At 49.3% G+C, this 64,739-nt stretch overlaps 1 protein-coding gene, 1 long non-coding RNA gene and 1 pseudogene across 2 annotated transcripts; all 3 read right to left on the bottom strand.

Moving 5' to 3' along the window:
• Positions 1-3,610: 3,610 nt before the first annotated feature.
• IGSF23 (immunoglobulin superfamily member 23) lies at positions 3,611-17,943 on the bottom strand. The gene is given in 7 exon segments (XM_027619101.2): positions 3,611-4,456; positions 6,659-6,683; positions 6,686-6,811; positions 8,756-8,785; positions 8,788-9,027; positions 11,341-11,667; positions 17,835-17,943. Coding segments are annotated over 7 exon segments (846 nt in total). The 5' UTR covers positions 17,899-17,943; the 3' UTR covers positions 3,611-4,422.
• Positions 17,944-25,277: 7,334 nt separating this feature from the next.
• Positions 25,278-25,409, bottom strand: LOC113936803 (annotated as a pseudogene).
• A 9,463-nt stretch (positions 25,410-34,872) lies between these two features.
• LOC113936130 lies at positions 34,873-49,289 on the bottom strand. Its single transcript, XR_003524203.2, has 3 exons — positions 48,903-49,289; positions 37,085-37,461; positions 34,873-36,956 (listed from the first exon to the last, which is right to left on the bottom strand). It is a non-coding gene; the product is annotated as an uncharacterized LOC113936130 (long non-coding RNA).
• Positions 49,290-64,739: the final 15,450 nt, after the last annotated feature.

Genomic DNA, 64,739 nt, shown 5'->3' with positions numbered 1-64,739 from the left:
CAGCAAATATACTGTATACAAATCAGAAAAGACCTGAAAGCAGGGGAAAAGAAAGGGAAAGAAAGAAAAAAGAAAGAGAAAAAGAAAAAAAAAAGAAAAAAAAGATAAAAACAAAAACAAACCAATACAAAAAAAGCAGAATATGATCAAATATGATCAGGCTAGTGCATAGATCAGTGCCACACACTAGTTTTTGGGCGTATTTTGGTCTGTTAGAAAAAAGTGCCTCCTAAAATTTTAAAGGAAGAAAGACATATATGTACAAAATAAGGGTTGATACAATGAAGGGATGGAAGATGACTGTAAAGATGAAAATTATAAAAGATTTTATAAAAGGACTTGGTAAGATAAGTTGTTTGAAAAAAGAAAGAAGATTTAAGAAAAAAAAGAAAAAAAAAAGGAAAAAGGGAGAGAATGTGATCAGGCAGGAGACTAGAACAAAGCCATACACTAGTGATTTAGGGTATATTTTGATCTGTTAGAAGAAACTGTACCTCAAAATTTTAAAGAGAGAACAACTTATATATATATGCCAAAAATAAGGGTAACTACTATGAAGGGATAAAATATGACTCTAAAAATGAAAAATAGAAAATGTTTTTTTTTTTTTTAAAAGGGATTGATAAGATGTTGGCTGAAAAAGGGAAAAAGAAAAATAAAAAAAAACAGTCAACAAAAATTAACTTTGATGAACTAATGAATCATGGTAAAAAAAAAAGCCATGAATCTATGTGCAGTATTCCCCTAGCGCCGGAGTTCTCCCGTTCTCCTTGATCGATCAACTTGGTCTTGGCTTGCTGGCTGTTTGTGCTGATCTTCTGGGGGAGGGGCCTGTTGCTGTGGTTTCCAAATGTCTTCGCCGGAGGCGGAATTGCCCTGCCCTTGTCGGTCCGGGCTAAGGAAGCTGCTCCGGTTTGCTCTCAGGAGCTTTTGTTCCCTGCAAGCTCTCGGTACAGCTTTGGAGGACCAGGGCAGAAATGGTGGCCTCCCAATCTCCACCCGGAGGAGCTGAGAACTCGGGGCCCCGCTCCTCAGTGCGCCCCCAGAGAAAAGCAGTCACTTCCGTGTCCCTGGTCTCCGGCCGCACTCCGTGCTCACCCGGCCTGTGACCGAGCGTTTGTATCTCTGGCACCCGACCCCGCACGGAGTCTCCAAACCCAGCAGATCCCTGCAGTGCGTTCCCGCACCGCTCCTCCCTGGGAAGGAAGGGGAGTCTCCCCGGATCTGCTGCTTGTTGGGTCCCTGCTGGGGGAGCCGTGCCCCGACTGGGCCGCAGATCACAGTTTATGGCCACCCCGAGCTGAGAGCCCGCGCCTCGGCTCCGTCTCTGCAGCCGGCTTCCCCGCTCCGATACCTGGGAGCTCTGGCGCACTCAGGCACCCCCGGTCTCTCTGTGACCCCAAGGGTCCTGAGACCACACTGTCGGGGGAGGATTCCACCCCCCGCTTAGCCACTGCAGCGACGTCCCTCCGCCGAGCCAACTTCTAAAAGGTCCGATTTTGTGCTCCGCGGCTCTAGCACTTGCCAGAAGCAGCCAACGGAGGCCCCTCCCCCGCCGTCTATCCTCCCGAATATCGCCTCGGATTCACTTCTCCGCACGTCCTACCTTCCAGTAAGTGGTCGCTTTTCTGTTCAGAGTGTTGTTGCTATTCTTTTGTTCGATCTCCTGTTGAGTTCGTAGGTGTTCAGAATGGTTTGATCCCTATTCAGCTGAATTCCTGAGACCAGACGAAATCTAGGTCTCCTACTCCTCCGCCATCTTGCTCCGCCCCCCGCAACACTCGACGAACTTCTTCTTTAACAGTGAAGGGAAAAGGGAGGAGGGAAAGGGGTACAGCAGGATGCCTCAGGTGACAAAGGAACTGGTTAGATATTAGGGATTTCCAAACAAATCTGAACGCTTGGACAGACCAGGGCAAGGACCCCAGAGTCAGTGATCTACACATATGGGTGCTGGGGGGGGGTATTTATTTTTAACAATGAGGAGTTAAGAGTTGCACTGTCCAGTACAATAGCCCCTAGCTGCAGGCGGCAATATAAATTAAAATTAAGTTGAATTAAAAACAAATAAAAATTTTAGTTCCTCAGTTACACTATCCACATTGCAAGGTCTCAATAACCACATGTATCGGATGGTGCAGATATAGAACATTTCCATTACCACAGAGACTTCTATTGGACAGCACTGGTCTAAGGCACGGGTTTTGGAATTGGGTAGACCCGAGTTGGCACCATGCATGGCTGTGTTACCTCAGGTGAGTCACTTGCCCTTTCTGAGCATCACTTTTATCCTATGTACACGAGCAAAATGACCACTACCTGATACAGTAGGTGGGAGCTCATGAAAGAAGGGGAAAGGGGTTCTGGCCCCAAGGAGAGAGCAACAGGAAAGTGGGGTGATTGGAAACAGAGCCAGGCAACCTGGCTTGGAGAACAGTTCCACCTTTTGCTACCCATGTGACCCTGGGCAAGTCACTTACCCTCTCTCTGAGCCTCTCCTGCTTTGTCAGGAAAGTGGGGGTGGATTCTCCTTTCCACAGTGGGTTCAGTGAAGATGATATGACCCATGAATCACCTAAGGTATGTAGTATAGGGGCTGACACAGAGACAGCCCTTGGCAGACAACATCTGAACTCAGGTCTGCTCTTATTACTGCTAATCATCATGATGTGATAGGTGGCTTTGTGTTGGTCACAAAAGCACTGAAGTTCCTCAGATGTTAGATGCATCCACGCCAGAGCTTCATCCATACTCCTTTCCCCTCAGCCTGCCATCTACCAGGATTCTCCAACAGCTCAAAATCAAGTGGTCAATCTTATTTACAAATGGGCCATGGACTTCTGGGCCTTGTAACCACCTCCCCCACTTCTCTGTTCTAGTTTTTTTTTTCTTTTTTGAAAAGGAGCAAAAATAAGCGGCATGTGTAGAAGACATTTTGGGGTGTCTGTCCAGCTTAGAAGGCAAAACCTCTCCTGTTTTCTGGGCGACGAAACAGACAGGGCTAAGCCCCTTGAACTCTGCTGGTACGAATCCTCCTGGACCCCACCCCAGCCACAGGAATGGGACCACGGTTGATACCTGACATGAGTGAGCCAATCAGATGCCTTCTCCAGGGGTTTCAGGGACAAGGCGAAGGGATTCTGTGGACTTAGAAGTTATGGGATTGTGTCTTTTCCCATGTGGATGGAGAAACACTGAGCACCCACATGCAGAGAGAGACAGAGAGAGAACTGTGGAATCCCATGTACCCAGAGAGGAGGGTGACAAGGGGTGAGGGCTGGGGGCCGAGAGGGGCAGCAAGCTCCTGCCCTGCCCTGGTTCTAGCAGCGTTCCTGTTTTCTGATCACGCACTGCCTTCAGTGGGAGCTTGAAAAAAATGGCCACAGATTCTTTCCTTTTCATGAAGAGGTGGTGTCCATTTCCCACCCCTCAAATCTGGGCTGGCCACGTGGCTGGCTTTGGCCAGAAGAATGTGGCAGAAATGATGATGTGCTGTTCTTTTTTTTTTTTTTAAGATTTTATTTATCTGAGAGAGCACGAGTGTAGGGAGAGGCAGAGGGAGAGGGAGAAGCAGACTCCCTGCTGAGCAGGGACCCCCCCCCCCCGCCTCCACCCACCAACATGGGGCTTGATCCCAGGACCCCGGGATCATGACCTGAGCTGAAGGCAGCTGCTCAATCAACTGAGCCACCCAGGTGCCCCAGAAATGATGATGTGCCATTCTTAACATTGGCCCTAAAAGGCATTGCCCCTCTGCTCTCACTCCTGGAATCCTGCCTCTGTCATGTGAACAAGCTTGGGTCGGCCTGCTACAGAATGATAGATGATGTGGAGGACAGGTTAATTGTTCCAGACAACTGTCTTAGTCCAGACAGTCCCTGGGTAACTGCCAACTCATCACAGGTGCATGAGTGGGCCCAGCAGAGACCAGAAGAATGGCCCAGCTGAGCCCAGCCCAAACTGAAAACCCTGCAGAATTGTAAGCTAAATCCATGGCTGTCTTTTCAAGCCATTAAATTTGGTGGGGGATAGTTTGTTACACAGAGGGTGCTAACTGATACACCCTTGGAGTTTTGGAAGTCTTCCTGGATCCTTGTATTAAATTCCTCCTTTTGTTTTTATCGACCCACTTAAGTGAGTATCCTTTGCTCTCAGCCTGCAAATTTTATGAAATATGGACTGCTTGTGTAGGTGGTTTCCAGGGATTTGGTGAGCTGGGCAGATGGGACACTGGCGGCTGGCGAGAGGGAGAGAAAGGCAGTCTCTGGGACTCTCTGCAAGATGAGAACATCCCAAAGACAAATGATCAGGAAGGAGGAGGTCTCATCTGGAGCCCCCAGGAACTTCATCTTGTCCCAGCCCCAGGATTCTCTTGCTGCCCTTCCCAGCATTACCTCTGAGGCTGACAGACAAGTGCCCACTTCAGCAGCATATCTGTATTCTTTGTCTGTTAGTCCTATAATGAGAGAGAGAGAGTGAAATCGTCATCATCATCATCATAATGTGGCTGACATTTTTTGGAGGTTTACCATTGCCAGGTACTATTTGCAGTGCTTTACTCCTACTGTGTCATGTAATCTGCACACTTTCCCTTTGAGGTAGGAATTACCATTTATCCTTGTTTTACGGATAGGGTAGGAGGTTAGTTAGCCTGGCTTCAAGGCCCAGGGCCTTAACTGCAAACAGCAGGGATCTCTCTTGGCCCTTGTTGGGTGTGGTGGATGTGTGTGGGGCTTCCCCTCAGCCCATACCCCTCTTTCCCGAGGACTGCTCCTCCCCACTGGGAGGGGCAAGACAGCCACGCCTGTCCTCATGACCTCATCTCCAAGGTTGCCATGACTCGAAGAGGCTGGTTCCTCCTGGCTGCCGTCAGCGTCCGTCCGTCATCATACGTCTTGGCCAAAATTGTGGGAGGAGAGGAAGTGACCCCTCCTGCCTGCTCATGGAGGCAGGGACTGGATGTCTCATCCCTCCCCTCTAAGAACATGATTTTGGATTTGAATCTGGGCTTGGTTCAGGGTCAGCCATTTGTCAGCTGTGTCGCTGGGCAAGGTGAGTTTCTCTGGTTTACTCACTTGGAAAATGAGGACAAGAACATACCCATCCCTTGGAGTAGCTGTGACTTGAAGGCTCTTGGCACTTCCCGAGGGCCCAGGAAGTTGCAGCTGCTACAGTGATGAGGCTGATGCAGGGGATTCAGGCAGTAGCCTGGCCCTCCCTCACCCATGGAAGGTTCCACATGGGACTCAGGGACTGGAGACTTGGCCCCAGCCTCTCCCAGTTGATCCACAAGGCCTTTGCAAACCATGTCAGCTTGCAGTACATAAGCTATGAAGGCTTGTGTTGTTATGGTAGGAAAAGAGGCAGTTGAGGTTAGGGGCGAGAACTAGGAATGAGGCAGGGTTCTGGGTTTGAATTCCTCTCTAGCTGTGGGGTCTGGGGCTAGTCACTTCTCTCTGAGCCTTAGTTCCCTCTTTGACAAAAACAAGATCTTCTTTCTTAACCACCACCGCCCCCCCCCCTTCCCCCCAACACCTGCAGAGCTCTTGTGGACATTAAATAGAATAATGTTTAGCAAGCACATAATAGGCGCTCAATACATGGTAAGATATTATAGTATTACAGTAATAGCTAATACATCTAGGAATGAAATGCAAGTCGGATATAAGTCAGATCCCGTCCCTCCTCTGCTCTAAACCCTCCATGGCTCTCATGTCACTCAGAACAAAAGCCAAGTCCTTATATGGCCCACAAGACCTTACACTTTCTGTCCACCCCCACCCCCACCCCCATTCCCTCCCTGATCTCATACCATATTTCTCTTTCCCTTCCTCACACCACTCCAGCCACACTGGCCTCCTTGCTATTGCTTGAACACACCAGGGAAGTCCTACCTCAGGGCCTTTTGCCCTGGCTATTTTTCCTGCTGGGTATGCCCTTCTGCCAGACATCCACTGACATCCATCCCTCCTTTGCTCAGTGTCTTAGCTCAGATGTCACTTTCTTGGGGAGGCCTTCACTGACTTAAACTGTGCCCCACCCCAACCCTGGATTGACTTCTCAGCCTTACTCCACTGCTTAGCACTCACCATTATCCAACATGCTGGATATCCAACATCCAAAATCTATATTTTACTTGGTCGTCACGTGAATTGCTGGTGTCTCTGACTAGGATGCAAGATCCTGAGGTCCAGGACTCCGGCTGCTATTCCCAGGGCTTCCCCAGCGCCGGCAGAGTGTGCCCTGGATGGATATGTGTAGAAGGACTGAATACAGCACTGACCACATGCCAGGCACAGGTGTAGATGCTTGAGAAATAGTAACTTGTTTCATCCTCACAGCAGCCCCAAGGATGGCATTTTGCAGATGGGCAAACTGAGGCACAGACAGTGGGAGCAACTTGCCTATGGCCTCACTGTGGGTAAGGAATAGAGCCGGGATTCGAACCTAGGCAGATGAGCCCCGGAATCCTTTTCTGTCTCTTTGTTCCCTGGTTAACTTTGCGTGCATGCGTCAAGGGTAGGTATCCTCCTCTCTGAGTCTAAAGCGTCTTGGATGAGGCTGCTGGTGGGGTTTCTGTCTTGCTGCAGAGTGAGCTGTGTCTTGTAGGGGCTGAGTGGATGTCAGGCAGTGGACAGAGGTGAAGGGCAGCACATACCTTATGCTCTGGATGATGGCAAAGCTATGCCTCCTATCAGCATCACGGCCCCTATACTTCCAGCGACGAGGAGGCCGATAGCAGCTTCTCCTGACACAGTGAGAATGGGGTCTGGCTCAATGGGCTCAGCGTCTGTGGGATCCACATTGTCTTCTGGGGACCAAGAAGGGGCGAGACTGGAGAAGCCATCCTCCCTCCACACTGCCGCCTCCCACCATTTCACCTCCTGAACGTGTCTTTAGTCTTCTGCCTCCTCCCCATCCTCTGGCCTCCACCCCAGCCTCCTCCTGGAGGCCAGCCTCAGCTCTCTCTCTCTCTCTCTCTCTCTCCCTCTCTCTCCCTACCTTGTTAACTTAGTTCCACTGGACTCTACTCAATTTCTGAGCTCACCTCTCTCTTCTACTTCCTGGCCTTTGTACCCCCTAGAATGCTATTTATGCCATTTTCTTCCCCTTGGCCTGGATAATTCCTATGTATCCTCGTACCAGCTCCGATGTCCCCTCCTCCAGGAAGCCCTCCCCGACCCACTTGCTGGGTCAGGTGGCCCCTTGGCTCCCCCACCCCAGTCTTGCCCACTCTGGTCATTACTGTTTGTGGATGGGTCAGTCCCCCACCGGTCTGTCCCCCACTCAAACATTAGTGTTTGGGGACAGGGCCAGGGCTGTCTCCAGAATGTCCCCAGCACCACCCAGCACAGGCTGGTCATGTAGTAGGCAGCCAACAAACATTTCCAGAATAGTTGATGGACGAATAAAGGGGGACCTGAAAGTCATTCTCAATGAACATATCAGAGTCACCTGCTGCTACAGGATTTAAACTTTTTTCTCCCAATGACTCACCCCCAAACCAAATCCTGAAGCTCCTGGGAAGAAATGGCAGCTCTCTGGGACCCAGCCAAGCCAGACTTTCCATCACCCTTGCCTTTTCCATGCTCTGGACCTTTGCTCATGTGTTCCCTGCTGCCCAAGTCCCTCCCCTACTTCTCTACTGGCCAGGTCCTCTGTACCATTCTAGCTCATTCCAGGCCTCTCCTCCTCCATGCACAAATACACGAAAAATAATATTCATGAGGATAGCTGCTATTTAAAGGACCTGCTTTCTTTCTTCTTCTTTTTTTTCAGGAGGCTTCACGTCCATCGTTGGGCTTGAGTTCACGACCCCAAGATCAAGAGTCTTATGCTCCACCGACAGAACTAGCCAGGTGCCCTTTAAGCACCTGCTTTCCTACAGGTGTTCTGCTAGCCTCATTCATGTATTATTTCTGCTCCTTATGACAATCTTCCAGAGGTATACACAGTCACACCCATTATGCACAGGAGGAAACAGAGGCTCAGAGAAGGGATGTCACTTATCTTAAGTCACCTGGCCAGGAAGGCACAAGGGCGGGAATTGAATCCAGGTTTAACCAGCTCCCAGGCCACTTTCCTGATCGCAACAGGCTGTTCTTGTTACTGCCCCTTGGGGCTCCACACGTGCCACCGCATACAGTAATAGTCACAAAATTAATAATAATATGGATAATGGTAATTGCAGCACGATACTAGCTCATGCTTTCTGAGCTCTCACTAGTGTCCAGTAGCACTGGGCACAATTATTTTAAGCTGTTCTCCTCCTTATCTCATTGAATGCTCACAACTATACTTTGGGGTGGGCGCTATTATTTTCCCAATTTACAGATGAGGACACTGAGGCACAGAGAAGTCAAGGCAGTGGTCTAAAGTCACACAGCTAGGAAGTGGTGAAGCCAAAATTCAAATTCCAAAGCCTGTGCTCAGAACCACTCATTATCACCTGCCTTTTTTTTTTTTTTTTTTTTGCCGGTATGTGCTGAGACCTAGAGAGGTTAAGTTCACACAGCCAGCAAATAGTTGGAGCTGGGATCCAGATTGCTGGCTCCAGATCCTGAGCTGAGCTTTTGTTTGAGCTCATCTCTGTCAGCTGCAGCCTCTGTAAAATGGGCTAATAATCCCCACTCTGCCAGGCAGATGGAAGGACGGGATGACATCTTGGCTGGAGAGGGGCTCAGAGTGGACTGCTCTGTAGGTGGCTCAATGCAACCAAGGATGCAGAAGTCTGGGGTGGGGGCGGGGGACTCACGTGGCAGCGAGAGGGTCACAGGATAGGAGGATACTGTCCCTGGCTGTTCTTGGCTGTGCACACGTAGGTGCCCAGATGTTCCAGGGACAACCTCCGGATGATCAGCATAGCCCCAATCTTGTAGGGCTCCCCGTTGAAGGTCCAGTGCAGCACAGGTTTGGGGGTGATAGAAGAAGCCAGGCACTCCAGGATCACTGAGTAGTTGAGGTCACTCTGGATAACGCCCTCGAAGACATAGGGGAATGTCAGCAGCATCACTCCGTTGGAGCTGGCTGTGCAAACAGAGAGCAAGGCCACATGGATGGAGACCCCTCAAAGAGGCTGAGCACTTCTTTTGTCCAACACAGGGACATTCATTCATTCATTCATTCATTCATCAACAAATGTGTTTGGAGTTCCTGACTGGTGCCCAGTGCTGCTCCAGACATGGGGCGTGGCAGAGCTGTTGGTGCCCCCACCCCAGCCCCTCACCCTCACCCTCACCACTTCCAACTGCCACATTGCACCTGTTGCCTGGGCACTTTCTCCGGCTGCCAGAGCCTGCTCTGGCCAAGGAGGAAGCAGGCCAGAGAATTGGGAGATGGGCACAGCCAGGGCACTATGCAGTGACTGGCATGGGCTGGTATATAAATATCCCAGTTGCCCAGCCCTCAGCTGGCCCAGGGTGAGGCCGAAGAGCTGGGAGGAGTGGCTGGATTCTGGATTAGTTTGAAAGCAGAGCCCACAGGATTTGCTGATGGATTGGAGAGAAAGAGAGGAGTCAAGAGGGGGTCTCCAAAGGCTCGGGACCTGCGCCTGGCTGCTGGGAACCCTCTTTACAGAGGTGGGGCATCCATACTAGTTCTCTTTCCAGGTGAAAGACTTGAGGTCCAGGGGTTCTTAGGCTCAGGCTTCATGGTCAGAGAGAGGCACAGCGAGTATTTGAAGCTGGAAGTCTGATGTCATGGTGAGTACCTGGAGCCTCCACACTGAGCTGATTTCCAATTTCAGTGCAATGTGATAGTGAAAAGAACTTTAGCTCAAACCAATAACTCACGGAAGGCTTCCTGGAGGAGGTGGTGTCTCAGCTAAGCTTGGCAGGAGGAGAAAGAACCCACCAGGTGTAGAAACAAGAATCAATGTAATATCCACTTGGATCTGGCTCTTACTAGGAGCCAAACGCCGTTCCAAACACATGTTAACTCATGGCCGGTTATGAGTGAGTGAAACCCATCCATGCTTGGGCGAAATCATTTAGAAAGTTGTAATCGGGGCGCCTGGGTGGCTCAGTCTTTAAGCGTCTGCCTTTGGCTCAGGTCATCGTCCTAGGGTCCTGGGATTGAGCCCCGCATGGGGCTCCCTGCTCCGCGGGAAGCCTGCTTCTCCCTCTCCCACTCCCCCTGCTTGTGTTCCCTCTCTCTCTGTGTCTCTGTCAAATAAATAAATAAACTCTTAAAAAAAAAAAGTGGTAATCAGCATTTGAAATGTGACATGAACTATAATATGATAGAAACTATCAGAATGCACTGCTTGTAGCAATAACTGTTATTTTATGGCACGTGTCTTACGCGTGCGTGTGTGTGTACACGTACACACCAGGTCATGATGTGAAGTTCATTTCTCACTGTGGGTCACGATGGAAAAAGCTTGAAAAACACCAGATTTACTCCCTGAAATCCTCAACACAACCCTATGTGGTAGGTTCTACTGTGACTCCATTTTACAGATGAAGACACTGAAGTACACAGATGGGAAGTACCTTTGCAAAGACACAAGGCTAGTCACTGGTGGGGCAGCCACATCTTTGCAAGGCTGTCCTGGTTTCAGAGGCTGCACAAGCTCTAGGCTGAGCATGGCACGGGCACGGGAGGTGGGGGAGCTCTCCCCACCTTTGGTACCCTGAAGATGGTGCTGGGCTAGAGAGGCCGTGGGAAAGGGGATAAGCTCCAGGACCAAAGAGAGTCCTGTAGAATCCCAGCTTGGCCTTTTGCTTCTAGGTGACCACAGGCTATTGACATCACCTTTCGGTCTTAGCTCCTCACCTGTGCAATGGGTTTGGTGCTCGGAGCATCTGCTTTCTCCGGTCGTTGTGAAATCCCCTGTGTTTGGTATGTATTGAGGGCTCAGTAAGTTGCAGCCAGTCCTTCCTGCTTTTTGGTGTTTACTCCAGCTGGCCTCTCTAAAGGAGCACTTTCTCCCACTCTTCACGGGGCAAACTCCTGATCGGCTTTACAGATCCCAGCTCGGATGGCCCCTCCTCTGGGGAGCCCTACCTGTCTCCTAGGCTAGGTTCTTGCATGTCCCTGCCCACGAGCCCAGCCCCACCCAGGACAGAGAAGGCACTAAAAAAAGATTTGATGCATATGTAAGAATCAGCGTCGGTAAGTGTTTTGTTGAGCGGAAATCTCAGGCCCCGCATGGTCAGCCCTGCCGACCACCAGCTCTACCTGCCTTCCCAAGTTACACTGAAAAGCCAACAGCTTCGCGTGGCCTGCACCCCCTACATGGTTCTGTGCACAATTTCTTGTGCTCTCCAGATCTCTCTTGCCCCTCCAGCCTTGCTGCTCTCTCTGCCTGAGAACTCGGTCCCTCTCAGCCCCACTCACCCTGGCCAAGTATCTGCTCTGTCGCACTCCTGCGTCCTTTGCTGGTTTCCGGCACTGTGTCTTGAGCTGTTGCATTTCCAATGATCAGGCTGCTTTGGGTGTCCAGTATCTCCTGGCCGATGTGGTTGGGCCCTGGGAAGCCCTCAGGGGAGAAGATCATGGTTTCTGGCCGGGCCTTGTGCCCTTGGAACCAAGAAGTGGAGAGAACACCATTCAGGCTTCCGGGGACAGGCAGGCGGGCACTGGCTCCTTCGGTCAAGGGGTCTGGAGACGCGGGGGCGGGCAGCGCCAAGGAGGCAGAACAGGTGCAGGAGGCGATCAGGATGCCTTGGAGGATGTGGGAAGGGAGAGGAGAGAGCAGAGGGAGCAAATGGGACCAAAGGCAAGATGATGCCCCAGCAAATAAACCTTCCTGAGCTTGCGAGGAGTGTGGCACATCAAGAGTTGATAACAGCGATAATGACAGAAATAGTGTAGGGGGCGCGCCTGGATAGCTCGGTTGGTTAAGTGTCTGACTCCTGATTTCTGCTCAGGTCATGATCTCGGGGTCCTGGGCTCGAGGTCCATACTCAGCGGGAAGTCTGCTTGAGGATTCTCTCTCGCTCCCTCTTCCTTTGCCCCTCCCCCTGCTTGCTCACTCTCTTTCTCTCTCTCTAAAATAAATAAATCTTAAAAAAAAAAAGAAATAAAAGGGAACATTCACTGAGCACCTTCTACAAGCCAGACACTGTTTTAAGCAATGAACATATATTATCTTACTTACTCCTTCATCGACCCCACCAAGCACACATTATTCAGGGTATCCTACAGATCCATTCTCTGACCTCTGCCCTGCTCTGCTTCCTGAAAGGCTGACTTCTTTGAGCTGCATCATTAGGTGCCCATGTCTTTTGCTTTGGGTTGGCTTCTGCCAATGGGAGTGACCTTGAGTAGCTGGTCCCACAGCTCCCTCCCTGCTCCATCAACGGGGGTCGGCTCTGTCCCTCTAATAAGGCTGCTGTTGGTGTCCCTCTCCATACACCACTGTCTTTGGGTTTTGGGGGTCTGCTCTTCCTCTTACGGCTTCTAGCAGAGAGGAAGTAACAGCTTTCTGCTCTGGCTAGTCCCTGGGTGTTGCACAATCTCGGGTGGGTTTACCTATGTCCTGCCTACACCTCTGCAAATAGTCCCTATATTAAGCCCCCGTCATTACTCCTTTTGAGTAGACCATTTTCTACCTCAACCCTGAGTGACACAATTATTATACCCCCAGGAGGACTGAGGAAATGGAAGCTCAGAGAATTGAAGACCATTGTCCAGGATGTCATAGGTGATAAACAGCAGGGCTGTGAGCCACACCCAGGCAGGCAAAATTCTGTCAGTAAAGTAGACTGGTGCGTGTGCCCCACCATCCCCAGTTGCTCTCACTTCCTTTAATTAAATTTCCATGTGGCTTAGTGCTTGGAGTGAAATCCTCAGGGTCTGACTCCAGACCCTATGCACTTACCCACCCCACTCTTCTGCCTCTCATTGGATTGATGGCTGTGGCAGCAAGAACACAAGGTCCAGCCATAAAAGACTGAAACATCTGAGGGGAAAATGTAAAGAACTTCAGCCAAGGGGAAAAAAACAAATACCACCCACCAACTCAGAAGAACAATGACATACCAGGAAAAATGATTTGCAACAGATCTCACAGACCAAGAGCTCATTTTGCTAATATGTAAAAAGCTCTGAGATATCAATAAGAAAAATATCAGCAACCTAACAGAAACATATACAAAGGATGTGGGTAGCCCATTCATAGAAAAGAAAAGAAAATAGAAATGTCAAATGTTCAGCTGTGCTCATGGTAAGAGCAATGCAAATTATTATTATTATTTTTAAAGACTATATTTTTATTTGACAGAGAGAGAGAGAGAGAGCACAGGCAGGCAGAGCAGCAGACAGAGAGAAACAGACTCCCCGCTGAGTAGGGAGCCCGATACAGGACTCGATCCCAGGACCCTGAGATCATGACCTGAGCCGAAGTCAGACACTTAACCAACTAAACCACCCAGGTGCCCTCCATATCCTCTGACCCTGAAATTAAACGTCAGGGAATGTGTTCTACAGATACACTTTCTCAATATAAAATGACTAACGGGCAGGGTCATTTGCCACACCTTAGTTATAATGGCGAAAGATTGGAAATATCCAAGTGCCCGTCCACCGGGAACCAATTTAATAAATTATGGTCCATTCACACAGTGGAATGATACACTTGTACAAAAGGATGAGGAAGAACTCCGTCCAGAATGGCATGAACTGAGAGGTAAAGATCTCCATAGTATGTAGTTAAGTTACGAATGCATGCTGCTGGATAGTTCTTATGGTATGCTACCTTTGGTGTAAAAATGGGAGAAAAGTAAATATATATTTGCATTTCTTATAAACACACAAAGAAACCCTGGAAGGATACACAAAAACAGTGGTTCTCTGTGTGTGATGGCGGGGAGGGAAGCCTCAGAACTCGATGGGTGGCGAGGACAGAGACTTCACTCAAGGTCTTTTCTGTATCTTTGAGATTTAAACCGTGGGAATATACAACCCATTCAAAAATTAAGTAAAATTTGAATAAAGGAAGTAAGAGAGCATAAATGTTCTCAATAGTCTTTCACACACACATGCGCGCACACACACACACAGTGCACATACACCAGAATGTCAGATCCAGAATTGGACTGCCAGTGTGCAAGTCCCAAAACTTATTAGCTCTGGTGACTTTGGGAAAATTACTTATCCTCTCCAAGCATCAGTTTCCTTATCTATAAAATGGGAATGATGATGCCTCCAGTGATTTTTCAACTGGGGATGATTTGCTCCCCTCAGGGGACATTGGTAACGTCTAGAAGTTTTTCTGGTTGTCATGATGTGGGGTGGGGGAGGTGCTACTGGCATCCAGTGGGTAGAGGCCAAGGAGACTGATCAGCCTCCTACCATGACAGCCCCAGCAACAAGAAAGCATTGGACCCCAAATATGAGTAGTGCCGATGTTGAGAAGCCCTGATCTAATGCTTGTAAAGGGCGCTTAGAACAATGTGCCAACAAGGTGAACGCCAAATCAATGCTTGACATTATAATTATCATCACTATTACCATTCTTGCTTCTGTAATTGCGAGTCCTTGGGGTGCTGTAAATATGTCTTTTAAAGATTAAAAACAAAAGCAATACACTAAGTGGTTACATTCTAAGGATCAGAAATTCCCACTTACAGAACAAACGTGAAAACATCAGCTCTCTCCTGGAATGAGAAGTGGTAGCGAATGACTCCCAGGGCAGCAGCATCAGATACAGACAGTGCTGGGCTCTGGAACCCGGTGTGACAGGTCTCAGAAGGGCAGCTTCCGGGGGAGGGGGTCAGCTGACACCCCCTGCTGGCTGCGTGCCAGGGACTGTGCCAGATTCTCCCAACCACGACCTCACTGGTCCCCTCTACAACTCTGAGATCAGCACTAGTCTGTTTTATAGGCAGGGAAACTGGGGCACAGCGAGCTTGAGTCTCAGAGCCAAGGTCAAAAGTGGAGAGCTGGGAGTTGTCCCATTACAGGGCCTTCTGGGTGGGTGAGGGGGGCTCACTGAGTCTTTTATCTGAGTCGACAGCTGGTGTGATTTTTCTTTTTAAAAAGATCTATGTATTTATTTGAGAGAGAGTTGGGGGGGTGAGGCAGAGGGAGAGAGAGTCTCAAGTGGCCTCCCCGCTGAGCATGGAGCCCCACATGGGGCTCGATCTCATGACCCTGAGATCATGACCTGAGCCAAAATCAAGAGTCACTTAACCGACTGAGCCACCCAGGTGCCCCTGGTGTGACTTTCCTGTTCCCCTGCTCATAAGCCTTCTGTGGCTCCCCAGTGCTCTCAGGACACAGCACAGATCCCCTTGCCTGGCACCCTCCTACATCTCCATGCTCCTCTCTCCACTCCTCCCTCATTGTCTGCATCAGGCAGACCGAACTCTGTGCAGCTGCCCTGGCCTCCGGGCCTTTGCACATGTGGGTCCCCCTACCTAGAATGCTGTTCCCTCTAACTCTTCATCTAGCTGTGATTCCAGTTTCAGCTCCGGCACCCCCCTTCTGAAGCCTTCCCTGACCCTCAGGGAGGCTTGGTGATAGACACTACACTTGTGTCCGGGCAGGGACCTCAGGAGATGGAGTGATGGAAGCTCTAGCCACAGAGTGATGGGAATAAACAGGACCTGCTCAGGGTGCTGCTTTTCTATCTTGACGGAAAAGAAAAATTTGCATTCTTCCCCTTTTATGAAACAAAGGGCACAGGGATGCAATTTGCATGAGCGACGCCACCTTTCTCTGAGCTCTTACTTTGAATTTAACGGCTTTGAAAGGGCCTTCCCTGGCCAGCACCTCCCCAGCTTCAGACCTCAGCCCTTTTCTTTGGGCCCCCACATTCCTGCCCTACCCACTGGGGGATGGGTCTGTCTTCTCTCTGGACTGTGAGCCCCAAGAGAGCAGGGCTGGGGCTGTCTTGGTCGCTGCTCTGTCCCCAGCACCACCCCGCACAAGCTGGGTCCCCAGCAGGTGCTCAGGAGTGTTTGTTGAATCAGTGATTGAAGTAGAAGATCTCAGGTAACCCAATCTGAATTCGGGGATGGAGTTCTGACTCTGACACCATCGCAGGTGCCTGGTGATTCAACGAGTGTCCCCAAGGCACCTTAAGAAGACCTCACGTCTCGGCAACACTTCCTCCAGCTGCTGTGGAGTCACAGTTTCACTTGGAGACTTTGAGGCCACTAGACCCGGGTTCCTAACCCTGACTCTGCCACTTATTATTTCTGGTGTCCAAGTGAGGGATGGAGTGGAAAGGGCCCGTGGGGCAGAGGGAATAGAGGCTGGAGTGGAAATGACCCACGCCTCTAGTGTTCCATGTGATGACAAATGTGTCCTCATGTTTCCCATGAGGCCGTGGTGGATGCCTCGGCAGGGAGCCGGCTGGAGGCTGTCTGGCAAAGCCCCTCATGGGACAGGGCTCCCAAGGGCAGACCTTGGCAGAAAGAGGCTGGAGGGAGCCGGGAGATGCTGGTGAGCCTCTAGGGGGGCCCAGTTCATGGAGCCACAACAACATACTCTGCAGTGAAGAGGGTCCTCAAAGTGTCCCCCAACCCGACGGATGCAGCAATGGTGCCTCAACCACACAGAAGGGCTTGACTCCACCTTACAAGTAAAATAGCCAAGTAGAAACTTTCCTGCCCCCTTCCTGGACTTCCTCCCCTCTGCCCGTGGCTCCGAGAGGGCCGCAGACCACATCTCTGGGTGGGGGGGAAGGACACAAAGAAAACAGGCCTAGAATCTTACTACAGTCGGACACAGGCCTCAGCTGGGGATGAGGCAAAGCTTTAAACAGGGTGGAGTTTGGGGTTTTGAAACTACATGGAACCTGACCTTTTAAGACCTGGAAAAGGAGGCAATTCATTTACCTTCTGAGAGGTGCATGTGTGTCGTCTTTGGAAAGTGCGGTCTTGGTGGCCAGACCATCTGGGTTCAAATTCTCCCTCTGCCATTTCTAAGCTGTGTGGCCTGGGGGGAGGCACATAACCTCTCTGTGCCTCAGTTTCCTCCACTATGAAGTGGGGATCACATAGCCCTTACCTCATAGAGTTAAGAATTAAATGTTACTACATGAAAGCTCTTAGAACAGCCTGGCATGTAGAAGAAGTCAGTTATATGACCTCTTGATATTATGACTTGTTATTTTATAATCATCATTATTATTATTTAAGATTTTATTTATTTGAGAGAGAGAGCACGAGCAGGGGGAGGGGCAGAGGGAGAGGGAGAATCTCAAGCAGACTCCCCACTGAGCAGGGAGCCCGTCCCAGGGCTCCATCCTAGGACGCCGGGATCATGACCCAAGCTGAAGGCAGATGCTTAACTGACTGAGCCACCCAGGTGCCCCTATTATTATTATTTTTAAAAAGATTTATTTATTTATTTGAGAGAGAGAGTGCATGCTAGTGGAGGGAGGGGCAGAGAGAGAGAAAGAATCCTCAAGCAGACTCTGCGATGAGAGTGGTGCGCCAGGTGGGGCTCCATCCCACGACCCATGAAATTGTGACCTGCTCTAAAACCAAGAGTCCCACACTCAACCAACTGAGCCAGCCAGGTGCCCCTATCTTATTATTATTATTTAAAAATTATTATTAGATGTAGATAGCTGGGGTGAGCCAGGGAGCTCGGTGAAAAAGGGCGGGGCGGGGGTGGTCCTGGTCCTGAATTCTGATTCTACCCTCACCAGCCAGCGATCTTGGACAGGTGACTCTGTCCCTCTCTGAGCCTCTCTTCCTTGGTAAAAAGGGTCAACAGCACGGCCTCTTGGGTGGACTTCAAGAGCTCTTGTTCATCTTTCAACTGACTAGAGGCAGAGCTCTGAGAGGGGCAACTCTGACTTGGATAGAGACTCTCCCTGGGGGTGTCTTCTCCCTGTCCCCAACCTGTGGGTGAAGCCACTGTTCCTTACGCACCTGTTAGAAGTAGCCTCTTCCAGGCAGGGCTGTGGCCGGGTCCGGCGTCCAGAGGACACCTCATGCCTCATTCTGTCCAGGCGCTGCGCAGGGGAGGTCGCCCTGTCAGGAGCGGGGCCTCCTAGACCTCAAAGTCAAGGACGCAGCTTTGGCCCCGCCCCCCGTCCTGGCCACACCCCCGCTTCCCTGCCTGGCTCCTGCTCTTGGCTGGGAATTCACCTCCGGACCAGCACTCTTCTCTAGCACCGGTTTTATGGTAGTGGTGGGTGGGGAGCACGCAGGGGCGGGATCCTGGGAGAAGGGGTTTTAGGGTTTCGCTCGTTCCCTCTTTGCTCCCGCCCCCTTCCAGCCCTCCTGGCCTGGAGAATGATGAAGATGGAGGGTGGGGCGGAATTGTCCTGCTCCCGTCACTTCACATCAGAGGAGAGGAATGGCCAAAGATCATCAGGTAGGAGGTGGCTGGGGCCTCGCTTGCCTCCTGACTTGGCTCCAGACTCCGTGACTATCAGCTCTGAGACTCCACGTCTCTCCTCTGTAAAATGGGGATGTTGATAATAGTGCCTGCCTCAGAGTCAGAGGGGCCCATGGACATCAAGATGCCCAGCAGAGTGCCTGGCATAGAGCAGGTGCTCGATGAATGGCAGTAGTTATTAAAATAATGCGAAGTATTGTTATAGGTATCCGGGATGTCCTGGAGGCATGTTCAGAAGCCCTTTCTCAGGGCCTTGCTCCTACTATATCCTGAATTTTGGATTCTGGAAGAATAATCCACAAAAACTTCTTTCTCTCATCCTTTGGACCCATTCTTTCCTCCTCAATAATTGTATTGCTCAAACGAACAGCTGGCATTTATTGAACACCTACCACATGCCCGGCACAGCAGTTGACCTTTAAGTATTGTTGTTTAATTGAATGCTCATAGCAACCCTGCGGGGTCAGTATGATCATCTTCTTTTTCCAGTGGCTCACAGAGGCTAAGTAGTTCACCTAACCTCACACAGCTATTCACAATGGCTTTTGTCAGTTCTTGGAGAGAGTCATCTCAGGGCCTTAGCACTCGCTGCTCCCTTTTCTTAGCACCTTACACAAGTCATCTTATGGCTGATTGCATCTCATTGTTCCAGTCTCAAATCAAATAGAAACTCCTCCAAAGGGCCTTCCCTAATGCCTGCTGCAGGTGAAGCCCCAGCTTCTTGCTAGCAAAGCACACTGTTTTCTTTTCTTTCCAATATTTACTACTGTCTGAAATTATTCATTTCTTTGTCCACTTGTTTATTATCTGTCTCCCCATTCCCACACCCACCTCTCTAGAACATCAGGCGGGAAAGATTTTGTCTGGCTGTGTCCACAGTGTCTAGAACAGTGCCGGGCATATCATGGGTGCTCAATAATTTCTTTTATAGTGAATGAACAATGACTAAGTGAGTGAGTGTCATGGGAGTGTTGGAATTTGAACTCCTATCTGACTCAGCAGCTCATGCTTCTCCCTCCCAAAGAGGTCCAGGTTTCTACCCTGGGGCAAAGTTTCACACACAAGTCTTTGAGAATAGTCATTATCAAGTGACTTGGTAATATCTTTATTAACATTACCCATACTGCCTTTTTTTAAAAATGATTTTTGTGAAGGCTTGCTGGGGCGATTAACCAGGCCAGGGGACTACCAGTGGGTGATAAGCAAATATCTGCAACACGATTAATAACCGTCTATGGGTGAGGAGTCTGGCATTTCAGCTTATCCAGCTTTCACGCTCTTTTATTGGGGCAAAGCATCTGGAGTTTGCTTTGAGAAACCAGCCTTCTCATGGTTCCAGATCAGAGCACTTCATCCTCAACCACAGTGATTGGGGGAGGGTTGGGCACGTGACCCTAGCCTAGCAATAGGAGAATTTCAACCCTGTGCTTCAGTGATACCTGGACACACCACCCAACACAGGCCCAGGAAAAGCAAACAGAGGTCTTCTGTTGGAACTCTGGGGGATAAAGCATTTTCTTTCTGTCTGGCTTGCAAAGCTGAAGGGACAGAAAACATTTTCTTTTTGTCTGGCTCCAAAGCTGTGGAGCAGCTGGGGGCCCTCTTTCTACCATGAGTAGAAAGGCTGCCTAGAATGAGGCCAATGCATAAGAAAGCATAGCAGAGTAGACGGACAGATTTCTGATGACTTCATTTAAACACCTAGACCCATCTGTGCCTGAAGCTGGCCCTCATCTTTCAGCTTTTGTGTCATCTGAGTCTATATATTCCCCTAGATCTTCCTGGAAGTTTGATTTGCGATTTAGTTACTTGCTTCCCAAAGAACTCTGATGGAAAGGAAAGGTGAAAACAGAGCTTTTTGAGAGCATGTGATTCAGGATCTAGCGGAGACTGAAGATGGGTAAGGGATGCCTTGGGGGAGGAGGAGGACTTAGCAGGTCTTTGTATCCCAAACCTCAGCCTTTCTTATACCACATCTTAATTCCTTCCATATGTACCCCCCATCTGCACTTTTATTTATTTATTCAATATCTTACTTAAAAACAGCTCATCTAAAATAAGCTTGACTCAGTTTTTAAATAATAACACCCACAAAAGTGCATCCTAATAGGCTACTTGCATCAGTGCAGATGACGGCAAAAATATAATGATGAAAATGAAACACATCTGTCCACATAACTGTGCAAAAAATTTTGGTGTGTCACTGAAAGAACATGAGCCCCGATCCGCAGCACAACAATGTGAAGATACTTACTGCCGAACTGTACCTTAAAAATGGTTAAGATGGTAAATTTTGTGTCCTGAGCTTTTTTTAAAACCACCATTAAAATTCTTAAAAATTATTTAAAGAAGAAGAAGAGAGAAAAGAGGACAAGGAGCAATCATGTACCTAGCTTGCCTTTATGGTCCAGTCAAGGTAGGATGGAGTTGAAATCAACCCTTGCTGATACTCCAAGAAATAGCTAAGTTACAGTTGCAGAAATCTTAACAAACCATCGTCAAGTCCATAGATAACTTGGGGGAAGGGATTAATTAAGAAGTAAAACAGAATGCAAATGGCAGATATAACATCTAATGAGTCACTTCTCTTTCATTAGAGTCAGATAACTTAACCAATGGAGCAAGTTCAACCTGGCTAGTAATGTCATGTGGGTATTATGTAGGCGCCGAAATGATATGATAAGAAGGGCACTTCAAGGAGAAGAAGAAGAAAGAAGAAAGAAGAAAGAAGAAAGAAGAAGAAGAAGAAGAAGAAGAAGAGAGAAGAAGAATTAGAAGAAGAAGAAGAAGAAGAAGAAGAAGAAGAAGAAGAAGAAGAAGAAGAAGAAATAATAATAATAATAATAATAAGAAGAAGAACAACAACAACAATAAGGAGGAGGAGGAAGAAGGGGGAGGGGGTGTTGGAGGAAGAGGAGAAGAAGAAGAGGAAGAGCCCCTTCAGCTCTATGGTATTCTCCCCGACCCCCAAACCCAGAACCCCAGTCTAAGTATGAGAAAAACTTAGCCAAATCCAAATTGAGGGACATTCTACAAAATACCCTGTGTTCCTTAAAATGATCATGGCCATGAAAAAACAAGGTAGGACTGAGAAATTGTCACAAAGGAGATTCAGGAGACATGAAAACTAAATGCAGTGTGGGATCCTGGATTGGATCCTGGAACAAAAGAGGGACATTAATGGAAAAATTGGTGAGATGTGAATAATGTCTAGAGTTAAAAAAAAAAAAAGAAGACCATGAGTCCCACTTGGAGGAGAGAATCATGACAATTGCTAGCATTTACAAAAGAACAGGAGTCCTGCTTAGAGGAGACAGTCATGACCCTGACAATGACAAATGCTAGCATTTATGGAGAACTTGACTCTGAGTGGGGCACAGCGCCATATGGCAGGGGTTGCCATTCTCCAATTACAGAGGAGGAGAATGAGGCACAGAGAGGGTAGCTAGCTTATCCGAGGCCATGCAGTTGGTACATGACTGGGCAGACCCCGGTGCTAGTTTCCAGAGTCCATGATCTTAAGCATTATATACACCAATCTTTTAGTCACTTGGGCTTCCTAACATCCATAGGTATTAGATATTGTTTCCACTTCTTCACACGAGGAAACAGATACAATGAGTGTGGTTAAATACATTGTCTAAGGCCAAACCCTGTAAGGCACACTCACTCCAAGCCAGCCTCACTTCCTCTGGTCCTGGGATGATGAGTTTCCTGAGACACTGGTCAGGTCCTGTATTCCTGGCTCCTTGAGCCCGTGCAACATCATCATTCATGTCTCCTGGTGTGCGTGTGTGCATGCGCATGCGCACATGTGCAAGGGCTCGGTGTGTTGAAGGGGAGCAGTAAAGCATCATTTCACTTATAACAGGACAGATAGCCAGTGCTGGGTGGCTTGGGACAAAGCTGAATTGTGAAAGACAGCTGGAAGGCCAAAAGGACCCCCTGTCCCGCCAGGGGCTAGGTTTGGATAGGGAGAGGTCTTATCCCACGTGTTTCATGTTTCCATGGAAAGACTGGTCAGAGGCAACCCCTGCTCCTTCCAGGGGGTTTGGAAATATCTGCCTACGTTTTGGTTATCACCATGCCTGAGGACAGAACAGTACTGATGTTTAACTGGGCTAAACGTCCCGCAATAATAGGCGGGACTGTCCTCTGCGACAGAGATTCTTCTCACTTAAAATGCCAATAGTGTCCCAGTTAGAAACCTGGAGTTGGAATAAGGCTACAGCTTTTGTCCCACTTCCTTGTTATGAGATTGATGAGTCTAGGAGAGGATACTGAGCTTGCGTGGCTCAGACCCCCCTCCCTCCATGGATTTGCCTGTCTCTTGAAAGAGTCCATTGTAGCCTGCTACCTCCTGCCATGTGATAAAGGGCATCCCGGAAGTATGATTATATGTAAGAGAAACTAGTGGTGCCCTCACCCCTGATCTATTAGCCCCCTCTTTCACAGTTAAAGAAGTTTTCCCTGGGCACCTGGTTGCCTGGAATAAAGACTACATTTCCCAGCCTCCCTTGCAGCAAGTGTGGCCCAGAGGCCACGTTCTGATCGATGAGATGTGAGCAAAAGTGCAGTTTTGGGGTCATGCCCTTAAAGGAATGGGCCCTTCCTTTCTTGTTTTCCCTTCCTTCAGGTTAGGGTGGGGACATGGTGGCGTGGCATCTTTGACCATGGGGACAAGCACAACACCATAGGGATGGCCAAGAACAGGGTGGAAGAGCTCAGGCTCCTGACACCTTCACAGAGCAGAGCTGAACACCAGCTTGCACTGTTACAGCAGAGAGAAATACATTTACATATATTTATATGTAATTAAAGCTATTCTTATTTTGAATCTGTTACACACAGCCAAATTTATATCCTAAATTAAGCTGCTCAATTTAAGGGAAAAGAAGGGGAGGGGATGTCAAACCCATTGGGCCACACAGCTCAGTCATGTTTCCTGATATTCTTTATTGTTTGGGTAATAAAGCCAACATGTTGCCTCCTCTCTCTCTTTTACTTCTGCATCTCTCTCTATTGGTTCTGCCTTTAGGCCAGGATGAAGGGTGATATTCTTTGAGAGTTTAAGTCTCCACCCAGTTGCTGGTAGAAAAGCAGTTGCAAAGAAACCCGAGATTATCTGGAGCTTTTTCTGCAAAGCAGGCTCTGTTATGCAGGGGAAAGACCAGATATGGGTTTCCCCCTGGATGTAGGAAGCTGAAGAGAAAATGTCCCAGGGGTTTTAGATTGTGAATTTGTTTGCTCAAGCCTTCTTTCTTCTGGTGTGCCTTTCTGTGCTACAGAGGCCAGTAAGCTAAAAGCACACTTCCTCACTTTCCTCGAAGCCAGGGTTCTGCCAGTGTGACATACTTCATGAGATTTGGAAAGGAGAAGTGAAATGGGGGTGCTTATGATGCTTCTGGCATGGATTCTGAGAAGCACAGTCATGGAGAGGCTGGTGTCTTTTTCCACCAGTGACTGGCTTTGTGCATTTTGAGAGGCTCTTATCAGTGTGAATCTAGCAAGTGTGGCATGGTTCTGGAGCCAGCAACTCCAGTAGTAGCAACTTTTCTATGATGGTGGCAGTAGCAATTCCCCCAGCGGGTCAGTTCAGAAGCTTCAGATCTTCAGCCTGTGGGGCCTGATGGAATCGGCTTTCTTTTCCTTCCCATCAGAAAGCACCCAGCTAGCTCTCTTTCCCTGGGCTGGGTCTGCCCCCTTTGAGCCTCTCAGAATTGGAATTAGTCCAGTCCTAAATCAAATCAGATGCACAAGAATGTCACAGCACCAGACCTACTCTCCCAACATTTAGAAAATACAGGTGCACCAGCATTTCCCATGTGAATGCAATTTTCTTGTGTTGCTGTTTCAGCCACAGCCCATAGATCAATAGGAGGAAAACATGAATTTAAGTGACACGACACTATTTGCTTGAATAAGAAGGTTTAGCAGAATTATGATGCTCTTTTTACTCCACGAGGGTGGGAGAAGAGAGAAGTGACAATGAAAACTCCCAAGTCTTTGTTCTTTTCAGGAAAAGGGAGTGTTGGTGTACATATTATTAGCAAGGGCAACAAATTATTAAGACAAGCAGTCCAGGTTTTAGAGGTGTTATGGACTAAATTGTGGTGCCCCCCATTCATATGTTGAAGCCCTAAATTTCAATGTGACTGTATTGAAGACAGGACCTTTAAAGAGGTAATTAACTTTTTTAAAAAAAGACTTAATTTATTTATATATAGAGAGCACACGCATGTGTATATGAGTCGTGGGGGAGGAGCAGAGGGAGAGGGAGAGAGAATCTTAAGCAGACTCCATGCAGAGCACGGAGCCCAGCGTGAGGCTTGATCTCATGAACCTGAGATCATGACCTGAGCTGAAATCAAGAGTCAGACGCTTAACTGATTAAGCCAGCCAGGCTCAATTACCCAGAGGTAACTAACTTTAAATGAAGTCATAAGGGTAGAGGCCTAATCCAACAGGACTTCCATAAGAAGACGAAAAGACACCAGGGATATGTTCACGCAGGGCAAAGGCCATCTGAGGACACAGCAAGATGTTGCCCATCTGCAGGCCAAAGAGAGGCCTCAGAAGAAACAAACTCTGCCAGCACTGATCTTGAACTTTCCACCTCCAGAACCATGAGAAAAAAATTCCTGATGTTTAAGCCACCAGCCTAACCAGTAATATTTTGTTATGGCAGCTCCAGCAAACTAATACAGGAGTTTGAAGGTGGCTGTCAGAGGATGCAACAACAATCCATCTTTGAAGTCTGGGTGTCTTATAAGACTCCTTTGTTAGGAATACATTAACAAGACAGTCTCATGAGGCAGAGTCCACTTTTCTGAAGCTGTAGGAGAGGACAGAACATGTTCTCTTTCTTGCTTTGCTTAGGTTTTTGTTACTAGCAGTTAGAACAGCCTAGAGTTTCAAGTCAAAATCTTGCAATCATATATTTTTTTAGCACCATGAGAATAAAGAAGGAGCTGTAACAGGGTAAAAACGTTCACAATGCACAGGAAATGCAAATTCTAGGATTATTGGGGAAAATTTTCAATTGGCAGTAATCACACCTCAGATAAACCTCACTGGCTATGATAGTGCCACTGTGCAAAGCTTACAAATAGTGTGATTATTAACAGAAAAACACAAGGCATGCAACACGTTTCACCCACCAAGATAAAGAAACAAAGTAGGAGAGAAAATAAAAACTTTGGTTTGAGTTGTTCCAGGCTGGCTTTGAACCTGGGCCATCTTTTAGACTTAATAACCTGTCATTTTATATCCCATTTGGAGGTTAATGGTGACATTCCACTAGCCCTCATTTTGGAAAATATCTACATTTGTACAATTGCTTTCCCGCTCAGAGTTACATCTGAAAAACTCTTGTCTTCTTGCAAAGCGGAGGAGTCTACAATGGTGACAACTCCAGTCTTCAAGTCTTACTGGGGGTAGGGAGTGGGGGTGGGCTTCTTCCCCTTAATACCCAGTATTTTAAAACATTTTTTAAAAAAGATTTTATTTGACAGAGAGAGACACAGGGAGAGGGGGAACACAGTGGAGGGAGTGGGAGAAGGAGAAGCAGGCTTCTCACCGAGCAAGGAGCCCGATGTGGGGCTCGAGCCCAGGACCCTGGGATCATGACCTGAGCGGAAGGCAGACGCTTAACGACTGAGCCACCCACGTGCCACATATTTTAAAACATTTTAATGGACATTCTATCTTGCCACCTGTGTCCCTGCTCCTCACTCCATCCCATGCTTAACTGAGTCTGGGCTATGATCAGATGGGCAAAGCAGCCTTCAAAATACCAGTTTGGATGCTTCCAGCTGCATAAAATGGGTGTCCGAACTCAAAATAGTTTGAAACTCTGACACGTACTATCATGTAGCAGGGATTCCTATGATGGGGCAGTACCTGGGCTGTCAACACGGTGGCTCAGTGGCTCAGAAACCGACTCCCTACACAGAACAAGATGTGACCACCATGTGCGCCAACAACCGAGGCGGAAGGCCTGAAAACACGACGCGCGGCTCCATTCCTAGCTCTCTCCAAAATCCAATAAAATCTTTCCCATCACCACCCAGGAGACGTCCTCTCACTCGGCATTGGCCAGAGCCAGGTCACATGACTGTTCCCGGGACCGGGAGCATCTGATTGGCTCAGCCTTCGGCCAATCAGGATTTGTCCTTTCTGAGCGGGCTTTTGTCTGGAAGCCTTGGCCTAGAAAGGGAGGGAAGAGGCTTTCACGCAGTGCTAGGGCTCGTTCCACGAAGAAGGCAGGGAGGAGGGGGTGCTGCCGAGGCTCCCCGACAGCGGCCGCCAGCCTCCCAGCTCTGCCGCATCCGAGAGGGCTCCCGGCCCTCCGAGCCCGGTTCACAGCCTCCCTTCCCGCGGCTCAGCCTCAGGCTCTTCTGTCCGCATATCCTCAGCCCTAAAATGCAGCCCCATAGAGAGAGAGTTCCGCTGGTGGGGCTGGCGCCTCCTGCCACCAGCCACGGGAATGAGCCATCCTGAGAGTGGGTCTTCTACCTCACACACACCTTCGGTTAAGTTAACTGCAGCTTCGGCCCTAATCCTGCCTGAAAGTTCGAGAGGTTGTGAGCCAGCACTGCCCAGGTAAGCGGCCCCCAAATTCCCGACGCGCAGAAACGGTGTGCTGTCATAACTTTTTAAACCGTGAATATTCGGAGTGATCTGTTACACAGCAGTGGATGCCCCCCTACACAAGGGTCCCAGGCAGATTCAGTGAAGTAATATGGACGCATATGTGCTTGGTGTATGGGACACACTCATTTTCCATGCTACCCATTACTATTTTAATTTTTACCATGGTTTATCAAACTCTCCCCCGCCCCCCGCAAAAGTTTAAAATCAATCTCGTGTGTGTACGCTTAGGCTGAACTGAGAGCCATTTGTCACCTTTGGGAAGTGGGAAGCAACACTGAACAATGAAAATATAATGTGAGCCATATGTGTTTTAAAATTGTCTAGTAGTGGGGCGCCTGGGTGGCTTAGTTCATTAAGCGTCTGCCTTCGGCTCAGGTCATGGTCTCAGGGTCCTGGGATCGAGCCATGCATTGGGCTCCCTGCTCAGCGGGGAGCCTGCTTCTCCCTCTCCCTGTGCCTCCCGCTCCCCCAGCTTGTGCTCTCTCGGGCGTGCTCTCCGTCACATAAAATCTTACAAAAAATAAAAATAAAATAACATTGTCTAGTAGTTACATTAAAAAGCAAAAGACAGGATAATTATTTTCACCCGTTTGGCACTCCCTCTATAAAGTTGATTTCAGGTGGTCATCATTTTGGTGGATTTGGATTAGTAATTAAAGCTAAATGTAATATATATTGAGTTGTGAGAATCCTTGAAAATTATATCTTGAAACTTGGGTATTATGAGCTATTAATGTAAGAAAAACTAGGTGGGGATATAATATTCTTATATATATGGGGAGTCACTGTTTTAGTGTTCCTTACCAAAAGTGGATTGTCTTGACACGCTATTATTTTTTTTAAGTTTTTATTTAAATTCCATTACTTAACGTACAGTGTATAATATTAGTCTCAGGTGTACAATATAGTGATTCAACATGTCCATACTACACCTGGTGTTCATCACAACAGGTGCACTCCTTAATCTCCATCTCCTATTTGACCCCCACCCACCTCCCCTCCAGTAACCATCAGTTTGCTCTCTATAGTTAAGAGTCTGTTTCTTAAACTGAGGGTTCTAGAGGAGAGGGGGGTAGGGGGATAGGTTAGCCTGGTGATGGGTATTGAGGAGGGCACGTTCTGCATGGAGCACTGGGTGTTATGAACAAACAATGAATCATGGAACACTGCACCAAAAACTAATGATGTAATATATGGTGATTAACATAACAATAAAAAAATAAAAAAAAAGAGTCTGTTTCTTGTTTTGCCTCTTTCATTTCCCTCTGCTAGTTTTCTTTCTTAAATTCCACATATGATTGAAACAATATGGTATTTGTCTTTCTCTGACATGTCGCTTAGCATAATATTCTCTAGTTCCATCTACATTGTTGCAAATGGCAAGATTTCATTCTTTTAAAAGGCTGACTTACACTCCATTGCATATATATGCCACATCTTCCCCCCCCCCTCTTTTCTAGGGTTAGAGTCAGGATGAGGGTGAGGGTATGTGCCTGGTATCCTGCAGTTCACAGACTTCTCCAGGAAGTTAAGGTTAGGAGTTAGGGGTTTGAGGTAAGAAATAGGGTTAGGGTACCTGCCTGGCATCCTGCAGTTTGAGACCTTTCTGGTGAACAAATCCTCAGACTTCTGCTGGGGTAAGTGTATAGGGCATGGCTGATATCTACCCAGTGGAAGCAAGGAACGGATTTGGGACTCTAAATACTTTTTATTATTTTATTTTTTAAAAGTTTTCTTTTCTTTTTCTTTTTAAGATTTTATTTCTTTATTTGACAGAGAGATAGTTCCCTGCAGCAACACAAGCAGGGGGAGCGAGAGAGGGAGAAGCAGGCTCCCCGCGGAGCAGGAAGCCGGACGCGGGGCTTGATCCCAGGACCCTGGGATCAGGACCTGAGCTGAAGGCAGACGCTCAACGACTGAGCCACGCAGGTGCCCCTAAGTTTTATTTTCTTAGAGAAAGTGTGAGTGGGGGGTGGGGAGTGGGAAGGGCAGAGGGAGAGGAGCAGACCCCACCCTGAGGGCAGGGCCTGACTCAGGGCTCAGTCTCACAACCCTGAGCAGAAACCAAGAGTCGGCCGCTTAACCAACTGAGCCACCCAAATACTTTTTAAATAGGCATTCAGTTGATTGTTGTGTTTTTATCTCTGCTGTCACATCATTTTCAGAAATATTTCTGATTCTTTAATATTTGGGATCTTCTTTAGAATAACTAGTCGCCTTCTCTCTCTTTTTAAATTGTGCGTTGAGGAACCCATTTTCTCAGATCTAGGGTGAGGGCGAGTGTATGTTCTTGATATACTGCAGTTCAAAGACCTCTCCAGAGGGTTAGGGTTTAGGACTTAGGGGTAGGGTTAGGGTTACGGTTAGGGCATGTGACATACTGTTATTAATAAAAATGTGTGGGTGCTCATAGAAATTCATACTCAGAGATTTCTATCCTATGAATCAATGCCGGAAAACAACTATATTGAATGCTTCTTCCTTAAATTATTTTCTTTTGTCCAGAGGAAAATGGTGACATCTTTAGCCTGGTATTTGAAGTTCTTTGTATCCTGACCTCTGCTGACCTTTCCATTCTGACTTTCTGCCAGGGTATATGGAGGCATATACTCTGTACGTGGCCACAACTACAATACCCTAATTACTGAGCAGGCAAAATCCAATTCTTCAGGGGCCCCCTCAACTTCCTCTACCGTCCCTTTGATAACGATCCACCACCTGCCCCCGCTCCCAGAGCATTGCACTCCTGCTTTTGTGGTGCTTGTCACGTTTAGTTGAGGGAATGCCTCCACAGCTACTCTGAGCTACCCAGAGTAAGGATGCTGCTGTGTTCTGTGCATCCCAAAGCCCCCAAGCAAGGGCCCACAGGAAGCACTGAGCACATACTTTGATTGGTATAGGAGGTGCATTATATGTCAGAGAGATACTTTCTGCTCCTCTGTATCAGAATCCTCAGCAGAGCTGCTTAGGAAAAAGAATGAGAAAGGCCTCGTTGGCAAGAGAATATTTCTTTGAAGGTCTTTCTTCAGAAATCTACCAATTAAAGAATCATAGCATTTTAGAAATAAAAATACATATTTATCCTTTGCTTAAGTAGGATTCTATATAATATGAGTTCCCTATTGAAAAAGAAGATAGTTTCACAGTTAAATAAATTTTGGGATTAAAACGAAAGAAACAGGTAAAATTAAATAATTTATTTAACACAGTGTATCCAATACATTGTCATTTCAACATATATTCAATATAAAAAATTACTGAGTTGCTTTATAATCTTTTTTTCATGCAGTCATTTCATACAATCATTTTTCATCCTAAATCCCAAATTTTATACTTGCAGCATGTCTCAGAGCAGACCACCTGCATTTCAAATGCCCATTAGCCACATGTGGCCACTGGCTAGTGGCCACTGTTGTGAACTGTGTTGAGTTCTCAAGTGTGCACAGTAAAGCAGGATCAGAGAGGTTTGGAGTCTGGCTCAAGGGCATACAGCAGGGCCCAGCTCTGCACTCTTCTCAGCCCCTGGCTTTCCTGGGAGTGGGGTCTGCCCCACAGCACAATCAGTGGCGCTCGAATTCTACATTCAAGAATCATCTGGGGAGCTTGTTAAAATGAGAGTTCCAGCCCCACCCCAGACCTACAGCATCAGAACCTCTGGGGACAGAAGCCAGGAATCTGCATGAATAAACTCCCCATGATTCTGATGCATGTTTGCTGGGTATACCTGGAGGATCACTGCTTGCAGCACTTTGGAACCACTTGGAAAGCTTATCAGAATTCCAGTGCCCAGGCTACACCCCTAAGCTACCAGATCATAATCTCTGAGGGGGGACCATATACTTTATCCATATACTTTAAAAATCAACTTTATTGAAGTATAATTTTACATCCATTAAAATGCACCCATTATAAGTGTAAATTATGTTCTATTTTGACCCGTGTAACCACCACTATAGTCAAGATACAGAACATTTTTGTGAGCCCAGAGGATTCCTTTGTGCCTCTTTGCAGTTAATTCCCCCACCCCAGGCAGGCGTTGATGAGCCTTTTTAAAAAGATTAGATTTGCCTCCCTCAGTATTTTTTATCAATGGAATCACCTGAATGCACTCTTCTGTGCATTTTGAGCACTCATTTCACTCAGCATAATGTTTTTGAAATTCAACCACGTGCCTTCCAAAAGGCAGGTCTTCTAGCCATGGGCCTGCCTGATGGTGTAGGGATACCATGAGAAGGGTACAGCCACGCCTTTGCCCCTGCTCTTCCCTTTGCCTGGAGCACCCTTCCCTGATGCTTTCTGCTCTCACCCACCAATTCCTCCTCCCTAGAGAACTGGTCAGAACACTAACAAATGTGGCCAAGGGACTAGTTAATTCTGGTAGTTCACAGGTGCTGCTTGGGTCAGGGCCGCCCTCTGTGCTCCCAGAGGCTCAGAGGGGGCCTCCAGCTCATCTTCCTATCCCTGCATCTCCGTCCATCCTCCACGCGCCACCAGATGCTGCTTGTTCCTTGGCTCCGACCCTGTTGTTCTGGCTGTAACGGTAGCAATCTTTTGTTGTTCTGCCACCCCATCCTGTGCCACCTCACCAAGCTCTTCTCTGGAAGCTGATGCGGGATACACCTTCTCAATCTAGTTCTTATGCCCCCGCTTCTCACCTCATGACTCTGTGGACCAGGATGCCACTGCCTTGTGGAACCCCATTGGATGGGCTCTGTGTAAATGGCGCCTCCTGGCGGTGTATATTTTGGGGGATCACAGGTAAATGCTCACTGTGGCTGCCACATGGGAAGACTGGGTTATTGATTAGTTTGGCTCCAACCAGTCAGGAAGGGACCTTGCCCTGGGTGGGACTGGGATGATTTCTCTCTTGAGAAGGAGAGAGAAGACTGGCCTCTAACCAGGTTAACAAGACAGGAGAGAAGGACCTAGCACGAGATCCTTGGCTTTGTGCTGGCTCCCCAGGCCACCACCTGCCCCAGGTGAGCTACATCCTCTGGCCCACTGTTGATGATTTCTTTTTGGTGGAATCAGTTCTCCAAACATCTGTCTGGAAACTTCTCAGTTTAGAGGGCCTGAGGGGCTGAAGGTTCAGGATGCCCTGCACCTCTGCAGAAGGAGTAAGATTCCTCTGATATCCATGCCCTTTTCTTCCTTGATAACACAGACTTGACACACTGGAGCCCAGCAAAAATTACATTGTCTATGTTCCCCTGGGCTAACTGTGGCCATGTGACTACATTTGACCAGTAGAAGTAAAAGTGTTGTATGGGCTTCCAGGAATTGTCCTTAAAGAAAGTTTTTCTAACCCCTGCTTCCTTTTCACTACTGACTGGAATGTAGATGTGATGGCTGGAGCTCCAGCAGCCATCTTGGGTCACAAGGTGTGGACTGAAGATGACAGCAATAATATGAAAGGCTGGGTCCCCATGATTATGAGGTGCCACATTAGCCCTGGGCACGCCACCTCGAGACCCCATTTATGTAAAAGCAAATTAAACTTCCGTCTTGTTTTGGGTATTTGATTTTGGGGTGTTCTGTTATTTAGAGCTGAATCTAGTCACGACCGAACACTCTGTCAGGAAGGAGAAATGCAGGGGGCATCTTGTCAAGGCAGGTGTATGCCTTAAGATTCTTTTGGGTCCACAGGACAGGAAGCCACCTTGAGGTAGTTTAAGGAAACTGAGAAACTTGTTATAAGGGGGTTCCAAGACAAGACTGGGGCTGTGCCTCAGGGACACCCAGAACCAGAGGCTCAAACTGCCACAAGAATTTTTTCTCTCTCTCTCCCATCTTCCTTTGTGCCCTGGATTCATTCTTTTCTCTTACAGACTGGCTTTCTCCACAGAGGCCAGAGCATGGCTCCTCATAGCCCTCAGGTTCTCTGAGGCTCACAGTTTTGGTCACTTGGAGGGAGATGGATTCCCTAGGGCTCACCTGACTGAATCTCAAGTGAGCAAGGTGCAGTCCTGTGTTTCAGCAGGGCCTGTGGTGTGCTGGAGGGGGCCTGATCCGGGAAGGTCGGAGCTTCCCCGCATCAAGGCCTCTGGAGACACACGCACTCCCCCAGCCTCCACCCCCCCTTCCCTTTTGCCAGTGTCCCTTGTCCTGATTGTTCTAACTGGAATAGTCGCTCCTCCACTAAAATCTGAGGCTCCTGGGCTAATCGAACAATGTGAGGAAAGGTTGGTGTTGGAATAGGCACTGGAATAAAAGCCTGATAAAACTGTTCCTGAAACCACTGAGCTCTGCAGTGTGTCTGGGTTTGAATCCCAGACTCTCCGCTTGCTGCTTGGTGGCTGTGGCCTTGAGTGAAGCACCACTCGGGCTTCCTTTTGTCCTTTGAGGGGAGGAAAGCCTATTGTGAGGGCTGAATGGGACAGGGCACATGGTGCCCTTGCGACAGGGGAGGTGCTTGTCAATTGTTAATTATCAGCGTTGTTTTTATATATTTTTTTTAGACAAAGAGACAGTAAATCTGTGGAGAATTGACAGGACAAAGAAAGCTTAACTTTGGGAGCTTCAATTAGTAAGGAATTCTAAAGAGAATTTGCTGTGGGGTAGTAAATTAATAAAAAGTAACAAGCATTGTTTAAACGGCCTTCTTGGTCCTGAATTCCCTATATCTGGTGATAATAAGGATGTGTCTTTACCTCTTGGTACAGGGAGGGCACCTTTCACATGGGACATTTATTTTCTGCTTTCAGGGGGCAGGGGAGGGGCTGAGTGTCCCTCTTACACAGGCCGATTCTTAAGTAACTTTAAAATCAATATGCCAGGGGCGCCTGGGTGGATCAGTCAATTAAATGTCTGACTCCTGATTTTGGCTCACATCATGATCTCAGGGTCGTTGGATCGAGTCCCGTGTTGCCTGCTTAGGATTCTCTCCCTTCCTCTCCCTCTGCACCCCCCAAAATAAAAATAAAATCAAGGGGCGCCTGGGTGGCTCAGTCAGCTAAGCATCTGACTTTGGCTTAGGTCGTGATCTCGGGGTCCTGGGATTGAGCCCAGAGCTGGGCTCCCTGCTGAGCAGGAAGTCTGCTTCTCCCCCTCCTTCTGCCCCTCCCCCACTTGTGCTCATGCTCGCTCGCTCGCTCTCTCTCTCTAAATAAAATCTTAAAAAAAAATCAATATGCCAAAGTGGCGTATTTTAGGGCCACCTGCCCTTGGCCCCTATAGGGTCATTTGCAGCTCTTCTCACACCCCCATCCAATCTGTCACAGATTCCATCAGCTCTCCCTCCAGAATTTCTCCAGAATCTCCCATTGCTTTCCTTGCTCCCTGCCCCCTGCCCACCCCCCATCCCCAGGCTACTGCTGGTCTGCTTTCTGTCACTATGGGTTAGTTTGCATTTTCCCATCTTTTATATAATGGAATCACTCCACAGGTACTCTTTGCTTTTGTCTGGCTGCTTTTACTTAGTATAATTACTGTGAGCTTTCTCCACATTGTTGCATCAGCAGCAGCTCCTTTATTGTTCTCACTGTGTGGTAATCCTTTTTATGTTTACAAAAAAAGTTTATCCGGTCTCCTGTTTTGTTTTTTTTTTTTTTTTTTAAGATTTTATTTATTTGGGCGCCTGGGTGGCTCAGTTGGTTAAGCGACTGCCTTCGGCTCAGGTCATGATCCTGGAGTCCCGGGATCGAGTCCCGCATCGGGCTCCCTGCTCGGCAGGGAGTCTGCTTCTCCCTCTGACCCTCCCCCCGCTCATGTGCGCTCTCTCTCTCTCTCTCTCATTCTCGCTCTCTCAAATAAATAAATAAAATCTTTAAAAAAAAAGATTTTATTTATTTGAGAGAGAGAGTGAGAGCACAAGTGGTGGTGGGGGGGGGGTGCTCAGAGGCAGAGGGAGAAGCAGACTCCCCACCGAGCAAGGAGCCCGACATGGGACTCAGTCCCAGGACCCTAGGATCATGACCTGAGCCAAAGGCAGATGCTTAACAACTGAGCCACCCAGGTGCCCTCCGTTCCCCTGTTGATGGACATCTGGGCTGTCCCAGTTTTGAGAAACTAGGAATACCCTGGTCAGAGTGCTGCCACCTGTGGTCTGGGTCATGGCAGTCACATCTTCCGGTTCCTGCCCTGGTCCCCCCTTCGTCTTTCCCCCACTCATAGCCACAGGGATCCCATTAAAAACCTAAGTCACATCTTGTCCCTTCTCTGTGGTGAGCAGGGTAAGACGCAGGTCCTCACCACGCCCACATGCCACCCCCTCCTTCCGGGTTAGCTTTCTGCCCTCACGTCCTCTCTCTCCTCACTCAGTCCCAGCACAGCTTCCTTGCTCTTTGGTCCTCTACACCTGCACCACGGCCCCTGTGTGGGCAGGTGTGAGTCCAGCTTCTCTGGCTGCTCCCTATGTCTGGACGCTCCTCCCGCAGATCTGCACTCAGATCCTTCTCTCACCTCCTTCGGGTCCCTGTGCGAGTGTCTCCTCCCCAGAGAGACCTCCCAACACTTCTCTCCCTTCCCTGCTTTTTTTGCACAGCACTGACCACTGGCTCATGTACCCTATCATTTATTTCCTTGCTGTGTTCTTTGGCTGCCTCCCCCCAGAGGTCCCCTTCCTGAGGGCAAGTCCACTGCCACAGCCCCAGGACCCAGCGCAGTGCCCGGCACACCGAAGATGCTAAGTAGCTGTGGAGTGCCCAGGTCTGACTGGCTATCCCAGTTCTTCGTGCCACTCAAAGCCCCATCCAAATCTTCCTTGCCTTCCGCAAAGGCACTCCTTTCTTCCCCTGGTGATCCTCCCTCACCCATCACCACTCAACCCCAGTGACCTCTCCTGAAAGCGCTCCTGGGCACCCAGTTGCTGGCGCTCCACACTGTTTTGTTTAATACTCTCATTAAGGCATCTTTTTCATGCTGTCAGAAAGCAAGTGGCAAAGCTGCCTTGCAAGGTAACCTGGGCCAGTAGAAGGTGCACCTGTTCTTTGGCGGCTCAGACTTCCGCGTCCTGGTCTTCTCAGCCGTGGGTGAGTCACTTTGTGCACAGACACCTACTTCTTCCTCCAAGGTGTTGTGATGATGACTCATACCCCACTCTGTTGTGAGATGATTCAAGGCACATAAAGTCCCTGGCGCGGAGAAGAAATTTAATAAAAGTCCATTCCCTCTGGGCTGGGGGCCATCCAGCTGTGCCAGGCCTGGTGTTTGTTTGGACAATTTATGGTCCTGAAAAGGAGACAAGGCCAGTGCTATCAGGGCCCTAAGGGAGGGGAACTGGTGCTCTGGGACTCCTGGGGGGGGGTGGGTGCCTCCTGCTCGGTACAGAAAGGTGGGTCTTCATTCCTTCCTTCGTGTGTTCATTCACCATCCAACCACGAAGTGTCCGCTGCCTTCCAGCTGGCAGGAGTGGGTGGGGAGCGGCCATGGGAGGAAGGGGCATCCTGGTGGAGGGAGCAGAGGGGGCACAGGGTCAGTGTCAGGGCCACTTTGGGAGGGACAGTATCACGTCCATGAGGAGGTCTGACTTTATCCCTGCCAAAATGCAGAATTCATTGTCCCGTTTTTCTACTTAAAACCCCTCAGTGGCTCATCTTTGCTCCTGAATCAGAATCAGGTCTGCGTGTCTCCGTGTGGCTTCTGTGACCCCCCACCATCCTCTCCTTGGGCCATGTCGCCCCTGTACTTGATACACCCGATTGCCCACACTTCTTGCATTTGTTTCACACAGATTCTGTTCTTTCCCCCCCCGGGCCTGGTTCTCACACTCCCCTGGCTGTGACTTCCATCTCGAAGCCTTGCTTCAGCCCCAGGCGGGTTGTTGGAGCCTCCACTCTGCTCCCATGTCCTCTGTGGTTTTCACGCCCGTCCCAGCTCTCCTGAGCGTGTTCTGGATGGCGAGTTTCTTACCACTGCCCTCCCTCGGCTGTGAGAGTCTTTAGGGGGGAACTGGATCTTAGCCATCTTTGTACGCCCCAAGGTGCCAAGTGTGTCACTGGGAGGAGGGGGCATTGTGGACCCAAAGAAGTGAGTCTGGCTGCTGGGAGGTTCAGTGCCTTCAATAAGAAACAGAATTACACATAGTTTCCACTCATTTTGTGCCTGTTGGTGCTATTATACCTGCTAATGAAAGGATAGGACCCTCCCCCCGACCATGTCCTCACTACTATGCCCCCCAACACACCTGGCCCTTTGAAGGGGCTGCCCTTCTACCGGCAAGTGCTCTGGATTCCCCTCCTGATGTTGGCTCGGAGACGTCAAACCAGCAGCTCCCAGACACGTGTTGCCTGGGCCCAGACAGTGCTTGAAAAATATCTTCAGTGAGTTGCCAGCATTCACAAATGCAAAGATGGTGTGTAAAAATCCAGATTTCCAAGTTCCATTGAAAAACAGCATCATTGGCCTTGCTGGTCCACATCCCAGCGTGGCAGCCAGCGTCTAGTCTTCCTTGGGTGCCCTCCTGGCCTTCCGTCCTGAGGGCTGCCCACTCTGTGCTGCCTCAGCAAGGTCCTTGCCCTCCGGTTTCTAGTTGGGCGCCACCATGGAGGCGTCTCTGAGAGTCTGGAGGGAGAAGAGGGTGTGTCAGCGTTTGTTCCCGACTTCGCCTCAGCTGGCTATGCTCCACCACTGGAGGCCTCCACCCACAGCCTCGGTTCTGGCTCTTTCTGCGTCCTGGCACCCCCGCCCCTGCTTAGCTATTGTTAGTCCTTTTGAGCCACCACATCCATGACTGGTTTCCTTAGCCCTGCCCATAGCTCCTCAAACCATTACATGCTTTTCAGATGTTCTGCAGGCCATCTGTTTCCTGCCACGACACTGACTGCAACACCCCGAGACCCACCCTCTCTGTGCCTCTCAACCCTAACCCATGGTGTTCAGCGACATCTATGGGGCATAATACGGATGTAGAAATGTGCACCCATTGTAAGCGCGAAGCTTGATGAATTTTTGCAAACTGCACACACCGGTTTAATCAGGACCCAGATCAAAGTCAGAACATTTGCCCCATTCCCATCCCCCATGCGCCCCCTCCCAGTCATTACCCCGCAAAGGGAACCACCATCCTGACTCCCAGGACACAGGTTTGCTCTGCCTGCTCTTGTACTTTACGTATAAACGGAGTCCTCCATCATGCATTCTTGGGTCTGACTCCTTTTGCCCGACATCACATCGGCAAGACTCATTCATATGGTTGCATTGTTGAATTGCGTTGTGGAACCCCGTGAAGTTGCTGTTCAGTTTCCAGTCCACACAAACGGCACTTCGTGCGGTTTCCCCCACCAGAGTGCTTGTTCCCATCCTGTGTAGAATGCTGTCATCCAAACCGACCGAAGTGTGTGTAGCGATCCCCTTGGGCGGGCCTTCGCGTTGTGTTGTCCTATTTGTGCCGTGCTGTCCTTGCCCCGGACTTAAGAGGAGAGTGAACCATGTCTTACAGCTGAGTCTCTCTCAGTAGGGTGGAAATGGACCCCTGGAGCCAGAGGGCCGTGCATTTTAAGAAAAAGTAGCAGGGAGTGTGCTTGGATCATGGATTTGCGATCTTTGCTTCTTAATGGAGGGGTGACAGCAGGAAGACACCCACAGGCACTTCCTGCAGGCTACAGGACCGGTCGGGGCCCCGCTGCCCACGTGGGGGCTGCGCACTCCCCCCAGAATGCCTCTGCAGGGTTGGCGCGCCCACCTGGCTGCCCAACACGCCCTGCTGGCTCCCGCCCTGGGGATCACCCTCTTCCATAGGGGACTGCCACAGCCCTGCCCCTCCAGGTGGTCAGCTGTCGATTACTGCAGGGCACAGAAGCCAACCCCCCGCATTTCTTTCCTGGGCCTCCCATAGCGAAGTGCCACCAGCTGGAGGCTTGAGCAACGGCAATGTATTTCTTCACGGTTCTGGAGTCCAGAAGCCCGAAGTCTAGGCGTCAGCAGGGTTGGTTCCTTCTGAGGGCCGGGAGAGACAGTCTGTTCCAAGGCCACTCTCGGGGCCTCTAGTAGCCTCAGGAGCTCCTTGCTTTGTAGGTGGTGGTCTCGGCGTGTCTTCACTTCACGTTCCCTCTTTGCCTTTCGAGCCCTGGGTCCAAATTTCCCCTTTTTGTAAAGACGGTCATATTGGATCAGGGCCCGCCTTATTGACCTCATCTTAACTTACCATCTACAAAGACCCTATTTCCAAATAAGGTCACATTCACAGGTACTGGGAATTATGACTTCATCTTTTTTGGGACAAAGAATAACCCCTTTGCCTCCATTTGGGCCAACCCAACCTCAGGGCTCCCCAGGAGGCAGGGGTGGGCTCAGCGGGGACAGAGGCCTCACTGTCTGTCCCCGGGCAGATGAGCTTCACTCTCCACCAGGCCTGCCTTCCTTACCACCTCATAGGCCTGGACCCAGGAGTACGCCCAGGTGGATTCCTGCACACAGCTCCCTGTCTCAGAGTCTGTTTCCAGGGAAACTGGAGATTCTGGGCAAACACAGGGACATGGAAACTCCCAGAATCAGCTTTGCTGGCAGTGAAGGCTGGTGATGTCCTCTGAAGGGCCGTGAACCTTAAAAGTCAAACTTCTGCCAATTTACCAACAAAAGATGGGCTTATTTGGAAATAAAAGAGGATTGTAATCTTGGACAAATGAGCTGTGGCCACACCAACCATTGGGAAGTCCGGGGAGCAAAGGGGAGGCATGATTTTTTTAAAGAGAGAAGGAGTCCGTTGGGAAGGCTTGTTAGGAACCAGAGTCCATTGCAGTAAACTGGAAGTTCAAAGTGTGGGGGCTTCTCACTGGCTGAGCTGTTGCTGGTGGCGAGGTGGGGGCGGGGGAAGGAGAGGAGGAAAGAGTTCCTTCCTCAGGCTGGAGTAGTATCCATGTGCAAGGTCAAGTCCTCGGAAGGTCAAATCGCTCTCCTCCTGTGGGGTCTGTAGTTGACCATAGGTGGTAGAGCGTGAGAGCTCCCCGTGCCCAAACCTCCTGCCTCCATTTTAGTGAGGTTTCCTGTTCTTCATTTTCATAGAACCCCTGTCTTGTGACCACCACCTGAAGACAGGCCTGTGTCAGGCTCTGCTTCTGTAGCAAGGGCAGTAAAGACGTTGTGCTGGATGGCTGGGGTTCAAATTCTCGTCTTGCCACACACTGGCAGTGTAAGCTTGGGAAGTGACTGAACCTCTCTGGGCTTCAGTTCCTTCATGTCTAATGGGGGTAATACTAATACCTTCTTTGTAAGGTTGATGTGAGGACTAAATGAACTCATCCAGTAAAGCTCTTATAACTGTGCCTGGCATACAGTAAGCACTCAATAAATGCTCACTTTCATTATCCCAGTTTAGACTGAGCTGGCCTGCACACTGTGCCTCCACATGCCCAAAGGAGGTAGGCTTCTGGCTCCTTACTTTCTGCTTCCAAGTCTTAGGTGACTCCTAATGAGCAGCCTGTCTTGCCTTCATCCCCTTTGGGAATGCGTTTGCATCAGTCTGAGTGTTGTGAAATTTCAATCACATCGGGTGGACCATGAAAATAAAACTTAGTTTTTGTTTTAGAAAGAAAATGTGCTGGGGCATCTTGGGTGGCTCAGCCAGTTAAGTGTCTACCTTCAGCTCAGGTCATGATCCCAGGGTCCTGGGATCAAACCCCATACTCGGCTTCCTGCTCAGTGGGGAGCCTGCTCTCTACTTCTGCCGCTCCCCCTGCTTGTGCTTAATCTCCCTCTCTCTCTCTCTGTCTCTCAAATAAATAAATAAATAAATAAATAAATAAATAAATAAATAAAATCTAAAAAAGAAAAGGTGCTTAGGTAAATGGCCTGGAAAGGCCACAAAGTCTTGCCAAAGTTGATAAACTAGAAGAGAACCACAGGCATACACCATAATCCCATCCTCTGAAAGGCTCTGCAGATTTTGAAAAGAACAAATGTTTGCTGTAAAGGCAAAATTAAATCCAAGCATCCTTCACATTGTTTTTTTTTAATTGTAACTTTGCCTCTTGAAATAGTTTAAGACTCAAAAGGAGTTACAAAAACAGGACTGGGAGTTCTGCGGACACCCTTCACCCAGCGGGATGTTTTTACTTCCAGCACATCTGACAGCAAGCGTGTGCGATTCTTTTCTCACACCAGCAGCCAGTTGTCTGATTCTCCACCACTAACCGAGTGTCCTGCAATCCAACTCTGGCACTAAGCAGCCGGAGTTTGTGTAAGACCCCACAGATGAAGGGTTCAGTCCCACAAGACTGCCCCCACTTTAGATGCCAGTCCCAAGCACTGAGTCCCCAGGGTACCCACACTTCTGTCCAACTTGGCTACAAAGTTGGGGGGGGTTTCCACAGTCCCCTTCCCTTTCAGGTTCAGTAATTTGCTAGAATGGCTCACAAAACTCGGGGAAGCACTTAAACATGCATTTTTCTGGTTTATTATAAAGGATACGACTCAGGAATAGCCAAATGGAAGAGATGCAGAGGGCAAGGTATGGGGGGCAGTGCACAGAGCTTCGTGCCCTCTCTGAGTACCCCACCCTTCTGGAACCTCGGTGTGTTCACCAACCCTGAAGCTCTCCGAACGCTTGTGTTTAGGGTTTTTATGTAGGTTGCATTATGTAGGCACGATTGATTGAACCACTCGCCACTGGTGATGAAGTCAACCTCCAGCCCCTCTCTCCTCCCTGGATGTCCGGGATGGGGCTGAGAGTTCCAACCCTCTGACCATGTCTTGGTCTTTCTGGAGACCAGCATCCTGAAGGCCCCCAGCCACATTATCGGCATACAGGAGACACTCGAGCACTCTGGAGAGTCCCAAAGCTTTTAGGACCCGTGTGCCAGGAACCCAGAACAAAGACCAATATTTAGTTTTTATTGTATCACACCCAGCTTTCCCCAGTGATCATATTTTATATAATATACTACCTTGTCAAAATCAGGAAATTTTTTTTTTTTCTTTCTAAATAGACCTGTTAAGTCCATCTGGTCCAGTGTTAAAATCAGGAAATCGATGTTGGGACAATACTACTGATTCAGGACAGATCTTATCACACTGTTTTTTTTTTTTTTAATGTCTTTAAAATACTTAGAAGAACACAAAAATTAAGGAATGAAAAACCCCGTTCACCTGTCGGGAGCCATGAGCAACAAAGGGGTTAATCGGGTAGAGCAAAGGCTCCCTGATCCCTTTGAACCATGGCCACCTGGCTGCCCCCATACAAGAACATGTGGTACTGGCTAGCCCGAGTTGTATTTAGGCTTAGAAACCACAGTGTTATTGATAAGCCCTGAAAAATAGCGCACCAGGCCCTTTGAAGGCATGGGAAGAAACTATGTGCTTGAGGAACCTGGCCTTGGACCAAAAACTTGGGACGGAGCCAGGAGAGGGCAGGGAGAAAACTGTGGAACTTGTTTATGTCCTACTGTTATGTAACCTGAACTTATATAAAGTGTGTAAGTAAGAATAAAGTTGTTGCTCGCGGCATCCCCGTGGGCAACCCTCCTGTTCCCATACTTTTATGTTTCATTCTCTTACCCTCACCCCTGTTCGACCTTGCACGCGGGCCGTGGCAAGTGGCGCCCGAACAGGGACCTGAGCACATGAAAGAGGATCCTGGACACTGACGTTGCAAACATTCAGGTAAGAGAACCGGTCCTTTAACCGGCACGACAGGAGTAAGAAATTATGGGACAAAGTCAGTCCGCTAGTCATGCATATTTTCTGCGGACCCTGCAGATTTTATTGGCAGAGAGAGGGCATAAGGTGTCTTCCTCCACACTGCAGGAATTTTTCAGGAACATAGAAGACTTGTGCCCTTGGTTCCCACTAGAAGGGACAGCAAACCCAGAGGATTGGAGACGGGTGGGCCAAGAGATGAAAAATCAAATAAAGTTGCGGGGCTCCGGTGCCTTGCCGCCCAATACAATGGGCCTCTGGTCCCATATTTGTGAAATCCTGGAGCCACAACAAAAAATTGAGCTGATATCTTTAAAATCATGGGTTGAAGATGAGGAAAAAGATCCTATTAAAGTACCCCTGACTCCCACTGGGGTATCCTCTTTTGAGATTCTGGGCGATGATGTCAACATACCTGCCCAGGACCCTTTCCCTCCTCCACCACCTCCTATGCCCTTGGCGGGGAAAGCCCCTAGGGCTCAGAGTGGTGGGGATGAATTTGGCGACGATGATGTTTATCTCGATGATGACCCCATTCTGACTATGCCCACATCGTTGAAATCGGTCCTGCCTGCAGTCACAACCTCTGGGCAAGGGATTAATTCCGTGACTAGGTGCACTCAAACTAGCACGCTGCAGGCTTTTCCTATTATGACCAATCAGCAGAGCGCTGCTAAGTCCCCTGCGTCCGGCATTAGCCCTTTGCAGAGGACTTTACTAACAGCGCAGCAAGCAGGAGAAGACGTGGGAGAATTTAATGCCTACCCAGTAACCTTACAGGGAGGCCAACGGACATATACTGCCCTAAATTTTAAAATGTTAAAAGACTTAAAGGCTGCCTGTAGTCAGTACGGGGCCACTGCTCCCTTTACCCTATCCATGATGGAGAACCTTGCCAGAGAAGCTCTTTGCCCGGGAGATTGGAAGGTTGTTGCCCGGGCTTGCCTTAATGGGGGAGATTATTTGTTGTGGAAGGCCGAATTCGAGGAAAAGTGTAACAATCTGGCTGTCTATAACAAAAGGACCCAAATCCCTGTCACATATGAGATGTTGGCTGGTACTGGAGCTTATTATGAAGTGGGTAACCAAATACATTTCCCTGAGATTGCCTATGCTCAAATCAATGAGGCTGTTTTGACTGCATGGAAAAAGTTACCGACCACTGGCACAAGGACAGAGGAGTTATCCAAAATAAGACAGGGACCCGATGAACGCTATCAAGACTTTGTTTCACGGCTGTTAGAAGCCGTGAGTAGGATTGTTGTAGATGGGGAGGCAGGAACTATTATAGTGAAGCAGCTAGCCTTTGAGAATGCCAATTCAGCATGTCAGGCGGCCATAAGGCCTTGGAAGTCCACGGGCACCCTTGAGGATTTTTTGCGGCATTCAAGTCAATCCAGCTCCTCTTATTACAGAGGCAGCACCCTCTATTTGTAACACACATCAGAGCTCACTCTAACCTTCCTGGCCCCCTAGCGGAGGGCAATCGCATAGCTGATGAAAATACACACATATTTTCTACAAACACTATTCAAGCAACAAAAAGCAGCCATGCAAAATTCCATCAGAATGCACAGGCCTTACGGCGCCAATACGGCATCTCCCGGGAGGAATCCCAACGAATTGTACGAGAATGCCAGTCCTGTCCCCAATTTTTTAACCCCCCCTCATATGCCATTAACCCCAGAGGGCTCCTTCCTAACCACCTTTGGCAGATGGATGTAACCACTTACTTACCGTTTGGCCACCTTAAATACATCCATGTCTCCATTGACACCTTCTCTAACTATATTTTTGCTACTGCACACTCCGGTGAAGCTTTTGTAGATGTCCAAAATCATGTTTTCGCAGCATTCGCAGTTCTGGGCATGCCAAAGGCTCTTAAGACCGACAATGGTTCAGCCTATACCTCTTCAGCATTCCAGACCTTTTGTGCAAATTTTCACATCACTCATACAACAGGTATTCCTTATAATTCTCAAGGTCAGGCCATTGTCGAAAGAGCCCACTCCACCCTCAAAATGTACCTCAAAAAATTAAAAGAGGGGGAAATACTACAGGGGAAAATAAAATATTCACCTCACTTACACCTTTCATTAGTACTCTTTGTTTTAAATTTTTTGAATGTTGACTCGGTTGGCCGCACTGCCGCCGAACGTTTTTGGCAGCCTGAGCAGGCTCCCCTCCTCTATGCAAAGTGGCGTGACCCCGCCACCGCGGAGTGGAGGGGACCCGACCCGGTCCTACGCCAGGGCCGAGGATGCGCTTGTATCTTTCCCCAGGATGAGGAGACGCCACGCTGGCTCCCGCTTCGATGCGTCCGCATTGTCCGTGATGGTTTGCAGAATGAGGCGGCTCCAGATCCGCTCCGGGAGGACGAGGAGACGCCCCGCCTCGGATCAGAGGAAAATAACATGCGGAGACATCAAAGCCCTGACCGCTCGAGCTGAGGCCACCGTGCGTGAGTCGGGCCAGCCAGTCACGGCTGTTGCCCTTTTCCTTGCCATGCTATCACTTTTAACCCTTGACTCTGCCCAGGCCTCTCCTTACTGGGCTTTTGTCCCGGACCCTCCTACCGCGAGGGCAGTCACCTGGAAGGATCCCTCACCCAAGGTGTTCACTAACTTCACAGACATTTTTGATGGGCCTGAGATTTCCGGCCTCACTCACGCCGTGGCGCCTTTTAACTGGACCAGCCTGGCTTCTGCCCCCCCCATTTGTTTCCAGGCAATCGATGGCCCTGAGGCGCCCCATTATGGATGCGTGGTCACTTCATCAGTCTCCCGAAGAATCCGCTCTTGGTATGGAACTGAGCCACCTAGAAGAGACACTTTGACACCTCGTGTAATGGTGGAGAATTGGGACATCAACGAGGTTGTCCTTCAACATCGGAGGCCCCTGCCTGTTGGCCGTTTCGGACCCGCTTCCAGATCCCTTGAGACCCCATACCTTGACTATCCCCTCTGCAAATCTGACTTAACGTGGAAAACCTACGGACCCTTTTGGAAAACCTGCGTTCATCACAACCCAGAGATTGTGACTCCCCACGGCATACTTGATACTTATATAATTGACTGGTCAAAAGACGGGGATCTCCCTTTGCGCCGCTCCCCCCCGCCTTCAGAATATGGGCCATACGACCACAATAATTCTGCTCCCGGGGGACTGCTATCACTGGGGAGGATGAGACACCCGGACTTGTGAAAAATTGTTGCAGCCATGAGAGATGTTAAAGCTAATTCATCCCTTTTCCCTGGCTTCCCCACGGGCCCATTGACATTTCAAATTCAGGCATGTCTTTCCCCACTGTTCCTGTTTGTAGTGGGGGACGGATCTGTAGTACCCGAGGCTAAGGCCAATAGAACCCTTTACAAAATAACTTGTGAGGAGTGTTATCTCACCAACTGTTTGCCTTTACCCAGCGCCCCAAATCCAACAAAGAAGGTTTTCCTAGCCATGCAGCCCCCTTATCTAATGATGCCTGTAGAGGTGGGGGGGCCCTGGTATAGAGATTATGGCTACCAATTTGCGCAAGAATTGGAGGGCCTACTTAGTCGGAGACGACGCTTCCTAGGCCTCCTAATAGCTGGCATCACTGCCTTGGTGTCCCTGATAGCCTCGGCTACTGTTTCCACGGTGGCACTGTCCCAGGGCATACATACGGCCTCCCATGTAAATAGCTTAGCTCATAATGTCTCCCAGACCCTCACTACACAAGAAAGTATAGATAGAAAAATTTTGGCTCGCCTAGATAGTCTAAAACAGGCCGTCGAGTACCTGGGCACCCAATATTCACTGTTACACACTCGTCTGTCCTTTGTATGCCACGGCGGGTATGGTTCCATTTGTGTGACCCCCCTGGAAGCTGACAACGTCTCCTGGGAAACGGTGCAGAGGCACTTGCAAGGTATCTGGCATGAGACAAATGTAAGCCTAGATCTGCTTCAATTGCAAGAACAAATAAACAATATAGCCTCCTCCCATTTGCATGTAGTCACCCCCGGAGACATGGCACAATCCTTTCTACAAAAGCTACAGGGGTTTAACCCCTTTAATATCCTCCAACATTCCTTCTGGATTATGTGTGCTCTGGTTGTAGGGGTAACCTTATTACTCTGCTTATGGTGTGCTTGGAGTCGCTGTCTGTTTGCTTTCATGGCTAATACCCGAGCAAATGTACACATGTTGCGTTTAAAGATAAAAGGGGGAAATGTCGGGAGCCATGAGCAACAAAGGGGTTAATCGGGTAGAGCAAAGGCTCCCTGATCCCTTTGAACCATGGCCACCTGGCTGCCCCCATACAAGAACATGTGGTACTGGCTAGCCCGAGTTGTATTTAGGCTTAGAAACCACAGTGTTATTGATAAGCCCTGAAAAATAGCGCACCAGGCCCTTTGAAGGCATGGGAAGAAACTATGTGCTTGAGGAACCTGGCCTTGGACCAAAAACTTGGGACGGAGCCAGGAGAGGGCAGGGAGAAAACTGTGGAACTTGTTTATGTCCTACTGTTATGTAACCTGAACTTATATAAAGTGTGTAAGTAAGAATAAAGTTGTTGCTCGCGGCATCCCCGTGGGCAACCCTCCTGTTCCCATACTTTTATGTTTCATTCTCTTACCCTCACCCCTGTTCGACCTTGCACGCGGGCCGTGGCATTCACCATGTGGTGAATTTTAGGTAAACTATTTTGGGGGTGTGTGTGGATCTTTGGCTGATCCATCCGGTGGGTGCCGGCTTTCAGCAAATTCCCCAGCAGCTGTGGGCTGCTTGACTTTAGTCTGAGCGCCAGATGGATGCGGTGTCTGTCACAGTCTAGACCTCTGGGTGCAGCCAGTCTGTGCCACCCTCACTTGCCTCTGAGAAACAAAACCTTGTGCCCACAGATTGAGACGGAGGCCCACCGTGTGTTCTGTATCTCTGCCCACGGGAGAAACACAGAAGTAACTGCCAGAGGAGCCCCCTGCAAACCCCTGTGAGACCCAGCTGGGTAGGAGCTGTGGGTGACCAGGGACTGCCTCAGAGTAATTGGTTTATGGTTTGTTTCTCAGATGCCACTTGTTATTTCTGATAAATGCCTCCTCCCCAAATGAAGACCCAGAGACGTGCCCAGAACAGGCAGCTTTTATACGATATGGACAAAACAAATGTGTGAAGAACTGAGCACACACAGGTCAGCTGGGGCTAGGGGGAGTCAGTGGTGAAGAAACCAGGAAGATAGGGGTGCATTAATAAGCTTTGTTTATGCAGATTTCTCGGCCCTGTTTCTGGTGATGAGACTGCGTTCTCTCCTCCTGGGAGGGAACCTTTCATGTGGGAGTTTTATGACCTGTTTCAGGGAAGAAGGGTGAGTGTGACCTTCCTGTTTCTGCCATTTCTTAAAATTCCTTCAGCTTAGCATATGCCAAGGTGCCATATTTGGGGGGTGACATGTCCTGAACCCCATCAACACAGAGACAGCCTCGATTTCCAACCCAGGTTCGGAGCCTCCGATAAGGGATTTCTGGACTCAGTCTTGCACGCTTAGCCTAATTCTGTAGCTTCTAAGGAAATGGGGCGCCGAGACCTCTTCACGGCCCAGACCTTATGAACCCCCTTCCTCACAGCCCTGCCTTTCTCTGTGCCCATTCAGAACACCCTATCCTTCCAGTACCACTTCCCTTCTTCTGTCCTCACATCTAGCCTTGTGTCTTTCCTTTGGAGGAGACTCCTGGTGGGGATTTGAGCTCCCTTGCCGCCGCATCAGTAAACCTCACTTGTCAGTTTGCAGGAAGTATTCCCCACATCTTTATCAGATAAGCTTTCTCATGCTGCCTGATTTTGCTATGAGGGCCAAAAGAACGAATCCATAGGAAGCACTTCGGAGAGTTCTTGGCTCGTGAACTGGATGAGCCACGTTCTTTATATTTCAATATTAGGAAGCATCTGGGGCCTTGCTGATCCTGGAGGGGTTCATCTCCCAGGGTTAAGTGATTCCTAGAGATGCCAAAAAGCTTGCCTGTCGCCTTTCCTACGCAAACTAATGAACCTGGATCAGTTTCTTTGTTTTCGGCCACTCTCCCTGCCTGAATCATCCCAGGGCCAGGTACCAGACAACTAGGGACCGACCCTACACCCCAGAGCCTGCTGAAATGATTCCAAACTAGCCAATTTTAAACCCACTGAGCCTGCTTTACCCTACTCTGCCCATTTCCTCCTGTAAAAAGAAAAAAAAACCCACAATAAATACCCTCTCTCACTCCCCTCCCCTCCCCCCCCCCCACTGGAGACCAACCTAGATGTTCTTTCATGTGGCCCTTCCTGGGAAGTGTGAGTAACAAACTGTTTCTTTAGCGGCAATCTCCTGATCCTACCTGAATGAAAGTAAAACTTACATTTTAAAACGTCCCACGTGTGCTCACAGCCTCATCTGTCATCACAGCCGCCTTGGCTTGCTCACAGCTCTTCCCGACACCACCACCCACACTGACGGAATCTTGGAGACAAAGCTGCCATTCGTGCAGAAGGTGCCTTCATCTGGGTGCTTGCATAGATGAGCTGGAGAGAGGAGCTGGATTCCTGGGGAAGGAGGAGGCCCGGGATCCCTGGCCTGGCCTTGCCTCTTTCCCCGGGGCCCACAGGCAGAGCTGCCTGAGCCCAGGGTCTCCCAGCAACCTCCACCCCCCCCTCCACCCAGCTCCACCTGCTTGTGCTCTTGCCCAGATGAGCCTCAGGGCTGGGCATCTTTCCAAATCGAGTGCCAAATGCCGTGTGTGCCTACATTTTCATCTTGGAGAGAGGCCTGAAGATCTTTTTTTTCTGACTCCAGGGAATCTGACCCTCCCCCATAGATGAACAATCTCATTTCAGATGTGCCTCATTAGTATGGTGTGACAGTCACACTGGTAGTTGCCTTGGGGGTGGGGTTGGGGGGGTGACTGGGAGGGACAAAAGGTCAGCCCCTGTCGCTGGTAGAGTTCTGGCTCATACTTATGTTGGTGTTTGCAAGAATGTGAGCTGTGTATCTAGCTCTTGCATACTTTTCTGTAAATGCTTTAGGAAAATTTGGGAGTGTGGTAAAGCAAATGTGGCAAAATGTTAATTGTGTATTTAGGTAAAGGGATATAGATGTTCATTTTACAACTCTTGTCAGTAGGTTTGAAATTTTTCAGAATTAAAAGTTGGGTAGAGGCCCTATAGCTCAGGGGTTAGAGCACTGGTCTTGTAAAAGTTGGGTAGAATTACCAAAAAGCCCAAACACACACACAAATACTAAAACCGTTCACACACACACACACTAAAACTGAAAAGCTTTCCCAAGGAAAAGGCGGGAATCAGACTACCTTCTGTACTCTCGCATGTCCATCTGTCTTGTTTCTATGGCTCAGGCTGGTTCACAAAACTTTTATCTTCCCCTTTCAGGAATTTAATCTGCTTTCCCACAACCATCACCTCCTGCAACACCCCCCCACCCCCACCCCGCTAAGTCTTCCTGGCCCTACCTGGGCCTGGAGCTTCAGTGCTCTCTGAGGAAGAAGACACCAATTGCAGAGTCAGAGCTCAGTCCAAGTCCCAGTTCTGCTGCATTCTAGGTGTGTTTGTTACCTGTCGTTGTGTAACACGCTGGCCCCAAGTGTCGTGGCTTACACAACGAACGATTATCTCACCCACCTGCGGGACCCTGAGCCCCTTCCTGAATTCCTGACCCATAGAGATTGGGAGACAGGATCATGGTTGTTTTCAAGCTCCTCAGTGTGGGGGTCATTCTTTAGGCACCAGTAGTGACTGGGACACCAACCCCGGATACTTTAAAGCAAAAAAAACCCCACCAAAACAAAACAAAACAAAACAAAAAAATGTCATAGGACACAGTGCATGTTTTGAGAAGGCTCAGAAGAGAAAGCAGACAGAGCCGGAGCCTCATTAAAGCCCCAGCTACCTTGCCTCTGCGTCTCTCTGCGCACCTTTCTCCTTCTTTCCTGCAAATCTGCTCCCTCTGCATCTTAGTGCCCAACATGGGGAAAGGAGGCCACCCCCAGTGCCCCTTTTCAGAGCCTTTCTTCAAGAGGCTGAGCTAGAATCTCTTGGTTTCAACCCCAAACTCCCTGGGAAAGAGACTCTGGTGTCCATACTGGGATTCTGAAGTTGCACAGGCAGTCCCCACCCCTGGCCCCAAGGGACCCTGACATCAGGCCCCTCCTCTGCCTGCAGCTGGGTGCCTAGGCCAGGGCTGGAGTTGGGACATTTGGCGAGTTTGGGGCCCCAGCAGCAGCTCCTGTGACCAGGCTTCCAGGGCCCATGGCTGAGTTGGTTGTATAGTCCCAGGAGGCACCTGTAGGGGGTGGGGAAGTGAGAGGGAGGGAGGCAACCCTCGGGGGTGTGTGTGACATGAACAGGATATGTCTGTGGGCAGCGGGCTGGGGAGTCCTGCTGGGGACCTCCAGGAACCACTTGCTGAAAACCATTGCCTCTGAGCTCCTGTCCTCGGGGACAAGGGAGCTGTTACAGCCCAAATCATGTTGCCCCCAAATTCATATATTGAAACCATAACCCTCAATGTGAGATTTTTGGAGACAGGGCCTCTTTAAAGGTTCCCCTTTCCCACTTTGTAATGAATTAATAATTCACGGGGAGCTATTCTGAGATTGTTAATATCCTATTCCTTATCATACTTCCACTTTGTTAATTTTATTAATCAGTATTTATTTATATAACAGTATGAACTCATGGCTTTCTATTTTATTCAGTGCCTTATATCTGTTACTATCTGTTAAGGGTTGAATTGTGTCCTGCCCCCTGCCCCAAGTTCGTCTGGAAGTCCCAACTCTCATGCCTCAAAATGTGACCTTATTTGGAAATAGCGTCATTGCAGATAGGATGAATTATGATGAGGTCATACTGGCGTGGGGTGGGTCCCCAACCCAGCATGACTGGTGTCCTTCTAAAAAGGGGAAATTTGGACACAGACACGCCCATGGAAGAACGCCATGTGAAGATGGAGGCAGAGGTCAGGGGAATGCTTTTACACACCAAAGACTATCTTCAAGTCACCAGGAGCCGAGAGTGAGGCAGGGAACGGATTGTCCCTCGCAGCCTCAGAAGGGACAGACCTTGATCTGGGACAACCCGTTTCTGTTGTTTGAGTCCCTCAGTCAGTGGTCCTGTCTTACATCAGCCCTCAGCAATGAACATATGCTATTTTTTGATGTTGAAATGATCCCCTCTGTGCCCAGAAGAGTTCAGCTGGCTTCTGCATCCTGCCCATGTGGCACCATCTCTCCTTGCGGACAGCTTTACTTTCTGGCACAATAAGATGTTCCAGGCTCACTTTGAACTTGCACTGCCCTGGCCTCAGAATGAGCCATATCCTCAAAGAGCCCCGGTTCCTTTGAGTGGTTAATGGTACTCGGAGGTGAGGGTCTGCTTGCTCCGGGTCACTTAGTACATGTTTATGTCGGCCTTGACTTCTGTTACTCCGACTACCTGTTGAAAACCTCTGGTTTACCCAGAAGCCTCTGGTCCCAGCCAGGGCCATGGTGTTCTGCCAGCTTTCTCTCTCTCACTTCCTTTGTGCCTCCTTGCTCTGACAGCCAGGAACCCAGCTCCCAAATCCTGAATTCATTTGCCTACTTGATCGGCCCTCTTGTGTGTTGTCTGTAACCCCCCCCCATGCCTCTCCCCTGCCCCCACATGTGGATGCCCCCTTCACCCCTGACGGGCTCGAACTCCCTGCTCCGGGCCTCGAGGCTCCCCCTCAGCCCCTGCCTAGTTGATCTGTCCCACCTAATGGTTTGGGGCCCGAAATACTCAGGGAGGGGCAGGGGCTCCACTCTTAACTGCGGAACTGCTATGTCTCCCAGGTGGAGGGGTCAGGACTCCAGGGACACAAGCCGACCCCACGTCTGTTCTTTCCTCCCCGTCCACCTAGGCGGCTGTGACAGCCAATTCTTCCATGCCCCTCGGACGAAACGTCAGGCAGGGCTCTTTTGTTTCAGATCCTCTTTGGTAATAAAAGGGCTTGATGCCACCTTTTGTCCCAAGAGCTGTCTCCGTTCAGTAATAAAGGTATCTGGCCCTATTTCATCATGAGAACTCAGATTGCTTTAAAGAAAAGATTCTTGCCTCCCCCAGTGACAAGTGCTCCAGGCTGGGAGCTGAGGTCAGAACAAAGAGCGTGGGGAATTCTCTCCTATTTTCCCTGCTTGTGCTTCTGACCCCTTTCCTCCTCACCCCCTCCTCTTTCATGACTGAGCCATTGGGGCTCCTGAAAAGCCCTCAGTGGGTTGGCCCAGGTGGGGCAGGCCCAAGCACCGTCGCTTTCCCCTCTGAGGGGGCTCTCATGCACTGAAACCGAACCCAGGCCTCCAGCCCCGGAATCTGTGTGCCCCTCTCTGCATAAAAATCACAATGATAAACCAATGCTTTCAGCACACTTACTGTTTGCTGGGTACTCTTTTAAGCACTTCACATGTGAGCCTTATGCTGGGTTCTCTAGAAAGCAGACATTGAGACTGAGTGAGTTGTGCAAGAGGTCTGGACAGGAGACACACCTGTGACAGGAAAGGAACCGGGGGAGCAGACCACATGCAGCTGTGCTGACGTCCCAGCCCCCAGCGAGCATCTCCGGAGCCAAGACAGCCCCTTAGAGAATCCTGTGTTGAGCAGAATTATCCAGACTCCAGGAGCCCTGGCAAGCTCAGTCATTGATGGTGGGGCCGTCCCCCAAATAGCAGACCCACAGTTCAAAGCCAAGACTGAGCCTTCACACACAGACTTGAGAATGAATGTTTGGAGCATTATTTATGACAGCCCCCCTGGAAGTAATCCAAGGGTCCATTAAAAGGTGGAGAAACAAATTGTCAATCATCCACTCAGTGGAATACCACTTGGCAATAAAATATAAACCAGAGAGGGAGACAAACCATAAGAGAGTCTTAACTCTAGGGAACGAACTGAGGGTTGCTGGAGGGGGATGGGGTAACTGGGTGACAGGCATTAAGGGGGCACGTGATGTGATGAGCCCTGGGTGTTATATGCAACTGACAAATCACTGAACTCTACCCCTGAAACTAATAATACACTATATGTTAATCGATTTTAAATTAAAAAATTAGAATGAATGCTTGATCCACACAGCAACTGGGATGAATCTCAAATTCATGATGCTGAGCAAAAGAAGCTGAACACGAAAGACCACATAACATCTGATTCCATTTCCATGAACATTCCAGAAAAGAGGCCTTGGAATGTCCAAGACTGGCACCAGCCGACTTCAACCAGGAGAACTTGTTTCCGGGATTTGAAACCAGAGAGTCGGGCGCCCTCTGGCAGCTCGCTTTGAGACATGAAGTCAGGGACCTGCGACAGCCATTTTCTCCCTTGGGGGACAGAGCTGGAGGGAATGATGATAATAAACATATAACATACATAACTATATATTCTATCCGTATGCAACATATGTACCATGTGTGGAACAACACACACCAAGCCACACTTGGACCAGGCGGCTTTCCCTCAGGAAGGAAAGTGTCATCACTCTTGTATGAGGACGAGATGAGGAAACAGCGCGAGGGAGCTCACACTATGTGTGGGTGTGAAGCATGTGGGGTGTGAAGTAGTTCTTCTGACTTTAGGGAAAGGAGAGAAGCTACACTGAGGGCTTGGGGGCCCTGGCTACTCAGGCCCATGAGACCCAGCCCTGTCCTGCCTTTAATTTGGAGGCACCCTCTGATCTTCTGACAATAAACCCCTTTCCACTTGAATCACTTCACATTGGACATTCCTGCCTCTTGAGGCCGGCAGGGCATTGGCAGTTCATCGGCCTCCTTGGGGGCCCTGACTTGCTTTGGCCACTGCCCACTGGGGCCTCTTTCATGCCTTATGGTCAAGGAGATGAGGTGGGGGTGACCCATGGCACAAAAGCTCCCCGCTGTCTTTGGGAGTCCCCTACCTCTGAAGGCTCGAGTGGCCTTGGCAGGCGCTCAGATTTGGGGGGCTGTGCCTTTAGCAACCCCAGCTGGATGTGATCACTCTCCTCCACGACCTCGGATCACCTCACACAGCTCACATGAATTTTTTTCCCATGTAGCTGGGTATAATAAAAACAGCTGCAGCTGGTGCTCTCACAGCCCTGCCCATGTCCTTCGGATGTTCCGTGGCACTCTAGTGGACTTCCAGCCTGCATCTTGGTACCTGTGGGCTGTTTTCTGGAACCACAGAAGATCACTCTGCCTGTATGGGCCAGACTGTGAGTGCCATGGAGCTAACACCCTACGGGAACAGCCCTCAGTAACACCTGGGAGAAACTGGAGCACAAATACCCCAGTGCCCTTGCTCCTTGGGTATGCGCCTGCCCTGCTTCCCAGAGTCTCCCTACAGGCTTGAGCTCTGGTTACCTGCCGTGGCAGCTGGATAGCGGCCACCGTTTTTAATCTATCCTCCCTTCTCTGTATCACCGCCCCCGCCCCCCATCACTGTTCCTTGAACTTCCCAGATTAACTAGGAAGTCTCAGAGTCATCTTCTGGGGGATTCTAAACTAAGCCAACAGCGAATATCCTGAGCCCTCTCTAGTGCCAGACCAGCTCCAAGCACATGATCTCATTTAATCATCGCAACAACCTCAGAGGTGGGTACGACTGTTATCCCCATTTCAAGGGCGAGAAGACAGGCACGGAGAGGCAGACTGCATAATGCTCCCCTAAAGATGTCCACATCCTCACCGCTTGAACCGGTGAATATGTTAGCTCATGTGGCAAGAGGAACTTTGCAGACGTGATTGAGTCAAGGATCCTGAGATGGAGCTATCGACTTGGATTATTTGGATGGGCCCATTGTAATCATAGGAGTTCTTACAAGAAGGAGGCAGGAGGGTCTGAGTCAGAGGAGATGGGATGATGGAAGGGAAGTCGGAGCCCCATGAGGAGGGGCCATGAGCAAATCTAAAGGAACACAGGCACTTCTGGAAGCTGGAAAAAGCAAGGGGATGGATTCTCCCTGAGAGCCCAGAGGAATGTGGCCTTGCCAAGCCACATGAGCTTTCTGAACTTGCAGAACTGTGAGGTAATACGTTCACATTCTCTTAGGCTGCTAAGTTTGTAGAAATGTATAGTGTAGAGTGTAGAAGATGTGGGTGACCTAGGCTTCTGGAACCCCCTGTGACAACCAGAAACAGGAAATGAAGCCAGTTGGCAGCTGCGTGACCTCTTTATGATCTCACCAGGGAAATCACCAGCCACTTCTGTCCTACGCTATTGTCAAAGCAGTCCCAAGCCAGCCCAGCTTCCAGGAGGGGTCGGTCGTAGTCACATCCTCTCCGTGGAAGGAGCGACAAAGACTTTGCAGCCATTTTAATAGCCTAACAACCTTGTAATCAACATATATTGTTATATCCCCCTCTCAGATGAGGAGGCTCAGAGAGATCTAGTAACTTGCCCAAGATCACTCAGCTAAAAAGTGGCCTGAGCCGGAATTCAAACCCAGAGTCCATACTTTGAAGTGTTTCCAATTCGTTCTTTGAACCCAGTGTGTTCGGAGCCCTCTGTTTCCAGAAGCCAGACTGTTGACATCTCTCACTTCCTTGATTCCTTCTGTGCTAGCTGATCTGGCCAGGCACTGATGACACACGGCTCTGGCGTCAGTTCAGACAGACTACTTTCAATTCCACATGTATTTTAGGAAAACGAACACCGCAGAATAAAGACTTAAGAGAGCTGAAAGCATGTAATAAACAGAAGATGAATCCCCGGTTCCAGACCCTAGAATAAATGGAGCAGCCAGGACAGGAAGTGAAGATAAACCTGATGGCTTCCAGGAGAGGAAAGAGGATTGCCGGAAGTATGAAGCTGGAGGGACGCATCACAAAAACAACCCAACCAGAGGCATTTGTTAGGAAAAATCTACTAGCTGAAATAGAAAGCTCAACGGAAGGGCTTAACAGACTCCAGGCAGCTGATAGATGAAAAGGGAGCTGCAGGGTCAGCTCAGAGAAACTTCCAAGAGACCTGACATGGTCTGGGAGCAGCAGTGAGGAGCAAGGGTGCCACCCACCCACCACCCGTCACACTGGCCAAGAGCTGTGGGAGAGAAAACAGCCGCCCCTTGAGAGGGCTGTAAGGAAGGGATGCCTCAGGGGCGTACTCACCCTTGTCAAAGCAGACTCCAAGGTCTACCTTGGAGCAAAGAAAGGGTGAAAGAGGTGCTGTTGGTGAGAGCCTGAGTTTCTGGGAGCACAGACGAAAGCTTTCAGGAACTGTGATGAGAAGTGGGATTTGGGAACAGGAATATGGGGATTAGAGTGTAGGAGATGTGGGTGACCTAGGCTTCTGGAATCCCTTGTGACAACCAGAAGTTGGGGTGAAGGTCAGAGTTGGTTCGGAATTGTGGAGAGTGGTGGTGAGGCTGTGGGTGCTGGGCGCAGCCACAGCTCAGTGTTCCAGTGCTGGACCCTGTCTACACCAGTGCCTCTGCTTCCTACACAAGGATTCATTGTCCTGCGTCTTGCATCACTAGCTCTCAATTCAAAGTCCAGAGAGGGTGGGTTGCATTGCCTGAACCCAGAACATATGTCTATTTCCTAACTTGATGGAGTCTGGAAAAGTGGACATCAGAATTTTGGGGCTTCTGTTAGAGGGATGAGCTCAGTCACTGCCAAAATCCACATGGTGCCCATTCCTCCAAACACAGGAAGGAGTTTCAGATGCCAGGCAGCTAAAAATCCCAACAGATATACACCATACCACATACTAGTTTGGTATGGATCTTTCTAGAGCTCTCAAAAATATGTTTACATAGGGCTGTTGTTTTTGTTATTTGTTTCTCTCCAATTAATGGTATGTTTTGGGATCTATCAGTAATATACCCTATTTTTTTTCAAGATTTTATTTGACAGAGATACAGTGAGAGAGGGAACACAAGCAGGGGGAGTGGGAGAGGGAGAAGCAGGCTTCCCACAGAGCAGGGAGCCAAACACGGGGCTCGATCCCCAGACCATGGGATCATGACCTGAGCCGAAGGCAGACGCTTAACGACTGAGCCACCCAGGCGCCCCCATAGGAAAATATTTTAAATGTTTAAAAAACCCAGTGATTTTGTGTTTTATTAACAGTATGATCATTTTCTCTTTCCTTAAAGTGTGCCTGGCAAAGTGACAACTTTTTCAGTGCAACATTATCAGCCAACATTCCTGAAAAGGAGGAATGGTTTTAAACACCTTCTGTTTGAGAACAAAGAGAGACTGATTTTATTTGAAATAAATCTAGAAAATGACTGGACTCATAATATTAAATCAACAGTGTAATTCCCAGGGTCAACATATAACTGCTGTGCTAGGTACACTCCTTCCAAACGTTAATTTTCCAATACATGAGCCAGAGAAACTAAATGAGGAACTAGCCATGCATGAGCTGCTAAAGCAAATACAGTTTCAACTTGGGAGAACAGCCCTAAGTTATAACCAACACTCAGTATATATTCATCTTTCTGATATTTCATATTTAACTTCTCTAACCATTAGTCACAGAGATAAAACGGCTCTTTCTGAACACAGGAGTAAACACTCTTTGCTGATGAGGGGCAGACCTCAAAACAATTACACCACTATGAGTTAATACTTTAGGGGACAAAAATTAAAACTCTTTTGAAAGTATCACTGCAGTCCTAGGCTTTATGGCAGAAAATACTGGTTTTATGTATTTATCTTTTTTAAGATTGTATTTATTTCCCACGTGGGGCTCGAACTCACAACCCCGAGACCAAGAGTCACACAGTCTTCTGAATGAGACAGCCAAGCGCCCCCCCCCCCGTTTTTATGTATTTAGCACTTAGAGAGCACTTATATTTACCTCCTTATCTAGTCTCTACAGCACTGTATGGAAATCCGCTTGATACAATAGTCTGTTTTTGTACATTATGCCAAGGTGATGGTACAGTGGAAAGAAAACAGGTTGAGCTTGGGTCAGACCCGATTTCCACGGAGGACGTTTCATCTCTGTGACCAATCTGGAGTTCAAAGTGAGAAACACCAGACACAATCAAATGCTCCCCTGAAACCTACTGATGAGGTTGCCCCACTGCCTTAACAGAAAAGTAAGACCCCGTTCTCTTCCCACCCACCTTCAGTCTTCTATTCAAAATAATTCAAGAGAAGGTCTCTATTCTCAACTCTTAATGATAGGAGACACTTTAGAAAATAAAAGTTCACTACTTCTTAAATCTGGATCCTTCCATTTAAACCCTCTCTTGGGTATCTAATTCTCGGCACCAGTGACTGTTACTTCAAGAATTCCTGACGAATGTTTCTGACCCGAGGTCTCCAATGAGTTGAGGAACCAGGCACTTTCTGGTCCCACCTTTCCTCGTGAAGGACACAGAGAGGAAGGGGGGTGGATTAAAAAGAAAACAAACCCCAAAGATCTGAAAAGAGCGGTATTCCAGGTTAACTCACTATTCCAATCACAAGAGGAATTCACTGATGCTTCCCAACGGCATCCCAAGTCACCAGGAGCACTCTTTCCCGGCCATGTGCGCCCAGGACGGAACCCCAGCCCTGGGACATTGTGCTTAAAACGCCCCTTCCACGTGGTCTTCAATACGGGGTTCTGGCCAGTGTGCACCTCGCGCGGGCATCAATCGCGATCGATCGCAGCACAAACACGAAGCACCTGCTCCATCACCGACTCTGTAGGAGCCCAGGGGCTGAAGAACCACAGGTGGGCAGCTCTGGAGACAGAGGACTCTACCAGCGATCTCTGAACGGAAGGGCTGGGCCAACTGCTGCTTTTACACGGTTAGAAGGCTGAACTCTTACTAACTTGCTTCCACTTTACACACCGTAACGTCTCAGCTCAAACCTCAAAATCAAGACGCTATGCTAAAATACCAGTCCACAAACACTAAGGGAAGGTTCTTGCTCAGGGCAGCGTACAGGCTTCTCTTTGTCTTTTAAAAACCACACGGGCTGGGGGCGCCTGGGTGGCTCAGTTGGTTAAGCGACTGCCTTCGGCTCAGGTCATGATCCTGGAGTCTCGGGATCGAGTCCCACATCGGGCTCCCTGCTCGGCAGGGAGTCTGCTTCTCCCTCTGACCCTCTTCCCTCTTGTGCTCTCTAACTCTCATTCTATCTCTCCCAAATAAATAAATAAAATCTTAAAAAAAAAAAAAACCCACACGGGCTGGTCGTTTCTTGCCCGCTTCGCAAGGCGGTCTGGCCTCCTCGGCCTCGGGTAAGGAGCCTGCTCGCCGGGCGCTGACGCACTGGACGTTGCGGGGAGGCGGCAGGTCTCCGCAGCAGGCTCAGACTAACGAGCGCAGGGCGCAGGCTACCTTTACTTGGGGTCCGGAGGTGCTTGGCGCGCTTTCAGCAGCGGCGTGTTGGCCACGGGGTTTTCAAGCTCCGCGGCCCGCAGGCGCCGCCCCCTCCGCGCCTTGCTCGCAGGACGCCACCTGGCCCGGCGACCCCGCGCGGGGTCTGGGCGAGCTGACCCGCCGCCGCCGCCGCCGCCACGGCCACGGCCACAGCCACCACCACCACCCGCCGCGCCGCCTCCGGGCCCGTCTGCGACGCCACTACCGCCGCTTCGGCCGCTGCCGGCGCCGGCCAGGGGAGCCCTCGTCCTCTAGGCCCGGGCCTCCGGCGGGGGCGTCGCTAAGGCGTGGGGAGCTGGCAGCGCGGCCGCCGGAGGACTCTGCGCTCACCGCCTCCGCTCCGGGGCCCGGCCTCTAGTCCTCGTAGCTCGCGCCTGGCACGGGCAGCTCTCGCCTCAGAGCCTGGCTCCCGGGGCTCACCGGCCGGGGCCGCCGCCGCCGCCTACTCGCAGAGCGGCCGGCTTTCTCCAACGGCCTCCCCAATATACCTTATTTTTACAAAAGATTTTATTTGAGAGAGAGAGAGTGTGTGAGTGTGCAGGTGGAGGGGCAGGGGAATAGGGAAAGAGAGAATCTCAAGCAGACTTCCCACTGAGCTCGGAGCCCCATTGTAGGGCTCCATCTCATGACCTGAGCCGAAATCAAGAGTCAGATGCTCAACGGACTGAGCTACTCAGGCACCCCCATACCTTAGTTTTAATGACTTTCTATTGTTTTATAGGAAAATTTTACTACAGTTTATTTAAACACTGTTATCAGCATTTAACTTGTTTCTAATCCTCTGCAATTAAGAGCAATGCTTCAGCAAACATCCTGGTACCTATATTTTGTCCACATATGCGACTTTTTCTGTTGGATAGACTATCTGAATTTGGAATTTCTGGGTACAAAGGGCTCATATGTGATGTGTTTTAATAAGTACTGTCATCCCTGAGTTTATCAGTTTACTTTCTTTTTTTAAAAAAGATTTTATTTATTTATTTGACACAGAGAGAGAGACAGCGAGAGAGGGAACACAAGCGGGGGAGGGTCAGACAGAGGGGGAGGGTCAGAGGGAGAAGCAGGCTTCCCTGCGAGCAGGGAGCCGGATGTGGGGCCCGATCCCAGGATCCTGAGATCCTGACCTGAGCTGAAGGCAGTCGCTTAACCAACTGAGCCACCCAGGAGCCCCTATCCGTTTACTTTCTTTAACAGCATTTGGATGAGCCTCTTTTCCCAGTGCTGGACATAATTAATATGCCCCTATTATTGCCCATCTGCATATGAACTTTAGTACCGCAACAGAACATTGGTACCTCAACATTTTTTTGAAAGATTTTTAATTAATTAATTAATTTAGAACACAAGCGGGGGGAGGGGCAGAAGGAGAGGGAGAGTGAATCTCAAGCAGACTTCACACTGAGTGCCTGCAGCCCGAGATGGGGCTCAGTCCCAGGACCCTGAGATCATGACTTGAGCAGAAACCAAGAGTTGGCTGCTTGACCAACTGTGCCACCTAGGTGCCCCCTCAGCATTGTTTTAAATTGCATTTCTATCATTGGTGAAGCTGGGTATCTTTTCCTAAGTTTATTGATCCTTTGAGGATGGTGTCCTTGGGGAATTGCTTATTCGCGTGTTTTGCCCATTTAAAAAATTGTGCTGTTTTCCTTTTTCCTATTGCTTTTCAGGATGTCTTTGTATATTAGGGGATTTTTTGTTCATTTATTTATTTGAGAGAGAGAGAAACAGAGATAGTGACAGAGATAGCTGGGAGGAGAGGGAGAAGCAGGCTCCCTGCTGAACAGGGAGCCTGATGTGGGGCTGTTCCCAGGACCCTGGGATCATGACCTGAGCCAAAGGCAGACGCTTAACCAACTGAGTCACCCAGGTGCTGCATATTAGGGCATTTTAAGCATTTGCCTGTTAAGTGTTACCCTTGTTAATGCTAGTGTCCTGGGACACCAGTGGGGCAGTGCTGGTGAATAGCCACCAGGGGCAGAGCTGCCCTCAGTTTAGAAGGAGATTTCATCTCGGTCTTCGGGGGGATATTCAGATCTCCTTGCAGAAGGACTTGCTTTGGTTCCTTATAGCCTTTGCTTCTTACCTTTGAGAGAGTCCTGGTTAATTTAGGAGACATCAATGGGGGTGACCACTGGCATGTTCTCTGGGCCTCGTCCCCACATCCAGGGGCAGTATTGCATGGTGGTTAAGAACATGGTCTTTAGCATCAGACAGACTTGGGTCCAAATCCCACCTCTTCCCCTCGTGAGCTGTGTGGCTGGAAAGTGACCTGGCCTCTTTGAGCCTCCATTCCTGCTTGTGTGCCGTGGGGATGAAAACTCTTGCTTTGGATTAGATAGACTACTTGCCACGGGAGCTCACACATTCATTCATTAAATATGTATTGAGCACCTACTATATACCAGGCACTGCTCTAGGCTCTGTGCATAAAACAGTGAACAAAACAGACAGAAATCCCAGCCCTCGTGGAGCTGACATTAGGGGGAGGCAGAAAATCAGCAAACACAGGGCAGCAGAGAGTAAGTCAGACGGTGATGAGTGCTCTGGAGAGAAATAAGCCAGGGAAGTGGGAAACACAGAGAGCTGGGTGCACATAGAGTGGTCAGGGAAGGCCTCTGAAGAGGTGACATTTGAATAAGAACCTGAATGAGGTGAGGGAGGAGGCCTCGTGGGTACTTTGGGAAGAGTGTTTGGAGCAGAAAGAAAACCAGTGCAAAGGCCCTGAGGCAAGACTGGTATATTTAAAGAACAGTAGAGAGGCCAGTGTGGCTGGAGGGGAGGCCATGGGGGAAAGAAGTAGGGGATGAGAACAGTGATGGGGCCACGTCATGGAGTGGGGGTGGGGGGTGGCTCTTATGGGCCACTGTGGGGATTTTGGCTTTTATTCTGAGTGAGATGGGAGCCTGGGAGGCTTTTGAGCAGGGGAGGACATAGTTGACTTAGTGTTAATAGGACCCCTCTGGCTGGCTGTGTGTGGGGAACAGACTATGGAGGGTGAGGGCAGGAGCGGGGAGCCCCTTGAGGAGGCAGCTGCAGTGGTCCCAGCAGGAGATGTTGATGGTGCTGGCAGAACCCTTGGGAAGTCGTTGGATTCTGGGGAGATCTGAAAGCTGAGCCGTGGGTTTTGTGGGTTGTTCGGTAAAAATGAGTTTCCTTTTCCTCCTGACCAGCCCACCTCAGGCTCCTGAAGGTTTTCAGTTCCCATCTCCCGCCTGGGCCCTCAGACTGGCCCAGACGCATGGGATCAGACTTCACACTGAGGCTTCAGACAGGGCCTGACTTCAGAGCCTTTGTGCCATCTGGGGAAATCGCTGGCTCTCTCTGGGCCTCTCTTTCCCACTGATATAGTGGGACGGGGAGAATCGGGCAGGCTTTCCTTGTATTTGCCTACTCTGGGGACAACCAGCCTATGCAAAGGGCAGGAGTCCTGGGCCAGGGATATAGGCAAAGATGAAGAGATAATGGGACATTGAGCAGTTATAAACTGAGCAGGACTGTGCCAACCCCTCTCTGGGTCAGCCACCAGTCACTTGGGCATGGCCCTCCTGAGGGGGACAGAAGGCTGGGCCATCTCCCCTCCGGGAGGCCTAGGAGTTCTCACAGGCTCTTCTCTGCAGACCAAGTTCCCTTCAGGAGGAAGTACTTCTGGGAAATTTGAGGACTCATGACTTAACACCTGGTTGCTCCCCATGGTTGGGCTGAGCCCTGGATGGGGGCCCTGCCGATAGGGCGTGGCTGGGGGCTGAGGTGGGGGAGGGCATTTCTCAGGAGTCTGACCAGTCTTCAAGGCTGGCTGGCCCAACTTCCAACTCCCCAGATCCTACATACTTGACAAATATTCATCATGTCAGATCCAGGGATAGAGTTTCTCTCTGCTAAGTGATTATGTCTGAAAGGGAAGCTCTGGGGCAAGGTGGCTTTGACTGAGACCAGTCAAATTCTTACTTTACCTCTGCTAGCTCTGTGACCTGAGGTAAGGCACTCAACCTCTCTGATCCTCTCAATTTCCTTATTTGTGAAATAGGGCAACAATTGTACTCCCCCCTGTGGGCTGCTGCGAAGGTCAAATAGACACTGTTTTGAGTGCCTGGAAAATAGTAAGGGGAGGGGTTAGGCCGTGATTACTGGAAATGATGAAAAGATGAAGATAGTGAATGAGGATACAGTCCAGGGAGTGATGATAGTCCTCTGGGGTCACGGAGTGCTAGGATGGGCAAACGCTGTTCCAGGTGCCTTCATAATCCGTTCATCTGGTCCTTGCAGCTCCCTGTGCAGGAGCACTGTTAATGTTAGCCCCACTTTCCAGATGAAGAGATTGAGGCCGGGAAGCAGCATAGTGTAGTCACTGATGCCCTTGATTCAGATCCAGCTCTGCTGTTTACATTGCAGGAGCTTTGACAAGCCATTCAAGCTTTCAGGGCCTCAGACTCCTCATCCAGACAGTGGGTAGAAATAACCCCTGCCTCATAGGGTTGCTGTGAGATTGAATAGGTTGCTATTTGTCAAGTACACAGAACAGTCCCTGGTACACAGTAAGTGCTTAATACATGTTTAAAAGAAAACTGTTCTCGCGCACTGAAATAAAGTTCTCAGACAGCGATCTGAGTGGTCGTGCGGGGCTGCTTCTGCAAGGGAGGGCAGCAGCAGCTGGATTCTGCACATAGCTTTTATTTTGTTTTTGTTTTTGTTTTATCAGAAAAGCAAGGACAGATGTCTCAAAGTGTGGGAAAGGAATACAGAGGGATGGCAAATATCCTGAAGCCGTAAAGCAGGCCTGCACTCTCCTATGTGTATGCACTCAGGGAGTCAGTCATGGGATAAGGGAGGAGCTGGATGTTGGGGCTGGCAGTCACCAGGTGCATGCAGGTGG

This window comes from Zalophus californianus, chromosome 17 (assembly GCF_009762305.2).
Source record: "Zalophus californianus isolate mZalCal1 chromosome 17, mZalCal1.pri.v2, whole genome shotgun sequence".
In the NCBI taxonomy this organism is placed as follows: domain Eukaryota; kingdom Metazoa; phylum Chordata; class Mammalia; order Carnivora; family Otariidae; genus Zalophus; species Zalophus californianus.
Note: the sequence above shows the minus strand (reverse complement) of the source record. Positions and strands in the feature narration are given on the sequence as shown.